Below are 72089 nucleotides of genomic sequence, written 5' to 3'. Positions count from 1 at the left end.
TCTTGAGTTACAAGAATCATGTTTCCATATAGGAATATAATGTTTAACCTTATCAAACCCCTTAAGTTTTCTCTTTCCTGATTACCTTTTTATGTTTCCCTTGAGTTTGTATTTAAAGATCATATTTTCTGTTCATCTCTGGTCTTTTCATTAGGAATGCTTGAAAGTCCTTTATTTCATTAAATATCCATGCACCACCATCCTTGAGGATTATACTCAGCTTCACTGGGTAGGTAATTCTTGGTTATAATCCTAGATCCTTTGTCTTTCAGAATATTATATTCCAAGTCCTCCAATCCTTTAATGTAGAAACTGCTAAATTTTGTGTAATCCTGACTGTGGATCCATGATATTTTAAATGTTTCTTTTTGCCTGCTTGTGATATTTTCTCCTTTGCTTGGGAACCCTGGAATTTAGCCATAATATTCCTAAGAGTTTTCCTTTGGGGATCTCTTCTGGGAGATGATTGGTAGACTCTTTAATTTTTATTTTGCCTTCTGCTTTGAGAGTTTTTCTTGATCATTTCTTGGCACGTGATGTCCAGATTATTTTGTTTAAATCATGATTTTCAGGCAGTTCAATAATTCTTAAATTATCTCTCTTAGATCTTTTTTTCCAGGCCAGTTGTTTTTCCAATGAGTTACTTTATGTTTTCTCCTATTTTTTCATTTTGGTTTGTTTTATTGTTTCTTGACATCTCATAAAGTCATTAGCCTCCATTAGCCCAAATCTAATTTTTAAGGAATTTTCTTTAGTGAGATTTGTACCTTCTTTTCCATTTGGCCAATTGTACTTTTTAAGGAGTTGTTTTCTTCACTGAATTTTTGTACATCTTTTTAATTTCTTGTGCTTCCTTTACCAAGCTTTTGACTCCTTTTTCATGATTCTCTCATTACTCATTTATTTTCCCAATTTTCTTCTACCTCTCTTATTTGATTTTTTAAATCCTTTTAAAGCTCTTTTAGGAGTTCTTTGCAGTGGGGGTGGGGGTGGGTGAGAGGGAGGGGGGACAAGCCTGAAACCAATTAACATTTTTCCTTGTGACTTTGCATGAAGCCATTTGGACATTATTCTCCTCTTCTAAGTTTGTGTTTTGATTCTATCACCTATAGTAAATTTTTATGATCAGGTACTTCCTTTTTGCTCATTTTCCCAGCCTATTTCATTACTTTTCACTTTATCATGAAGTTAGGTTCTGCTTCTGAGTTGGAGACAGCACTCTCCAAAGTTTCTTGTGCTAGAGCTCAGAGCCTTGCTGATGGATTACATTGAGATCTGGGGTCTAGCTTCTGGCTTTCACTGGGGGCAGGGTCTTGTTGCTGGCTTGTACCAAGTTGAGGCATTGCTGCTGGCTACTGGTTTGCAATTTATTGGGTCATCTGGCTTGCACCAGGGGCAGAGCCTCACTGCTGTGCATCTGAGATGTGGCCTGGCTCTGTCTTACTTGGGTAATACCTGTGCCAGGCCATGTTCCCCTACAACCTAAATGAGACAGACCTTTCCTGCTGATCTTTCAAGCAGTCCTGGGCTGAAAAACTGCTTTGCCAATCCAAAATTGTTTTTAAGGCATTATTCTAAGGTTGTCTGGAGGGAAATTTTAGAGAGTTCAAGTAAATTCCTACCTCACTTCACCGTCTTGGCAACACAATAGAGCAGTTTCAACAGAGTGTTAGAAATAGAATTCAGATCACAAGGCATTAAATAGTAAGCAGTGTTGATGAGATGGAGACAGTAAATAGAGACAATTATTTTGAGAAGTTTGTTGGTAAAATAAAGGGGAGAAATAAGATGCTATCTCAAAAGACTAGGATAGCTGGATGGTTAATGATAGGGAAGATCTGACAACATTGGTAGGTAAATGAGAACAAGCAAAGGTAGAAGAGGGTGTAGATGGAAGAGGTTAAAAGGTAATGGATGTGTGTAGTGCTCAAAGAATTCAGAAAGAAAGGGATGAGGAACAAAGGTCTATCTCTTTGAGTTTTACATCTGCAAATATGATAAAAATCTGCATCTAATTTGCTGAGAAAATGTTGAAAAGGGCAGAGCCTTCATAAGTCATAAAACTTAGAACTGGAAATTATCTTAGAGATCATCTACTCCAAATCACTCATTTTACAGATCCATGGTTAGCTCAGTAGTCTTTCCCAATAAGTTCCAAAGGACTTATTGAAATACAGATGCACTGCTTGTAGCCTTCTTCTGAACGTTTAGTAACCCAATACTAAAAGAAAATGAGTTTCCTTAGATGAATTCTGCCTACTTTAAATTTTACTTAAGGTAGTGACTGGTAGTAGAGAATTCTTTTGTTCCTAAATCACCTTCATTTCCAAATAAATCCATTCCCTCTCTTCTACTCAGAGAGTCACCCCATGTAACAAAGGATAAAAAAGAAATGAGTTGTGGAGGATTTGAGGGTGGGTAGGCAGCAGATCAGTAAAACTTGCATACCAAGGTGCTAGTGGTTTTAAGTAGAAGCCTTCAGGAGTCTTCCAATATCATTTGGCACTCTAGCTCCTGGGGAGGGTGGAAAAAAAATATGGCTGCTCCTTCTAGCCAGGCAAAGTAACCAGCAGACTCTAAACTAGCCTGGACTACTAGAGCTCTGGGCAGTTAGGTAGCATAGTGGATGGAGTCCTGGGTCTAAAGTCAGGAAGACTCATCTTCTGGAATTCAAATCTGTCCTCTGACTGTGACCTTGGATACGTGACTTAACCCAGTTTCTCATCTATAAAAAGATCTGGAGAAGAAAATGGCAAACCACTCTTGAGTCTTTGCCAAGAAGTGGCACCAAATGGGGTCACAAAGAGTCAGACATGACTGAAATGACTAAACTACTACCACCACCACCAGGAACTCTTGTCGAAGATGTCAGCAAAGCCCCACATGCCACGTGGCAGTTGTAGGTACACTTCCTCCCACAAAGCAGAGCTCTGACTGTCTAGCTGACCTGCCTCTACTCTATCCATAATCACCACCTCCCTTGCCTGCATCCGTGCAATGATATTAGCTGTCCCTGTCAGCCTTCCTGGTCCTAGGGACCTACTCAATCAAGGTTACCCCAGATCAGCACAAGATTAGAAGGTGGGGAGTGGGGACCAGCAGAAAAACTTGGTAGCCTTACCTTCACCATAATGCTTTTTTTCTTTAAAAAAGCATCACCTTCCATGTTTCTTATGAATGAATAATGAAATGAATAACCACCCCACCCCTTTTTCCTTCTCTACCTGAGGGGGCTCTTCTTTGGAGTCTGGATCTATCGAGGCACTTGTATATGCTTCTGACGAGAACCTTGTAATTGACTTAGCTTTTTTTGCCTGATAATCTCCCAACAATATAACTGACGACCTTTTGCTCTTCTAATATCTTTAATTCAGAAATGCCTTTTCACTAGGCAAAAAGCCCCATTTTGATGTTACCTATCTCTCTGCCCAGGTCAATCCTAGCCTTCCCTAGTCCCTATTGTTCTCTTCCCTCCTTTTCTAGATTCCTTGCAGAAATCCCTTTTACTGGCAATAAGCTCCACTTCCACCTAAATCTCTTCCTTCTTTATCCCTCCCATATTCTGTAACTCACTAAAACCTAGCTTTTCCCTTAAGACACCACAGCCATTTGATTGTGAGCTCCCTGAGAGAAGAAACTGGTTTTTTCCTCTCTTTGAGTTCCCAGTCCTTAGTACATAGTAGGTGCTTCATAAATGTTAAGCAGCCTGATTTATTGACATCTATTGGCATTTTCTTCAAAGTCAGCACTCTTTCTGATACATAGGTCTAGGAGGAGGAGGAGGAGGCATGCATCTTCCTCCCCACTGACACTCAGACCTTCTCTCTGCTACCATCACACAACAAGCAACTGCTCTGTTATATCATCTCCAGTCTAGATCCTTGTTGCTGTGCGCAGTAAGTCATACTCCATTCTCCCTGGTAAGTCCGGCACTTGGTCCATGGACTTCTCCACCCTAAACTCTGACTCTTTAAACAACCAGGCTTCCCAGTTTCAGTGACCTTTGCCTTGGGCTGGTCTCCACGACATACAGAAATGTGCCTATCTTGGCTCTCCCTGACACCTTATCTTTTTTTGCTCCTGGTAGAAATTGCTTCAGGTGCCTTAGACACCAGGCTAGCCATTGTTCTGATAATGATGATACAAAGAAGACAACTGACCTTACCAGGACAGGCAAGTTCTCCCTGACAAGTTCCATGCAGAGTATAATTTGAATGTGGATTTTGCATGCTGAGATGAAACCAAAGTGTTAGCTTATGAATTTGCACTGCCTTTCCCTTTAATTTGGGGAGGTTCCTGAGTCACATTCTCACCTTTGGCCAAGATAAGTCCATTTCTGGGTGTAGGCTGATTCCTTAAATAAGACCATTCAGGATCTATTCAGTGTCTAGCATACGTTCCTCCAAGAAGCTATAGCATGTGCAGCAGCCACACTCTGGTAAAACCATCTTGGCAGACAAGCTAAAAAAGGTTGGGGAAAACTGACAGACATCTAACCCATTGGTGAGTTACAGAATATGTTTACCCCAAGCATGTGAAGCTATCTTCTGATAGAATGAGTACATGAGAACTATTGTTCCAATGGTCAGGAAGGCAGCTGAAGCAGACACTGAAGAGCAGTTAGAGTTTGGTCAGACATCAAAGACACCAAGGTCATCCACTGCATCCCCAGTCATTACCCAGTCATCTTGACCTTTTGTCTTACCACTGGACTTTGATGACTCTGGAAGAGACACTGAGGCTGACAGCTTTGCACAACTCTTCATCGCTTAAATCCAATTCATGCTTCATTCAAGACATCACTCCATGGCGTCATTGTTTCTTTTTGAAAATAAAGGGTGAACAACAGCATATGCTCCATTATATTGTGAGTTCCTTGAGAGCTGAGAAAATCTTTTGCCTCTTTTTGTGTATTTGCCAGCATTTTGCACAGCACTCAGCACGTAGCAGGCTTAATAAATGTTTGTGGATATTCAGCTAGGTCACATAATTATATGGAAAAATAATATGAAGAAGTATATACCTTCAAAGAATTTACACCGAACTCAATCAATCAATAATTTGTCAAGCATTTACCATGTTTCAGGTACCGCACTAGTGATATAAATATTGTTTTGATGAAACAATTGAGCAAGCATCATCATTCTTTGTTATGAAAACATTCCATATTCTTATTTTCAGAGCCAGATTGTAATATGTTTGAATATAGTGACTAGGTTCTAATACTTCTTCTGAAAGTACCTAGCCTACTATAAGCATAGGCACCCAATAACTATCAATTGAATTGGATGGTCCTAGGCAGCTTTGGTTAAAACAGAGAAGGTAATTCCTTTCTTCCCCTCCAAAGTCTCATTCTCTATCCCTTCTGGTAGTTACGTAGTTCTGACTCGAGTCATTCTGAAGGATTTTCTCTCTGTATCTTTATATTTTTTCTCTTTGAAAAGAGAGGTTAAATTACTCCTGGCCTTTTCTTCCTTTCCTTTAAACACTAATATAGGCATCCGGCTTTCCTATCTTCATAGGAACAGAGGGTGGGGCTTTGATAATGATTGCTTGAGAAACCCTTTGAGATTTTTGGATGAAAGGCATCAACTATAAAATACAATTAAAAATAATAGTGATAATTATTAGCTAGGATTGGCCTGGGTAGAATCATTGGATTTTTCCCCCCTCTGGCAAATTCTGAATTCTTGTAGAAATCCAAATGCACAGACCTGAGGTCTACCAGAGTTCATTGGACATTTGAAAGAATTTTTGAAGCTCTTTTTGAAGCATGTTTAAGTGCTCTTTTTCATGCATCTTCATTGGGTGTGCACATGTGATACTAGTCCATTTCTGAAACTGGTTCAGTCTATATAAGTGGCATCATATAATGGAAAGAACACTGAGATAGGAATCAAGAAAACTGGGTGTTAGTCCTGCTTCTTCTACTGAGTGGGAAATTCCACTGAGTGGGAAGTCAGCTTTTCTGGGCTTTGGTCTTCTCACCTGTACAGGGGATTGGATGAAATTATTTCTGTTGTTTCAAATACCACAGGCATCAATAGGTATGACATTCACTCCATGTGAGTGAGCACACCACACACACACACACAGACACTGTACTGAAACTTCACTCTAGATATCCTGTTTAATACTATCTAATTTGCATAAGACCTCATTTGAGAGACCAGTGGGGCAGAGGAATTAGAATATGGTTTCTAATCTAAGCTTACTTGCCATTAACTGGCAATATGTCATTGGGCAAGTCACTTCCTCCCTTTAGGTTTCAATTTGCTGACTGTAAAAAAAAGAAGTTGGCTAGATGCTCTCTAAAGTTCCTATCAACTCTAAGACTGTGATATCTTTGTTCCTTCCTGTAATAGCAAGCACCCTAGCATACCGTGTTTCCCCAATAATAAGACAATGTCTTATTAATTTTTTTGGACAGAAAAACACCAGAGGGCTTATTTTCAGGGGAGGGCTTATTTTAATGAACATTGACAGCAATTTTAATAAACAGGTAAATGTGAACAAAAAAATGTACATTTATTCAATAATGAATTCAATAAAGAACAGGATGATGCGCTCACTGCTGCAGCTCTGATTGGATGCAGCTCGGAGCACGGCATGCGTTTCGGGGGTGGGGGGGACGGTGCATACAGAGGGTACCGTAATGTAGCGTGTAGCGCAGGGGATCACCTTCACTACAGTAGCAATCTCAATAGGGCTTATTTTCAGGGGAGGGCTTATTTTAGAAGAATCTTACACAGTAAGGGGAGGGCTTATTTTCGGGATAGGTCTTATTATTGGGGAAACACGGGGTACCCAGAATGACTGCTAGAACAGGTTCTTTGATCTGCTTTTCTAAAGGAAGGCAACTAAAAAGGAATTAACAATCTTACTTTAATCAAACAAATATCATTCACTTAATTCAGGGGAAAAAGTCAGATGCCTGAACTTCAGAAAATACAAACAGAAATTACAAGCAGACAAAAAATACAAACAGAGAAAATATCTCAATGAAATCAACAGACAGGGATTCCAGCTGTCTGACCATTACATACATACAGTGTTAGTTACCAGACAGAAAAGCACCAACATCTGGGTTTTCAAAGCCAGGGGGCTCAGTGGCTGCCCATAGTCTCATCTGACCAAATCATACAACTCTTCTCATAAGTGAGCCCCAAAGCAAAACCTCACCTCAGAGTATATATCGCTTTCTCCAGGGTCAGAAAACATCACAACTTTTGTGACCCACTACCTAATTACAAAGTAACAAAAGGTTAGTGAAAAACAAGCCTCCCCTAAGCAGCTTCTCTTGTTGGGCTCCAAGTGAGGTCCATTAAGGGCAGGGAAGATCTTCAAATTCCCTTGCCATTATACTTTGCAACATGCATGTAGAATGGAAGCCTGACTGATGGGAGCTCCATCCTCAGATGCTATATATCCTCCTCTATGGATTGTCAAACCCTCAGTGGCCAGGCCCCCATTACGCATTTTTTTTAGGATTGGTCCCTGTTAGATTTAATTTGTCATGCTTGTTTGATAATAAGATACCTAGAAAATGTTCTGAATGTTTGTATTCTTGAACTCAAGACTTAATTTGAATGTGGAATGATGGAATGAGTATTGAATTTGGATTTAGCGGACCTAGTTTCAAATATTGTCTTTATCACTTGCTACCTATAATAACTCACTGTACTTCTCTATCCCTCAGGTTTTTCATCTGTAAAATAAGGAGATCGAACTAGATAACATTTAAGATTCTCTCTGGCTATATTTTAAAAAGCCATATTGATAACTTCAGTTTTTAATTTCACAATAATTCTGGACGTTCGTCATTTGGTTCTCTATTCCCTCTTATTCTCACCAGTGAGTCTGTAATACTGTATAGGAAACATTCTTGGTCTTGTTCCCTCTTCAGTGAAAAAAGGAGGTAGCATTTTCTGATCTCTTCTCCAAGGACAATATTTGTAACACAATTAAGTAGAATTCATCTTTATGTCGTACTCATTTCATTTACATCACCACAGTCATCGTATATATTATTTTTCTGGTTCTCTTCCTTTAAAATAGTTTATATGTCTTCCTGTTCTTCTTGAAATTCCTCATATTTGACATTTCTTACAGCTCAACACTAAATTGAATATCTAAGAACATGTGAGAGAGAAAAGTACATATGTAACAAAGCAAGAACATATGAGTGCGAACAAGTTTAAAAATACTGTCTTTCCACTTAAATCTAAGATTCCTGAATCTTATATATAAGATTATTCTTTGCAATAAAACCACCCAGAGAAGCATTTTGGTCTTTGTGGGCTAGGAAGGAAGAACTTTCTCACTGACAATATAGTATACTTTATCAGTACATAATTGGTTCTAGTCAGGCACTACTAGACTGAGACCATAAAGGCTAGCAGCCTTTGCTGAGACCTGTCTTGTACATGCCTCTCCCATTTACTCTGGCTTTTTTGCTCTTGGGATTGCCTGCCTCCTCAATTACACTCTCAATGCTTCATTTCAACACTTGCCTCAGATTCCCAAGGATCAATTTACTTTTGGTTCTTGTCTAAGAGGTCTTCCCAAGAAGTAGGGGGGAGAAGTAACAAAAAATGAGCTGACTAGAGTGTAAACATGAATCAGGTATGGAATAGGCAATTTTCTTCCCACATGGGAAGAAAACTGCTAAGCAATAAAACAGATTACGATCAGTTGAAGGGCAAATATGCAAGCTTCATTAAGCCTTTTCTAACAGAACTGCTTAGCAGCTACTTTGGAACTCACCTTCCTAAATACAGCCCAATCAATCAATACTAACTGGGACCTCTCCTTTCATTTGGCTTTCTCTCTCTGTGGCATCTCTTTTCCTCAGCCAGTCTGCTGCTACCTGTCAATATCACTACTCCATTGCCTGGTAAAGGGGAGATATTAGCTACATTCTGAGATCTTTCTGAAGAAAAGGAAAAAAAAAACAATCAGGAGGCATCCCCATCTTAGACATAGGTTTGCCTATAGGGCCATAGGTAGCTCTCAGGAACCCAGAGAGTCATCTAGATCAATATAGTAGAAAGAAAATAAGGATCTCAGATGAGCCAGGAACTGTGCCAAGTGCTTTCCAAGTATTATCCCATTTGATCTTCATAAAAACCCTGGGAGGTAGGTGCTATTATCCCCATTTTAAAGATAAGCAAACTGAGGCTAAAGGAGAACTGACTTGCCCAGTATCACATAGCTACCGTAGTAAGTGCCTGAAGTTAGATTTGAACTCAGACCTTCCTGACTCCAGAACCAACACTGTTCTACCTAATTACCTTTCTAAGGATTGTTCTAAGCAAGGATGAGGATGATCTCTTTGATATATCCACAAAGTTCTGGTTCAGCAACTAATTGAAACTGTTTCTATGGCACATAGAAAACAATAAAAAGATATTTGCTCCTGTTCTCTAGAGCAGAAGGGAGGGCCCTCTCCATAAGACATTCCCAAGGAATGCTACATTGTATTTGCTTATAAGTATGCATCTTCCCACACTCCCATCAGTGTCAAATAGAATGTTAGGGTAGGGACTGTTTAGTTTTAGTTCTTGACACAGTATAGGCCATTAATAGATACTTGTTAAATAAAAGAATAGATGAATGCTTCTTTTATTGCTTTCTTTTGAGTGATGAAGAGAAAAATGTTACTTCAATCGAGTTTAACTATTCATGTGGGTAGAAGGAAGATTTTCTCTAGTATAAAAATGTGGCTAGTAAGTCTAATAATCTTTAATAACACAGCCTTTATCTTCAACAGATGAGAGAGGAAAAAAATATCCTTTTCTTTCACAAGGAAAATTATATTCATAAGCATTCCTCAGGGTCCCTTCATTATTGGAGGCAATGGATTAGAAGTCAGGTTTAGTTCATGTTTTGGAAAATGAAGTTGCAATTTCCTTTGGGAACCATCAGTTTGGGGTTTAAATTTCATCTGAACTGAACTGAACTGGAACTGGAAATGGAAATCTGATGTACAATATCTTAAATATTTGTGTGTGTGTCTGTATGTGTGTGTAAATAAAAGTGTCCCAGGTGAAGAGGTCCCAAGGTGAGGTTGGTGACAAGACATGAAACAAGAAACCAAGCAGGCTATGTCATTCACCTCTCACTACTAATTTCCACATCAAACAAAAGAAATTTCCAACTGCCTCCTAGAAACTGGAGTAACCAGGATGACTAATTCTGCTCAGAGGGCATTGTATTCAAAATCGTGAGTCATCTGCCACAGAAATTTTCGCGGTTCACTCAAGGTTAGAATGATTGAGCCTTAGAATTGGAAGGGCTCTTAGATATCCCTTCTTCTACCTGGCTCCTCAGCATAGGAATCCCCTCTTCAACACCTCTGATAGATGTTCTGTAACCTCTCCTTGAGCTTCTTTAATGACAGAGAATCTCTTACCTCAAGTCAATCCCTCTCATAACTAAATAGCTCTAGTTGCTAGAAAGTTCTTTCTTATGTTATGCCAGATGTATGTCTTGGTCATAAGAGTTACATTGGCCTTCTTTCCCTCCTCTCAAACTAAATGGAACATGTTTATTTTCTCTTCTACTTGGCAATCTCTCAAATATTGGAGGACAATAATGTCACTTACTAAGTATTTTATTCTCTAGGCCAAACATACCTAGTTCCTTGAACTTTTCCTCTTTTGAGATGATTTCACATTAGGAATATTATGCAGTAAGGATGATGAAATTTTAGTTAAAATGAAGCAGGAAAAATACATGCTGGGAAGACAGAGGTTAGAGGTGGACTTAGATAACCTAGTCAACTAGCTAGGCAGCTAGTTGTCACAATAGATAGAATATTGGGTTTTGTCAGGAAGATCTGAGTTTGAATAAAGCATAAGAAACTTACTATCAAGTCACCTAAATTCTCAGCTTCAATTTCCTCATCTGGAAAATGAGGATAAAATGGTACCTACTTTACAAGATCATAGTTAGGATCAGATACATGTGAAGTGCTATAAAAACGTTACCATACTAGATGTTTATATTTCTTCAGACATCATCTAGTCCAATCCCTTCGTTCGTGTGTGTGTGTGTGTGTGTGTGTGTGTGTGTGTGTTATGGGCCCCTTTGGCAAGGTAGTAAAGCCTATGGTCCCCTCTATGAATAATAATTTTCTTAAAAAAAAACATAGATGTATAAAGGAAACTAATTATTTCAAATAGTTGTCAAAATAGGTTGTCAAAAATAAGTTGTCAAAATAGATATTAAGTTTATGGACTCCAGGTTAAGTCCTCCTTTGATATTGCATCAAGATGGGGTGACTCTGTGTTCCTGGAAGCTATGGAAGTAGAAAGCATACAAGCTGTAAGGGCTTTGAAGACAGTCTTGGGGACTGATTGAACCTTCTATCTAAGAAATGGTCAAGAGAAGTACAGAGAGACATCACTAGTATACCACCAGGCTGGGCAGTAATTGATGAATTCTCTGCCCATAAAACAAAGAAAAATACAAAATGTCTGTGCATCTCATAGGCCCCCTTTCTGCTTCTGTGGTGACAGAGAACAACTGTAGAAAAGGATTAGAGGGTAGACTGGCAGAGGGCTCCAAGAATCACACAGTTTTTATACTTTCTAAAAATGTTAATTTCTAAAGGTGATGTTTTTGACTAATGAGAAATAAATTTATATTGAAGAACTGAATATTATTTTGCCTATAATGACATTCTCATTATAAATGAAACCAACAGATGTAAATAAGTTGTAGTGAAATCTATCAATTAATAAGCATTTATTAAAATGCCAATCTGGACCCAAAGGTATTGTGGATACCAAGAAAAAAGTGAAACAAATGTAAATTCTAGTGGACACAAATACATGTACATCAGCATATGCAAAATAAATAAAAGGTCATCTTGGTAGGGGAGGAACTAACAATTGCAGAGGCTCAGAAAGACATTAGGCAAAAGTGGGTTTTTGAGGAAGCAAACCAAGGAATCTAAGAGGTAGAGGTGAGGAGGGAGTGCAGTCTAGTACAGGTGAGGAAGTGAAGAGCTAAGAAGGTAAGTACTTCCAGTACATGGGGAATACTCATTGCAAAGAAATGGAGATGGGAGAGAGAGTGTCATGTGTGAAAAATAGCAAAAAGGTCATTTTGGCCGGAAACTATAGTACATGGAGGAAGGTAATGTGTAATAAGCCTAGAAAGGTATGGTAAGACCAGGTTATTAAGAGTTTTAAATGCCAAATTGAAGTTTTTATTTGATCTGAGAGGTAATAGAGAGCCACTGAAATTTACTTAGTAGGAAAGGATGTTCAGATCTATGATGGGGGGGTGGAAATCGATCATTTTAATGGCAGTGTGAAAAAAGGATTGAAGTTGAGGCAGGACTGAGGCAGGGAAAGCAAGGGAAGGTATAGCCATGCTAGAAGAGATGAAGTCCTGGTAGCAGAGTAAACAGAGACAGAGGAGACATATGAAAGAGATTGTAAAGAGGGAAAAGTGGCAAAGTCTGGTGGCTGAAAGAATTGTTCAAAAGCTTTTTTAAAGAAGTGATTAAAGTTAGCTGCAGAATTAGTTTAATCATGTGCCCAAAGGCACACAAAGGAAACAAGAAAATGTTTTCTGGAAAGTCTATAGTGCCTATCATTACAGGAAGTAAAAAGGCCACCATGAAGATATGGGTAACATATACACATATTGTCTGTGTGTATGTGTACATATAATACATATTTACATATGTATGCTTCTCTATGCATAGAAGCATGCACATGCATGCCAGCACCTGGCGGTGTAGGACGAACGCTCTCACAAAGAGTCAGCCTAGGTGAGCATGATAAGATCAATGCTAGTTTATTAATATCTCTGTTGAGTATATATAGGGTACTTGTTTAGAGGTTTAAAGAATAACTTGATTTCTGCTCAGTATGCTTGTGCCCCAGTGTTTTTACCTAAAAAAAAAACTTTCTCAAAACAGGCTAGCTCTTGATCACTTCCTTTCTGCCTCCGGTTTGTATCTGAGGTCAAGATAACTTTTTGCTGTGTCTGTTTTTCATTATTATCTGAGGGAAAAGTTTCAGGCTGTTTATCAGAGGGGATTCTGCTCCCTCCTACATCTGGGCTAGGTCTCTGAGTTTCCTCAGACCTTAAAGCTCCAAGATATCTCAAACGTGGCCTGCCACACATACACACACCAACATTTGTTACAGAGAATGAAAAGAAGAGGCCAGAAGCTTACAAATTATAAATGAAGTGATATTGGTATGTCTTTGAGGAAGTGGTGTTGTGAAAGAATGGTGGGTTTGGATCTTGACTATTACTTACTACATGTGTGATCATGGGTAAGTCACTTAACTTCTGTTTGCTTCAGTTTCCTCATCTGTAAAATGGGTATAATAATAGTACCTACTTCCAGGGTTGTTGTGAAGAGAAAATGAGATAATGTTTGTAAAGCATTTTATAAATTTTAAAATACTATATAAATGCAAGCTACTTTTATTTTTATTATTGCTAATGTGGGAACCATAAAAATAAACATTAAATTTGCAGGATGGATCAAGATGAAAAGACCTGATCCAACCTAATTTACCTACCTGTTGACTCAAAAATGGGGATGGATAAAGGTAAAGACATTTACCCTCATGACAATTTTTTTAAAGCAATTGGGGTTAAATAACCTGCCCAAGGTCACATGGCTAGTTTTTGTGTTAAGTGTCTGAGGTCAGATTTGAACTCAGGTCCTTCTGACTTCAGGGCCAGTGCTTTATGCATGACAATTCTTAGAGAAGTTTAATTGATGTAAAGTAATCACCAGAATGCAATCTAAACTTGCCTTCTCCCCACTGCTAGCCTGCAAAACTTTGATCTCCTCTTTTAGCAGAGAGGCAATGTGGCCAAGAGCCATACTGCTTTAGAATACAAACTCATTTACAAACTGTCACAGAAGAAAGAGACAAAAGTTGTGATTATTCCTTCCCCAAAGAGAGAGAAGTAGCAGGGGGAAAATATAATCTTCAAAAAGCCCAAATAGGCCAGATTATCATAAGAACATTTATAGATGAAACTGGGAAAATGAATAAATGCAAAATGGATTAGATTTGCCAACATTTTAATGGAAATTTGACCATGATATTAATTTTGAACTAAAACGAATCTTATAAAAAAAAGGGGGGGGGGATCTGAAATGCCATGCAGTCCAACTACTCCATTTTACAAATAAGGGAAGAATGAATAAATGAATGAATGAATGAATGAAAGCTTATTATGAGTAAAGCACAGTGATGAGCTTTAGGGATACAAATAGCAAAGTCCCCGTTTTCACACATGTAGGGAGTTTTAGCAGTAGGTCATATAGTAAGGCCCACTATTATCCTGATAGCTATCCTCAGGTATTTTTTGTATTCTCAACTAAACTCCTTGAGAAAACTTTCTGTAGTATGTGCCTCTGCTCCCTCATTTCTTCCTCCTATTTTAAACCCTTTGAAAACTGACTTCTGACCTTATCAATCAACTGGAACTGCTCTCTTTAAAGGTACGAAATGATCTCTTACTTGCCAAATCTAATGGCCCATTAAAAATCCTCATCCCTTTGACTTCCACGTAGATTTTGACACTTTCAATCACTCTCTTCTGGATCCTCTCTCCTCTCTAGGTTTTCATGATGCTGCTCTCTCCTGAGTCTCCTACTGACTACTTTATGTCTCTTGCTATATCTTCATCTAAATTAGGGATGAAGAGTACTAGCTGACCACTAATTATCAGTGTCCCCCCAAAGCCCTGTCCTTCTCTCTTCCCTCTATATTATTTCACTTGGTAATATACTAACTTGAATTTACAGGAGAGATTAAAGCTGGATATGTAGATCTAGGAACCATCTGTATCTATGCAGTTGGTACCTACACAGATGACTACTGAGCTCCAGCCTTGCAGTGCCAAATACCTTTTGGATATTTTGAGTTGGACGTCCCATAGACTTCTCAAACTCAACATATCCAAAACACTTTTCCTTTCTACCAAACCCTCCTTCCTTCCAAAATTTCCTGTTACTATTGAGAGCACCACCATCCTGTCAATCACTGAGATCTGCAACTTTGGTGTACTCCCTAATTTCTCATTCACACTAATCCCTCTCCACCCCATATCTAATCTGTTGTCAAGTTCTGTCACCTTTACCTTCACAACATCTCTCATAGATGTTCTTGTCTCTCCTAACATTGCCACCACCCTGGTGTAGACCCTTATTGCCTCAAGCCTGACTTAATGCAATAGCCTTCTAAGGGAGCTCCTTGACTCACTTCTCTCCCCACTTCAGTCCATCCTCTACTCAACTGCCAAAGAGACTACATTAAGGCTCTGATCATATCACTCCCTCCCCCAATTTGATAGACTCCAGTGGCTCCCTATTACCTTCAGGATCAAATGTAAAGTCCTTTATTTGTTTTTTTAAGTGCTTCTTAATCTGGTCCCTTCCTACCTTTCCAGGATTCTTACACTTTACTCTCATCACTTTACTAACATTGTTTTACAATGTCACTAACCTTCTTGCTATATTCCCTGCTCTATATCTTTTCACTGTCTGTTCCTCATTCCTGAAATGTTTTCCCTCCTCATTTCTGCCTACTGGCTTCTTTCAAATCCCAACTCACATCTGACCTTCTGCAAGAAGCTTTTCTCAGGACCCCTCTGAACTAGTACCTTCTGAGATTACCTCCAGTTTAATACATATATGTACATAAATAAACATATATTTATAGTTTATGTATATAGGTGTTTACATTTTGTCTCTCCCATTAGAATGTGAGTTCCTTAAGGGCAAATAATGTTTTATCACAGTGCCTGGCACATAGTAGGCTCTAAATAAATTCTTGAATTGATTTCACTCTGCCATCCAGCCAAACTGGCTTTCTCCCTGTTCCTCCCACGTGGAACTCTGTCTTCTATCTGTCTTCTGTATTCTATCTAACTTGTGTCTTCTATTGAAATGTACTTTTACCTTCCGTTAAACTGGAAGCTTCTTGAGACCAAGGATTGGTTTTTGCCTGTCTTTGTGTATTCAGCACAATGACTGCCATGAAGTGGGGGGGGAGAGGAAGGGAGCAGGCATTTACCAAATGCCTACTATGGGCCAGGTACTATGATATGTGCTTCACAAGCATCATTTCATTTGATCCTCACAACATCCCTGTGAGGTAAGTGTTGTTACCTATTTTATAGATGAGGTAACTGAGGTAGACAGATTAAGGATTTGCTGAGATTCACACAGCTAGTAAGTATCTGAGACTGGCTTTAAACTCAGGTCTTCCTGACTCCAGTCTCAGTTCTCTATTCACTGCATCACCCCACTGGCACTTAATAATTACTCGTTGATGGACTGATTTTTCATTTACAAAATCCTCCTTTCCTTCTAAGAAGGATCACAAGTACCACATATATTATACGAAGTCTGTCCTGATCTCTTGCTAGAACCTTCCCTCTCAAATGACCTTGAATTTAATTACTTTGTATTTATTCAGTATATACTTTCCCAGATACGCATATAACATCATTTTGAATTGACTTGTACATTCTTATCTACTCCATTAGGATGTAAACTCCGTGCATATGGATTGCTTCATTCATTGAATTTTTATCTCCAGCATGTGCCAAGAATACAGGAGGTGTTTAATAAAGGCATTGGTTGCTTAGGTCTACCACCCTGGTCAGGAAGAGTCCTCAATACAAACAGCTCCTTGACAGAAGTATAGGAAGGACTTTGAGAAAAGGAATTGACCAAGTGATAAGGGAACACCAACACATTATTCATTCACTCTGAATAGGTGCCAATGTTAACAGAAATCTACTTAAATTAAAGGACAGAATGCCTTGATCTTTGCAGGTCTGAGCTATTCTTCTTTAGGTACATGTAAGGAAACCAAGTTACTTCCTTCCTCTTTTGGTGAGAGAAAAGGTGGTTACTTAGAAGAGATAATACTCTTGATATAATCTGGAAGCTGATTATAATGAGCTAGGAAGGGAGCAATTGGTCCTATAAGCCCTGTATAGGACAGCAGGCTTTTTCCTATTCTGAAGGCATTTTAGCAGAGAGAATAAAGAAGGACATAGGCTTCCAGACTGACTTTCATAAATGAATCTTTATACATTGATTATAGTGCTAAGCATCTGCTGGCAAGGAGAGCTGGAGAGTCAGGTGAAACTTCCTCATAGCTGAGCAATGCAGGTCTAGAGAATCTGGTTACTTGGGTGGTGTCTTTGTTGTGTGTCTGTATTCTACGCTGTTCTGTGTAACTCTGGAAAAGATGCAAGCAATACCTCTTATATGAAGTCTGTCCTGATCTCCTGGCAGAGCAAATGGAAATTTGCCTAATACCATAGACTCAGAGCATGAAGGGTGGGGTGATGACAAATTCGTGTTGTCAGTGCTTGTTTGATTGGTCAATGCCAGCAGCTTCCTTGGCAACGCCTTAGGAGTCCAGCTCTCTTTACTTGGATGTGCCTGTGTTAGGTTGTGGTACCATGATGTCATCTAAAGCCAACCATTCCTATTACAAATGAGGAAGCCAAGTTGCAGAGAGTTGATAGCACTGAGAAATGGATAACCATACTCTAGATGTTATCTTATACTTCCATCTGGGCTCTTTAGAAGGTTTTTAAATCAGGGATTCCTAACTTTTTTTGTGTATCATGAACCTCAAGGAAGAAGGGCTTTTCAACTCTTTCAATTTAGTGACAATCCTGTGAATTAGATCCGTCAATCAATAAACATTTATTAAACATCGATTATGCACCAAGAACAAAGGTAAAAGACAGTACCTTCTCTCAAGGAGCTTACAGTCTAATAGGGGAGACAATATACACACAACTATGTATAAACAAGCTATGTACAGGATAAATTTGAAATAACCACTCGCAAAAGGTCAGGGTGGCAGTTGATAAAAGGTAATTTCACCCAAATGTATCAGCAAAATTATTAAATGGAAAAATGGTAAGTCTTTTGGTTTTTGGTTGTCTCAATTGAATTTTGTTAACTGTATGCAAACCTTATTATAAATAATTATAGAATCACAGAATTGAGAGTTGGAAAAGACCCAGAATCCAATCCCTTAATCTTATTAACTAATTAATAAGATTTCCAGACCCTATTATTATACAATTACATAGAGCTTTTGGTTAAAGATTAAACAGAAGCTAAATATCAAATAAGCAGGAAAACAATCAATTTCATGAATGCCTTGTTCACTCTTATATTGTGAAGGATGATCATTTATTAGTTTAGGTAATACTCTTTATTGGCAGCTTCATTTCAAAACACTGACTTGAAGCTTATTTCCTATAATAAAATGCTAAATAATAAATATTATGTATTTTGTTTATTTTATTTAATTCAAAGTTAAATATTTAATTTAAAAATGTTCCCTACAATAAAATGTTAAACCTATGAAATTGAACACCTGACATAAATTAAAACACATTATGTAAATCATTAGGCAATAATAAGTATCTTAAACAAAGATGTTTCTAAATACAAACGAATGGTTGTAGATTTGACAAATGATTTGTGTGACAAATTTGTAGTTTGACAAATGATTGTCAGTAGAAGGAAGTGTCATGTAATGGAAAGGATGCTGGGTTTGGGATCAGAGGATCTGGGTTAGCATCCTGACCTTACTACTTATGTGACTTTGGTCAAGTCAGTTTGCTCATCTTAAAATGAAAGGCTATGTGTATGGCAGCTCCAAGCCCCTGAGGTAATCACTCTTCACCCTTGCCCTCGAGGAGCTCACTATAATGCTATGTAGCATTTGAAGTTCTTTCTATCTCCTCTGATCCTGAGTATAGATGCATTGTTAAGGAGTACATTTTTTACTGTTTTCCTGATTGCAGAATTAGCTAGTAGATTTTAACCATATATATGTTAATTATAACCAGCGAAAGGTAGGTATTAATCATTGTAGCATTAAGAGAAGCCTAGTGTTCATTACAAGGGAGGTAATTCTACAGCTGTACTCTCAACTCAAACCAACAAATATTTATTGAATATATTCTACATGTAGGGTACTGCTCATAGCAAAGTAAAATGAAATAGTTCCTGAATTGAAGGAGCTGATGTTCTATCCTGTCCTTAGGAATGGAGTACGATGTCCAGTTGAAAAGACATAAATGAGTAGGAGAATCTCCAGAAGGCCACCAGGTTGGTGAAAGGACTGGGGAGCATGTCATCCAAGCATTAGTTGAAAGAACTGGGGAGATTTTGGTCTGGGAAGGACAGAACATGAAAACAATCTTCAAATATTTGAAGGATTGTCATGTGGAAAAAATATTAAGCTTGTACTTGACCTCAGAGGGAGCTAGGGGTACTGGGTGGAAGGTACAGCAGAGGATTTAGATGTGATATAAAGAAGAACTTTCTAACAATGAGATCTAGACACAAATGGAATGGGGCGCCTTGGGAAGTGATGGATTATCCTGCACCAAGGCTCTTCACATAGAGGTTGAATGATCACTTTTTAGTGATGCAATAGGGGAGATTCTTGCCGCGGCTTCTGAGATTCCTTTCACAGGTGGCAGCATACTGTGGTGGAAAGAGCACTGGATTTCAATGTTGAGCTTGTAGGGTCGGGATCTGAGTTCAAATCCCAGCCATGCCACTTACTCCCTGGTGAGTTTGGCAAGTCACTGAACCCCTTTGGGTCTCTGTTTACTTATTCATCTGCAAAATAATGACAATGGAGATGATGGTGATGATGATGATAATGTTGTATAGATAACTTCTGAAGTCCCTTCCAATCTAGATGTATGCTCCTATGAACCAGTGATTACCTGTAATGCTTTAGGGCACCCTAAAAAAGGATTGATCACAGTGTTCAACTAGGCATCCTTATGCCTGGAAGTAATTAATAGCAGAGATGTGCTTTGTATTGGGTTGGACTGCCCTTTCCTACTATTCCATCAGTAGGATATGTTGTTGACTTTCTTGGGCCTTAAATTCTCAGTGATTTTTTTTTTTTTTTTTGGTACATCTGAAGAGTATCTTGCAAATAAGTTAAAACTTCAGGGCATTTATCCTGAGATAATGCTGGCACTGTTAACTCCACAGGACCTCTAAATAACTTGACTGCCACCTAATGGCAAAACTTGATAATGTCACGTCCAGATTTCCATTTTTCCTTAAGAGGGGATTGTGTCAAAGAGTTGAAACCAACAAGCTAAAGGGTTTGTTTTCATAATTTTTAGAATCGGTCACTCAAGAAATTCTTCACACAAGAGTTCAGCGGCAACAAAATGCTGATCAAAGGATGGCCCGAGGCCAAAGTTGAGAAGATCTGTTTTCAAATCTTGCCTCAGATACTTATTAGCTGTGTGACCTTGGGGAAGTCATTTAACTTCTCTAACCCTTGTTTCTTAACCTGCTAAATTACCCTAATTATAGCACTTAACTCATAGATTTGCTCTGAAGATATGGAAAGTCCTTTAAAAACTTTTAAAATCCTTTTTTAATGTTAGTGCATTCAATCAACTGAATATCTCCAAGTTATCATACTGTATAATATATATGCATATATTAATACATATATCTTATTTGTACATAATTGTTTGCATGTTGTCTCTTCAATTAGACTGTAAAGTTCCTTGGGAACAGAGAATGTCTTTTGACTTTCTTTGTATCCCCAAGGCTTAGCACAATGTCTGTAGACATTTGTGTAGACACAATAGTAGACATTTAATAAATGCTAGTTGACTTGCAGATTTTTCAGTGCTACATAAATATAGCTATTATATATGTAATTTATTTGCAAACCTTAAGACATTATTACCTATGATTATTATTATTAAATAATTATCATATATTATATACATTATTATATATTATATTATTATTTAAGATCCTACTTTGTGCCAGGTACTGTAATATTTGCAGAAGATAGAAAAGATATAGAACTTAACATTTATCACTACTAAACCCCTACTAAATTATGTTTATTCCTATTTATCTAATAAATGTATCTATTGCTGTTGTTCCATTGTTTCATTTGTGTCCTTCTCTTCGTGACCCAACTAGAGTTTTCTTGGTAAAAACACTGGAGTGGTTTGCCATTTCCTTCTCCAGCTCAATTTACATATCAGGAAACTGAGACAAACAGGGTTAAATGACTTACACACAATCACACAATCAGCAAGCATCTGAGGCCAAATTCAAACTCACAAAGATGAGTCTTCCTGATTCCAAGCCTGATACTGTGCTGCTTGTCTGGGTTGATCTATTCCAAATCACTTACAGTATTCTAGTCCATATTTCTCTGTTGTTGGTTTTTTTTTTCACAAAAAGTATCATGAAAGATCAAATTGGAATAGTCATTGCCCTCAGAGAACTTGTAGTCTGTTATGGAGAAGTGTACATATATAAATATCTACCAAATGAATACAAGATGATTTCAGAGGGGAGACATGTGGTAGGATCAGGAGAGAACTCATGTAGAAGTTGGTACTTGACCTAAAATTGAAAGAAAATAGGGATTCTTTGAGATGGACATGAGGAGGGATGAATCAAAGCATGGGGGACAGAGATGCCTGTGCTGAGACACAGAGAGAGAAGACAAAATGACATGTGTGAAGAACAAAAGGATGATCAATCTGATTGGGCCAAAGGGAACAATAAATGGCAAGATTGAAGAGGTGCCTTGGAACGAGACTGTGACAAGCTTTAAAGGTAAATAAAAGAATTAATATTGGATTCTAGATTAATATTGGATTCTAGATGTAAGAGTCACTGGCATTTATTAAGAGAAGTGATAAGATTCAACCTTACTCCAGTCTGCAAAACAAAATCACCAATGCATTTGTATTCTTACATTTTGTTATTTAGCAAATATTTGTTTAGGATCGCTCACTTAGCCCAGTGCTTTAGAGGCTTTGGGTGATATAAAGAAATATAAGACATGAGTCGATTTGGCATCTAGGTGAGGAAATAAGATATATGGAAGATAGAAAAATGTTTGTTGAATATAAGTGAATGAAAAATGTTAGATGTAGTGCCAAATGAGTCTTATGGATATTAACTCTAGCTATTTGTAATCAAAGAACTTTAAAGTTAGGAAAAAACTTAGAGGTGATTTCATTCACCCTCTCATTTTGAATAGGAAAAACTGAGACTCCGAGATGTAATGTGACCTGCCTGATTTCAGAGCAGCTGGCAAGTAATAGAACTTGAAGTAATATTTGGCTCTCTTGACTCTGGATCTAGTGTTCTTTCTATGTTGTCCTTCTGATAATTTATTGTAATATAGTCAGGCATGGAACTAGTATCACATTTCCAGAAGTTACTTGGAAGGAATCTTCTGTAAAAAGAAATGAACAAAAAACATCTGAAAATCTTGGTTATGGATCCCTTCCTTCTCGTCATTGCCACATCTGCTACTGACCTTGACACTTGCCTCTTCACACTCTGACTGTGAATATAGCCTAGAGAGTTTCCCATCACTGGAGGTGTTTAATCACAGATTGGATAATTTTTATTGGAAATTTTATAGAAGGAATTTATGAACCAATTTGGAATTATGCAAGAAAAGTTACTATGCTTGAGATAGAGGTCCCATAGTGGAACTATATCCAAAGATTTATAATGACAAAGATGTTTATAGCAATAGTTTTTCTGTCTAACTTATATCTATGTGATATGCTTAATATATGTATATTGTATATACATGTACATCAATATATATGCTACAGATACTGATATATGCTGATTTTTTCAGAAGAAATAGACTATAATTTGATAAATGAAAAAGAAATGTAACAATCATAACCATAAATATTGAGGTAATGAACTTGACCATAAAACGGAGGATAGCAGATAGAAATATATTAATAGAAATATGTTTTTTTCTTTTTCCTACTTGCCTCCTCAGTTGTAAAATAATAGAAAAACAAAAGTCTTATAATAAATAGTCAAACAAAACAACTTTCCACATTAGCCATGTCCCCCAAATATATTTGTCTATTCTATAACTCAAATATATCACCTCTCTTTAATATTCTTTATCATCAGTGCTCTATAACTGTGTTTGGTCATTGCATTAATAAGAGTTCTGAAGTTGTTTGTCTTTACACTGTTGTTTTTATGAATTCTACTCACTTCTTTCTATATAAGTTCATAAAAGTCTTCCCAGGTTTCTCTGAACCTGTTCTTTTTGTCATTTTTTTTATAGCTAACTAGTATTCCACCACATTAATATACCATAATTTGTTCAGTCACTCCACAATTAATGAGCACCCAGAGCTCCTATAAATATTTTGTTCATGTGGATCCTCTTCTCCTTTCTTTGATCTCTTTGGGGTTTATACCTACTGGTGATAATTAGGTAAAAATGTATGCACAGTGTAATGACTTTTTAGGCACAATTCCAAATTGTTTTTTAAAATGGTTCTAACAATTCATAGGTCTGCTAACAGTGTATTAATGCTTTTTCAACAGTCTTCCAATATTTGTTTCCCTTTTTTATTAACTTTGTCAATCTGGTGAGCATGAAGTGGAATCTCAGGAATGCTTTCACTTGAATTTCTCTATTTTGTAGTGATGTAGAATCTTTTTGCATATTGTTATTAATATCTTGGATTTCTTCCTCTGAAAATTTATCTTTTCACATATTTTAACCATTCATTAACTAGAGATTGACTCCTATTCTTAATAACTTGAATCAGTTTCTTACATATTTTGGAAATGAGATCTTCATCAGAGAAACATACAACCAATATGTTCCTTCTAATTTTAGTTGCATTGGTTTTGTTGATGAAAGAACTTTAAAATTTATATAACTGAAATTTTACATTGTATTTGCTATAATCTTCTCCATCCATTGTTGGTTATGAATTCTTCCCATACCAATAGATAACAATTTCTCCATCCTCTAATCTGTTTATACTTTCATCCATAATTTTTTATTTTAATTTTCATTTCTGAATTCTTTCCCTCCCTCTAGCCACTCCCCTGCCCATTGAGAAAGAAATACAATATTAATTATGCAGTTGAAGTTATGCAAAACTTATTTCCAACATCAGTCATCCATTTGAAACTTATCTTGGTAGTGGTGTTAAATGTTTGCCTTCACATACCTTCTACCAGACAGTTTTCCAGTCTCCTACCAGATTTTATAAAATATTGATTTCTTATGCCCTAAGGTTTGGGGGGTTATCAAATATTAGGCTATTGTGTTCATTTACTGCTCTATGTTGTGTACCTAATCTGTTCCAATGATTGACCTCTTTATTTCTTAAGAAGTAACAAATCATTTTGATTATTATGACTTTCTCGTGGTTATTATGACTTTCTCTATACTTAGAGATCTGATATTTCTAGATTTCCTTCCTTACTCCTTTTCTCCCTTCATTTCCCTTGAGTTTCTTGACACTTTATACCTCTTGATTAGTTTTTTCTAGTTTCACAAAATAATCCTTTAGTAGCTTGATTGCTATCATACTGAGGAAATAAATTAATTTAGGTGACATGATATTTATTATATATTTTCTTGGTTTGCCCGTGAGCAATTAATGTTTCTCTAATTGTTTAAGTCTATATTTATTTGGAAAAAGAAGTCTGTGTAGTTGTATTCATAGTTTTTTCATGTATCTTGGTAAGCAGACTCCCAAGTATTTTATCCATTCCATCATTTGAAATGGAATTTCTCTGTCTTTTCCTCCTCAGTTTTATTGGCAATATATAGAAGTGCTGGTGATTTGTTTACATGGCTTGATTTTACATGCTACAACAGTTCTGATGTTACTGTTTCGACTAAAATTAATTTACTCTCTAGGATTCTTAAAGTACACCATCATATTATCTCCAAAAAGTAATAACTTTGTTCCCTTTCCTATTTGCCTTTGCTTCTTTACTAATATTTTTTGTCTAATTAATAGCTAAGATTTCTAGTATTGCATCAAATAATAGTAGTGAAAATAGACATTCTTGCTTTACCTTTAATTTTAGAAATTCTTCTCATTTGTCCCCTCTACATAGAATGAAGGTTATTGGCTTTGGGTAGGAACTACTTTTATTAAGAAAGCTTCCATTTTTCCCATGTTCTCTAGAAGCTTTTTCAAAAATAGGAAGAGGTGTTCTTTCCTATCAAAAGCTTTTCTGTTTGTGTTGATATGTGATTTTGTCATTGTTGTTTTTCTTTTAAATTTATTTTTGGTGTTTTTTTTAAAGCACATTACCACAATTTTTTACCATGATTTCCCCCTTCCTTTTTCAGAATGTTGTCCCACATAAAAAATAGTATTTGTAGAGGGCCAGTACTGAGCCAGTCCAGTCATGGGTAGAGTCTGGGTCAGGATTTTCCTAGGCCCTGCTCCTCTCGAGGTCTCATTGTTGCTCAGGGTAATTGGCTCACCGTCTTTCCTTGTTTAGCAAGGGAACAGGGCGTGATTACTGAGAAGTGAGTACCCAAGAAGTGATCACATGTGCACACAATGGAATAAAGTACTAGGATGTAGAATACCAGATGTAATCATTTTGCTATTAGTATATAAATCCTTACCCTCAGATACATAAGCGGATTGCCTAGACAGCTTCCCACCTGGCTCATGTCTCATCATTCCCACATTCTCATGTTCGGCCCATACCCCTTAGGTGTAGGCATCAGTATTTTTAAACTGAAAAAGTAAAAAAGGGAAAAATTTCCATAACTAATCAATACATTCAAAAAAATCTGAAAATATGTAGAACTTACGTTTATGGACTTCCCACCTTTGCAAAAATGTTAATTAGGAATGTCTTCTCATATATCTTCTTTTGAACCATGGGTTATGCTTGCTCTTTATAATTTTGCAACATTCCCTTTTGATTTTTTTGTGGTTGTTCATTCCATTTACAATGTGGTGGTTATTGTTGTATACAGTTTTCTTGGCTATTCTTGCTTCAGTCTGCCTCAGTTCATGTAGATTTTTTCATGCTTCTCTTTTTCATTACATTTATCATTTCTTACAGCACAGTAACATTCCATTTCATTCACATAAAATATTTTAGTTATTCTCCAGTAGATAGTCATCTACTTTGTTTCCAATTCTTTGCTATCACAAAAATTGCTGCTATAAATATTTTGGTCCCTATCAGAATTTTCTTCTTATCAATGGCTTCCTTGATATATACGCCTATTACTGACACATCTAAGGTAAAGGATATAGAAATGTTAGTCAATTTATTTTCATAATTCCAGCGTGAGGGACTGCATCCTGAACTCTGTCACTCTTCAGAATACATTATACCACTGCCTTCTATGTTTTCTTGTGGGTACAGAATAGCCTTTTGTTATTTGAATTCCCTTTCCTTTGTATTCTAAGGTCTTTCTCCTGACCTTTTGTAAAATTTGTTATTTATGAATTGAATTGTTGAATTATACCACATTATATCTTGGAGACTTGGGTATTTTTCTATTTTTCTGTGATCTATGAATTCGTTCAATTGAAATTTAATTTTCTATGTTTAGAAGTTCTGGGGGGGGGGCAGAGTCAAGATGGTGGCATAGAAGCAGGAAAACTCCATGCGCTCCCCCCATAACCACCTCAAACACCTATAAAAATAACTCTAAACAAACTTTAGGGCTACAGAACCCACAAAGTGACAGAGAGAAACAAATCTCTTGCTGAAGGCAGACTGGCAGGTGGACAGAAACGGTCCGTTGCAGCATGCTGGGAGCAGAGCCCAGCCCCATGTGAGCCTGAGGTTTTAGCCTCAGGGCAGCCATGACCAGCTGTGGCTCGAGGGACTTCAGGAGAGTGGATCACCAGCAGCTGTGGCAGTTTCCAGAATTATCAACCCGTAAATGCCAAAGACAAAGTGAGAGGTCAGTGTGGACTTTGGGAACAAGGGTTCTGGGAGTGTGGTCTGGCTTCTGCCCCCTGAAGGGAGAAGTGGCTAAAGGTACAGTGGTGGCTGCCACATGGCTGCTTCAGAGCACCTGGTCTGCAGATTGTTTTGGGACCAAGCAACCATTCTGAGGAGTAATCGCTCTTGCTTTAGCCTGCTTGAATCTGCACTGCTGTCTAGGGTGTAGGTCCTAGAGTGAGTAACCAGGTGCCAGAACTAGTGGAGGCCTCAGAGAGGGCACCTAACTAATAGCTCCAGTAGCCAAGAAAACCCCAGCAATTGGGACAAAGCTCCTCTTTCTGGTAGCAGAGTTCTATTGTGGCAAAAAGCTCAAAAGTCAAGTAATTGAGTGGCAACATGAGCAAGCAAAGGAAGCAAAGCAAGCACAGCAATCTGACTTTAGACTCCTATTTTGGGGACAAAAAGGAACAAAGCATGGAACAGGAGGAAGACAGTGAAGTCAGAACTCCTGTACCAAAACCTTCGAAGAAAAGTATGAACTGATTACAGGCTATAGAGGAGCTTAAGAAGGATTTTGAAAACCTAATAAGAGAAGTGGAGGGAAAATGTGAAAGAGAAATGAGAATTATGCAAGAAAATCATGAAAAGAGAGTCAACAACCTGACTGAAGAAAATAACACCTTCAAAAGCAGACTAACTCAAATGGCAAAAGAGGCTCAAAAAGCCAACGAGGAGAAGAATGCCTTAAAAAGCCGAATTTGCCTGATGGAAAAAGTATCTCAAAATCTCACTAAAGAGAATCATTCCTTCAGAATTATATTGGAGCAAATGGAAGCTAGTGACTTTATGAGAAATTGAGATACTATTAAACAGATCCAAACAAATAAAAAATAGAAGGCAATGTGAAATAACTCATTAGAAAAACCACTGACCTGGAAAATAGATCCAGGAGAGATAGTTTAAAAAATATTGTACTACCTGAAAGCCATGATAAAAAAAAATAACCTAGAAATCATCTTCCAAGAAATTCTCAAGGAAAATTGCCCTGATGTTTTAGAACCAAAGGACAAAATAGAGGTTGAAAGAGTGCACCAATCACCTCTTGGAAAAGATCCCAAAAAGAAAACTCTTAGAAATATTATAGCCAGGTTCTGGAGTTCCCAGATCAAGGAGAAAATATTACAAGCAGCCAGGAAGAAACAATTTAAATATTGCGGAAACACAATAAGGATAACACAGGTTCTGGCAGCTTCTATACTGAGGGATTTGAAGGGCTTGGAATATGATATTCTGGAAGTCAAAGGAGTTGTGATTAAAAGCAAGAATTACCTGCCCAGCAAAACTGAGCATCATGTTTCAGGGGAAAATATGGTCATTCAGTGAAATAGAGGACTTTTAAGCATTCTTGTTGAAAAAAACAGAGTTGAATAGAAAATTTGACATTCAGATACAAGAAGCAAGAGAAGCATGAGAAGGTAAATGGAAAAGAAATCATAAGGAACTTATCAAAGTGGAGCTATTTACATTCCTTCATGGAAACATTATAATTGTAACTTATGAAACTTTTCTCAGTATGAAAATAGTTGAAGAGAATATAAACATATATGTATACATATATATGTCTATATAGGAGGGTATATGGGCATATGAATACATATGTGAGTGTGTGTATATATGTGTACAGGTATACATAGATAGAGGGCACAGGATCAATTGAATAGGAGGGGATGATATTTAAAAGGTGAAATTGAGAGGTGAGAGAGGAATATAAGGAGAGGAGATGGGGAGAGACAGAATGGGGTAAATTATCCCATATCGAAGAGGTAAGGGAAAACTTTAAAATAGAGAGGAAGAACAGGAAGGCAAAAGTGAATGGGTCAACCTTACTCTCATTGAATTTGGCTTAGGGAGGGAATGACATACACACTAAACAGGGTATCTTGCTCTACAGGAGAATAGGGGGGAAGGGGATGAGAGGGGGAGATGATGGAGGGGAGCACAGGTTGGGGTGGGGAGGGAAGTTAGCAGGATACACTTTTGAAAAAAGACAGGGTCAGAGTAGAGAATAGAACAAGGGGGGTCGAGATAGGATGGAGAGAAATATAGTCAGTCTTTCACAATATATCCACTATGGAAATGTTTTTCATAGCTACGTGTGTACAACTTATATTGAATTGCCTATCTTCCCAGTACGGGTGGGTGATGAGGGAGGAAGGGGAAGAATCTGGAATTCAAAGTTTTAAAATCAAATGTCTAAAATATATATATATATTATTTACATGCAAATGGGAAATAATATACACAGGCGCTGGGGTATAGAGATCCATCTTGCCCTACTGGGAAGTCAGAGTGGGGATGGGGGAGGATATAGGAGAGAGCAGATTGGGGGAGGGTATATACAGTGGGATCTCTGTTTTGGGATGGTGGGTAGGGGAAATATGGGGAGAAAATTTGTAACTCGAGATCTTGTGGAAATGAATGATGTAAACTAAAAATAAACATAAAATTTAATTAAAAAAAGAAGTTCTGGGCAGATCTCTTCATTATGGTATTTGAAGTTGTTTTTTTTTTTATTCTGTCATGTTCTTTTGGGAAAACCTGTGATCCTTGGATTGTCTCTATTCATCCTTTCTTCAAGATCAGGATGTTTTATTTCCACAGTGAGCATATTTTATTTTAATGTTATTGTTTTTTGCTTCTCTTTTTCTAGATTATCCTTGACTTCTGCATATTTGCATTTCCAATCTATTGTTCTTTCTTTTGCTTCTCCAATGATTCTTGCTATAACAGATTCCAGTTTTTTCTAATCTGCCCATTATTTTTGCTGTGCCAGCCATAAATTCTGCTGCCATAATTCTATTTTCTCTTTTGAATCACTCAAGAATAGCATTACAGCTCTATATTCTCCCCATATTCCACAAGTCCTTTATCTTATCAAGAACTGAATTGGTTTTCTTTGTTTTACATTATTTCTTCATAGATGCCTGAACTCAGTTACTAGATATGGAGGCCATATTTCTGTTTGTTGTCAATGTTTTGCCTGCTAACCATCTGCCTATGTTCAAAGTGTTTGAGTTTTGTTCTTCCTGAGATCTTTGTGAAGTTCAGTATTTTTCTGACTCATCCTCCCCACCTGACGATGGTGATTTCCTTGGGGACTGAATCTCAAAGCATCTCAGTCTCCCCCAGAACAATTCAAGGTTCATTAGTGTAGTGACTTTGAGTGGACATTAGTAGCCCCAACTTTGTGCTGAGCTCTTTGTCTCAGGCGTAGTGGAGTACTGCACAGTCATCATCCTTTCCCCTCCCCACCACCATGATTTCTTGTCTTGCTGTTGTGTAACATTCCTTCTGTCACACAGAGACTTTTTTCTGAGACTTGCTTCAGTGGTCTTAGGGGCTGTCTGAAACAAAAGTTCAAAACTTTGTAGCTCTGGTACTATTTTGTTGTCTGGGCTGTGCTGTCTGTCATAGCCTAAGCAGACTCTTGCAGCCTAGAGGCTGGGTCTCTATCATGATATGGAGGTAAGCTTTGGTGTAAGCCATGTGTCAGATTCTTGGATCTGCCATTGCAGCTCTGCTGCTTTGTTAACAAAGGAGGTGAGGGAGGGGTACTGTGTGAGCTCAGAACCAGCGAGTATCAGTTCATAAGTGTTTTTTAAATCTTCTTTTGGATTTTGGATATCCTTTTGTCTTACATAGATCTTAGGAGAGAAGTTTCCCCTTTCTCTTTTTCTGCATGTTTCTCCACCTCCAGAACTTGACTGGAATCCAAGGAAGGGGACAGGGAGAGAGAGAGGGAAGGAGGCAGGGAGGGAGGGAGGAGGGAGGGAGAGAGAGATTTTTGCCAACAACCTTTCTTTAAGAAGCCATCAATCTTTCTAGCCCAGGTACAGTTTTTCTTTTCTGGCTGGCTGGATTTTGAATCTTACAAGGTGGCAGATTCCAAGATTTTTACACAGACACAGAGCAGATGATACAAACAGAAAGCACAGACAGTGATAACTTTTCTTGGTTTTCCAGGTTATATAAAGACCAGGTGGTATTACAGCTTAGTAGTCCCATGAGATAGGAGTTGGGACTGAATGCCAGTAAACCTAAGGAAATCTCCCCTATAGCCATGTTTATCTCTTCGGTGGTGTCCCACTGAAGGATGAAGAATTGAGTTCATAAAGAATTTCCCATGAAATTCCCAAGCAAAGTGTCCTCTGTCTAGAGGGAATTTGCCAGCCACAAGGGCCCAAGCTAGCCAGTCAAACTTTCCTTGGTGCTTGAAGGACCTCCCACCTAAGAGAAGGGAAATAGATAGGCTTACCTTTGGATTAGAGGGGGTCCGAATTAGAGACTCTGCTCCATGTAGAGGGGGAGGTCAGAGTCAGAGACTTGGGCCCACCCTGGGACACCAAAAACTGTTACAGTGGGGGCTCTGCCCACCCAAAATTGTTGGAGTTCAATGATGTGTTGTGTTGGAATTGTCTCAACAAATTCAGAGTCAGACCACCTCTAATTCAAGTATAGGCATATATTGAGATTGATGCCTCTCATGGAGCGGGCTAAGTTCCAAGGGGAACCAGTAACTTCAGAGAAAGCAAGATGGATTTTTATAGGGTAAAGATGCAATTACATAACAGAAACTATGAATATTAAAAAGGCAGGAGGAGTTTCTTAAGGGATTAGGCAAGGGAGGAGGGGTCCCGTATATTGTTCAGTGGTCAAACAAAGCTGTCCTCCAATTGGTTAGCTATTGTGGTCATGTCTGGTCAAGATAGATAGTTAGGTATTGTGGTCCTGTCTTGGGTTAGATGGATGATGTAATTGTGATTAATTACAAGAACACACCTGTTTCTATGCGAATGGGTCTGGGGGCAGTGACTAGGTAGAGGCAGTGTTTGGGATCCCATTTTGGGATCATGGACATGCCTGCTGTTCTGTAAGAACTAAGTGTTCAGGGACACACCTGTTGTTCTAGTGAGCAGGGAGGCATATATGAAGAAGTTAGGACATTGGCAGGGGTGGGAGGAGGGTTGGTAGGTACAGTGGGGCTGATATTCAGTGGGGATGGGCCCATAATGAAGTTAGAATATTGGGGTTGGGGGCAGCTTTATTAGGATTCCATCACAACTTCTTTCCAGTATTCCCAGCAATTTTTGTCAAATGGTGAGTTCTTGTCACCAAAGCTTGGGTCTTTGGTTTTATCAAACACAAGATTACTATGGTTATTCGCTACTTTATGTTGTGTACCTAATCTATTCCACTGATCCACCATTTTATTTTTTAGACAGTAAAAAAAGTTTGGATGATTACTGCTATATAATAAAATTTGAAGTCTAGGATTCCCATTAAACCTCATACTTAAGGATAGCAATGTGCTTTTCTCACAATAAGTATGTTAAGTAGATAGCATGAACACTATCATTTTTGTTTTCCATATGGGGAAATTGAGTATCAGAGAAGTTAAAAGACTTGCCCCAGATGACAAAGATAGTGAGTAACAATGGTATGGTTTTACCTATGTTTCTCTGATTCCATGTCCAGAGCTATTTTTCCTATGTTGTTTTTTCCCTCCCATTTGCTGACAAGTTTATTTTTAGAAAGTAGCCTACATCCAATGCTTCCACTTCATCATTGGCCAGTCTTTCCCAAATCCCTTGCAATTTAGCTTTCATCATCACCACTGTGCTAAAATTACTTTCTGAAAGAACATCAATGACCTTCAAATCACCATAGCAAATAGCTCCCCCTCTTCTTTCATGACTTTTGGCAGCATCCAAAGCCTTTAATCTTGCCTTCTGGATACTTTCTGCTCCTTGATACCACACTCTCTTTGGTCTCTACCTATCCTTTTATTTTTTTTAAAGCAATCGGGGTTAAGTAACTTGCTCAAGGTCACACGGCCGGTTATATCTGGGTGTGGTGCTGCGTATCTGAGCCCGGATTTGATCCAGGTCATCCTGACACTGGAGCCGGTGCTCTTACTCACTGAGCCACCTGGCCGCCCCTCTACCTATCCTTTTAATGCATGTAGTAGTTGTTGTTCAGTTATTTCACTTATGTCTGACTCTTCGTGACCCCATTTGGGGTTTTCTTTGCAAATATACTGGAGTGGTTTGCCATTTTCTTCTGCAGCTCATTAACAGATGAAGTTGAGGAAAACAGGGTTAAGTGACTTTTCCAGGGCCATACAGCCATTAAGTGTATGAGGCCAGATTTGAACACAGGAAGATAAGTCTTTTGACTTCAGGGTCAGTACTCTATCCACTGTGCCACTGAGCTGCCCAAATGTAGGTGGTACCTAATGTTTTGTGTTCAACTTTCCTCTTGTTTCAATCTACACTTCTTCCTCCTTTGGCAATCTCATGATTTCAACTGTTATCCCCTAAATAAATGACTCAAATCTATAAATCTTCTGTGAAAATTACTCCAACAGAATGTGAATTCCTTGAGAGGAGGAACCATGTTTTTCATCTTTTTTCTCCTTTTTTGTATCTCCATTAATTAGCACAATGCCTGGCATGTATTAAGCACTTGATAAATACTTTGTGGACTTGACTTGACTCTTAAATCTATTTCCAGACGTATCTGTCTTCTGAGCTTCAGAGTCACATTGCTAGCTATAAAACACATCTACTTGGTTAATCAATTGGCTCCTCAAAATTAACTTATTCAAAGCCATGCTTTTTATCAATTCATCAAAACCATTAAAAAAATTTTTTTCTCCCCTACCTCCTGTATTCAAAAACTTGGTGCCATCTTTCCCCCTTACCCTACTCTCTTGTATCCATTCAGTTGCTAAGTCTGGTCTACTCTACTTTACCAATAGACTTTCATCAGTTCCCTCAACCTGATTCCTACCAGTACTATTACCTTATTTTCCCTGCTACAATCCTAATTCTAGGCTTAATTACAACCAACTTTTCTATTGTGATAGTCTTCTAAAACATCTTCCACCTCCATTCTCTCTTGTCTTTGATCTGTCATTCATCCCAATGTCAAGATATTTTTTTAACATTCTTTATAAATCTAGTAATGCTTCTCCCCCACTCTAAATCTTTCAGTCTTCAAGGTGCCTAGAGATATAGATTCATGCTGATTGAGAGTGTCCATGTTTTAAAGGTATTTATAGATTCAATGGCAGGGTAAACTGGAAGGTAATACAATTATCCGGTGAATGTGATTAATAGAATAGATTTGATTAATTCAACTAAAAAAACTATATTACCAAGTGCCTGAAGTATAGTAGGCAATTAATAAATGCTTGCTGACTGACTATCATATTATAGATGATGAGCAATGTATAGAATGTTGGCTTGGGGCTTGGAAGATCTAAATTCAAATTCTGCCTCAGACACTTATCTAGTGCTGTGTCTCTTGGGAAGGTGGCCTTTCTCAACTTCAATTTTCTTATCTGCAAAAGGATGATAATAGCACCCAACTCACAGGGTTGCCATATCAAATGAGTTAACATGTGAGAAGCATTTGCAAACTTACTACTTCTGGTGCTGCTGCTCCTCCTGCCGCTGCTGCTGCTGTTACTACTACTACTACTTACTACTACCACTACTGCTACCACTACTACTTACTACTACTACCACTACTACTACTACTTACTACTACTACCACTACTGCTACCACTACTACTTACTACTACTACCACTACTACTACTACTTACTACTACTACCACTACTACTACTACTACCACTACTACTACTGCTACTACTACTTATTATTACTACTACTACTACTATTTACTACTACTACTACTACCACTACTATTACTACCACCACCACCACCAATGGAGTGAAACTACTATTAGTACTTAATATTTAAATAGCACTTACTATGTGCCAAGTACTTTATAATTATTATCTCATTTGATCTTCACAACAACCCTGAAAGGTAGATGCTATCATTATCTCTATTTTACAAAGGAGACTAAGGTAAACTCAGGGTCACACAGCAAGTGAGTGTCTATGGCTAGATTTCAGTTCAGATCTTCCTGACTCCAGCACCCTATCTACTGTACCACCTAGCTGCCCCATGAAAGCATTATACCACCACTATCACCACCACCATCACCACCACCATTACTACTGCTGCTGCTCTTGTCATTACTATTAGTCATTTTTATTGTTATTATTATTTCTTCAAGTCTCCACTTTGCTGTTGCAAGTTTAGTCAAAATGAAGAGACATAGATATCAAAGTGGAGTAGCATGGGACAAGATAGAACTCTGATATTGAAACAAACAGAATAAATTGGTCCCTTGAGAAAGCATAGAGCCATAATTATGCTTTTTGGGAACTATAATTAACACCTTAAAATATAGCATGTATAATGCCTTTCTTTGTTAATGATGTAATGTGTATTTGATTTCTAAGGAAGTACGATTAGGAACCTAAGGGAATCAATCCCAAAATACTTAAAAATCCTGCATAAAAAAGACTTGTCATCAATTGCACTTGAATAATTCTCATTCTGAAAGGTAGGCTTGCTGGGGTGAAGTTCTTTGTTCTGCCATGTTTAGACACACCTGACTCTTGATTATGTAGGCTAGTAGGTGGGAAAAATGGCACAGAAAATCTCCAACAGTAGTTAATTCATGAGTCTACTGCCTCTTAGAATCCTTAGCTACCTTCAAGACTTATCTCTGGTACTTAAAAGAAGCCTTTACCAATTCCCTTACTTTTTAATTTTCTTTCCCTTCTCAAAACATCTTGCACATGTATCTGGGCAAATGTTTAGTTCCCTAGGGGAGTGAAAGCTCTTTTAAAGTCTTTCTGTTTTTCATTTTATCTTTGTATCCCTAGAGAATAGCACAGTGCCTTTCATAGAGTAGGCATTTAATAAATGCCTTTTCAATTGCATTGAGTCATTGAAAGTATTTCTCCTATTATAAAGGGCCAAGAAGATCTGACTTAAAGTTCTAACATTGCTATATGACCTTATACAAGTTATCGGATCTCTGAACATCTGACTCTTCGTCTGTAAGGTGGGATTAATAATACTTGCACTACCTATCTCACAGGACTATCATAAGGATGAAATGAGAAAATCTATTTGAAGTGCCTGATTATCATAGAGGTCAATTCATATAAATAACAGGTCATTGCTATGCATATTAGATGGTAAGAATTTATGTTTGATTTTGGAGGACATATAACTTATTTGTTGGATATCTTAAATCATTTTTTCTAATAGAATATTTGTTTTCTTTTGAAAGTGTGATGCCATAGAAAGAACTTTTATTTGGCATTATAGGATGAGGGTTCAAGTCCTTGCTTGACCAGAGTCACCTGTGTGACTTTGAGGAAATCATTTGGATTCTCAAGGGTTTGGTTTTCTCAGTTTTAAAATAAGGGGTTTGAATTAGGTGACCTGTAAGATCTCTTTCCCCTCTAAATCAAGAAGACAGTCAACAACAGTAAGAGGCAGTCTAGACAATACAGAATCAAGACGATATTTGGGCTAGAGATAATGTACAAGTATATAAATAAGAAGAATGTTATTATTTTTTAAAAATTGAAACACAGTTGATGTTTTTTGGCAATCAGGTGTCTTTACCAGGACCTCGATAGCCTTGTTGACACCTCCATAACACAAGTTTCTTAAACAGAGGCCCATGAACTTATCTTTTAAATATTTTGATAGCCATATTCCAATAATACTGATACGTCTTTTGTTCCTATCTATTTTATTTTATGCATTTAAAGATATTTTGTTCCATTGCCTTCACCGGACTTCAAAAAGCATCCAGGACACATGAAAAAGGTTAAAAACACTTGACAAAGATACAACTAAGTCCCTATTAATGTGACTAATGAAGCCCCTTAAGTGGTTACATATATATATATATGAATTTATACTATTTCAAGTAATAATTATATAAAATACAGTAATTGAGTTTAGCCTGGTGGAAATATTTAATGTGAATTCAAATAATGCAACTACTTCATAGAATTCATTATTCATAGTAATTGGGACCTGGCTAGATCTTAATGCCTCCCCAGTCCAATTCCTTTTCACAGATGAGGAAACTCAAGCCCAGGCAGGGAAAGTCATTTGTATGAGATGATAATTACTAGGCCCTTTTTCTTGCATATTCCTGTTTCCTTATTTCTGAGAGACCCTCTTAAGGTGAGATGTTATAAGACAAGTGAAACTGGTAGATATTGCTGTTCCTGGAAGGGGTTTGGAGGTTTAGGGTGGAAAGCAAAAGAAACATCACTCTTATGGCTCCTCCTCTCTGCTTTGGGAAGTTTGGACTGTCCAAATTCTTTCTCAACAGCATCTTTCTCCCACCACTGGGCATCACAGGAGGTATGATTGTCTCTTGCTCTATGCCTCCACCTCATCCCCTGTTTGGAGATCAGAGCTTCTCTGAGACTGTTACACCTCAGTCTGGTACAACGATGGTCCTTTTAGCTTTGGTGTTTATGATCTGGAAGTCACATAGTCCAAGTATCTTTGTAATTTAGGAGCTTATAAATGTTAAGTCAAAACCATAAAATTCATAATCAGCTTAGCCTCTACCTGGGGAATTCCTAAGCATTCTGAAAAGAGGCTTAAACTTTTGACCCATTTAATCCTATTTATGTTAAACTAGTCTTTGTCATCCTCAATAGCCCACCTGCATGTAAATAATATACAGACAGATATCACAAAGAAGTTAGGATTTCTCATAGTTTTTATATGAAAGAAAACGTAGGAAAAAGAAACAGCTTAGAGAAATAGAAATGATCATATAGAAAGAGCCTACCATAAGAATTGGGGATTTTGTAACTCTCAAAGAAAGAGTCACAATCAGAATTTTCAGCTCATTGCAGCCCCACAGGAAGAGCTACATCCTTTTGAGTGGATGCTTAGCCATTTTAATTTAGCCTCCAACGCCCAATCTCTACTCTTGAACTCTAGTTGAAAAAGGCCTATAGTCTTTTCTCCTTGTCTCTACCATAGACATTGTGCTGCCACGCAAGATGCCAATGCCAAGAGCTCTCTTCTTAGCAACAGTCAGCTCCCCTCTCCTCTGCCAAAGGTTCAGTTAAACAACTCAGTTCTGCTTCATGGAAAGCCTTCCCAGAAACCTGAATGATCTCAGTCTCTCACCAGACAAAAAGGCTATCTGTCTAAGTCTGCAACTCTCAGAGCAACAAGTTAGGCTTGAGTTCTTTTTCTTGTCCAGAGCTGGATAAGAATATCACAAAGTCCTCAAAGTGATTTTTAAAATGTGGTATTTGGGATGTCCATTTTAAAAAGACAGCATGCAAAATGAGAAGAGTGGTCCAGCAGTTAGGAGTCTGATTCTAGTGCAGTCCCTGTGATTGACCTTGGACAAATCAGATGTCCTTTTAGAATGTAGCAGTTTCCTTTCCTTAGTTCAAAGACATTAAGGGAGATCATGTCATTGTGAGAGCATGTCATTCGGGAGCATGAATAGCACTAGAAAAATATCATCCAATTGCATCTTTTTATGTTTATATTTTGGAGTGAAAGAAGAAATTCAAACTCTCTGGATAGGAAACAACATGATAGACCTAGTTAATCAGTATTCCCTTCTCCTAAATGATCCTTGGATCACCAAACATCCCAAACTACATTATGATAGTTAGAAAAAAGGAAGTCTTTGAAAAAAGACAACCACAGTTACTATTTAAAGAAAACCAAGCACCATAAAAAACATAAATACAGGAGAATATTTTTTAAATGACAAAAAGTACATGTTTAAAACCCAGAACTAACATTATATGTGTTAGGGACACATTCAGCCTTTTCCCAATAAATAAAGCATTAGCCAGCTTAATCATGCTAATTGTCTTCCTCATATTCCAACTTTATCATCATGAATTCTTTTTTGATACAGTGCTATAATCTTTTAACAAGATTTTATCTGAAAAATTTTTATTGATATTAATTTGTGATATTGATTTAAAATTTTGTTGGTTTCATTTCCCTGTTTAAATATTAGAACTATATTTGTCTCATGGTGGGGGGTTTGATAGTATTTTCTATCTCAATTAAAAATAGACAGTAATATAGATAGCAGTTGTTTAAAAGTTGAATAGTATTCATGTACAAATTTATCTGGGCCATGATTCTCCCCTTCATTTGGCAGTTTCTTTACAGTTAGTTCAATTTCATTTTCTTTTAAACTTCTTTCAATTTCATATTTATGCTCTCTATTTCATGTTCTGTTAATCTGAGCATTTAAAATTTTGTAGATAGTCCTCTTTTTTGTCTAAATTTTCAGTTATTCTGGTAAGTTAATCAATCAATTAAAAATACTTGTAAAGCACCTATTATAGGCCAAATTATATTCTAGGCCCTGTGAATACAAATGCAATGAATATACAATCTCTATTTGTCAGGAAGCTATATTCAAATGGAAGGGACAATAGCACAGATAAATATATGCAGAATATATGAAATACTAATAATTGCAAATTCATTAAATTCAAGATATTTTGAAGAGGACACTAGCAGTTGAGATGATCAGAAATGGCTTCCCATAGAATGTGACATCTTGAAGAGATGGAAGGATTTTATGAGGAAGAGGGATAGAGGAAGTATATTCTAGGCATAGAGGATGGCCAGTGCAAAGGAATGAATAATGAGATGCACTATTGTACATGAAGGGTAGCAAGGTGATTCAGAGTGCTGGGCATGGAGACTCATTTTTCTGAGTTCAAATCTGACATAAGACACTTACTAGCTGTGTGACCCTGGACAATTCACCTAATACTTTTTTCCTCAATTTCCTCATCTGTAAAATGAGCTGGAGAAGGAAATAACAAACCACTCCAGTATCTTTGCCAAGAAAATCCCAAATTGTGTCAGAGTCAGACATGATTGACAACAACATGAGGAAAAGAGAGGTCAGTTTGCTTGGATAGTATAGTGTGGCTGGGAAAGTAATTTAAAATTAAGCCTGAAATACAGGTCGTAGAAAGACTAAAAAGGTCTGTGAAAGGCTAAATAGAGGAGCTTCTATTTCATTCTAAAGGCAAAGGAGAAATATTGGAGTCTATTGTATAAAGCAATGGCATTTTCAGGTATACATTTAAATAAAATGTCTTTGGCAACGGGTTGGAAGATAGAATGAAGGGGGGAGAAACTTGAGACAAGGACACCAATTAGGAAATTCCCCCAGTAATCTAATTGAGAAGTGATTAGAGTGTGACCTAATGTGATAACTATATAAGTAATTAAAAGAGGTATTGGATGAGAGCTCTGTGGTAGAGGTGGAGGTGGAAATATTTGACATTTGTGACATGTGAGATAAATGAGAATAAGGAGTTGAGAGTAGTGCCAAAGTTGGAATCTTGGAGACTATCTGACATAAATGGAAATTTGGAAGATGGTTGGGTCACGGGGAAATAGAATGAGTTTTATGTTGGACATGTTGAGTTTGGGATGTCTCTGAGACATCCAATTTGCAATGTCAAATAGGCATTTAGTGGTAGGGGACTAGAGATAAGCAAAGAGACACTAGAATTGTATATATAGAAGTGTGAATCATATTCCTAGGATGATCGTTAAACCCATGAATGCTGATGAGGTCACCAAGAGAGTATAGAGAAAAGATAAGTGGATCAAGGATAGAGCTTGTGAAAACATGAAGAGCAACCATTCTATTTGACAATTAAGGGATCACTGGAAATTTTGAAGAGAACAATTTCAGTCAAACAATGAGTCTGGAAGCCATATTGCAAAGGGTTAAGGAGTGAATGAAAGGAAAGAAAGTGGAGAGATATATTGTAGACAACTTTTTTTCTAGGAGTTTGACTAAGCAAGGGAGAAAGATATGGGATGATCGTTTGAAGAAATGGTAGGTTCTAGTGAATTTTTTTAAGGATGAGAGAGACAAGAATATGTGAAGGCAGTAGAGAATGAAACAACCACTAGGAAAGAAGATGTTTAATATTATATATCATGATATGTAGCCAGTTTCAAAAATTCTTTTTATTTCTCCTCTGATGTGATTTCATTTTTTTCATATAACTTAAAAAAATCAACAGAGTCAAAGTAAAACATTTGAACAAATGCACCATTGACCATATTCCTTGACTTCCCATAGGTAATTATCTTTTATTTGAAGGAGTTGTAGAATCAGAAATTATATGAATGGTGGACAAAGAGGAAAGAATTATGCACCCCTACCATCCTCATAGTGAGGCGATGATTTTTCCTATTGTCTTTCATTTAAGAGGGATAGGTGACAAACCGAAGGCACTGGAAATGGGGATTATAAGAGGCAAGGGTTACCTTAAAGGGAGGTAGGGGATGCTGTTGAAAGCTTTCCCATAAGAACAGAAAGCTGTGTCTGTGGCAGGAGATAGGGACCTCATGGTGGCTTTAGATGGAGGGAATTTTGGTATTGTCAAGCCACTTTCTCTAAGAAAGTGCTGTGACTTTTTGTATAACATTAGCTCCAGAAGAAGTTAGGTAGGAATATCTAGAATGAGGTTTGCAAACCTGGAGTCTACCAAACCCCATTGTGTCTGTGGATAGATTTTAATGAGTCTGTGAACTTGGATGTGAGTTATTTTCATGAACCTCTAACTGAAATTTTGCATTTCCTTTAGTTATGAATATAGGTAACAAATGTTATTCTGAGAAAGTTTAGCAGTCTGTGGCATGAAAAATAGAGGACCTTTGAATTACAGAAGAGATGAGTATGATCCTAAGTGCAGCCAGCACTCAGTCTATAATGATGGAGGGAACAGTGTGGGATAGAACTTGGAACAAGATGACATAACCTGATATGTCTGTACTGATTATGTTGTAGATGGGTAACTAGATTTGGCACACAAGGAAGTTCCTGCATCAAGAAGTATTTTTAAAAAAAAACATTTTTTAACATTTCTTCCCTCATGAATTGATGTATCTAAGAATAAGGCACAAAAGGAATGAGTCAAGACCTGTTAAGATAATAACAAAGAAATTGAGTAGAAAAGGGAGCTCAAAGATGGTATTTCTAGAATGTCAACCTCATTTGGGTCTTAGAGAAAAGAGAAATGGAACAAATTTTATTTTCCCTTTCATTCTTTTTTTACTCATTTTCTTGTATGATATATGATTACTCATCATCTCAGGAGGGGTTCAGGAAGGAGAGAAGGACAGAATTTGGAACTCAAAACTTAAACATAAATGTTAAAAATTGTTCTAGCATGTTATTGGGGGGAAATAAAATATGTTAAATAAGAAATGGAACAAATGAAGGTGTAGGCCATGAACTAGAAAATGAAATTCAGGATAGAATGGAAGAGAAGAGAAACATGTAAAAAGTTGAAGTAAAAGAAAATTACTAAATCTGAGTTGGAGACAAGGGGTAGGAAGATTTAAACCTATCACTTAATTGAGAAGGAAAGGAGAGGGTATAGAAGAGAAAAAATACAAACAGAAGAAAAATAAGTAAACAATGAAATAAAACAAAAGAACTTGGGATAAAATAAATAATTTAGAGTGGAGGAAGGAGATAGAACCAATGGAAAAAGAAAAGCATCAAAGTAGTTTACATAAATCTAATTTTAGATAAAATACTGACAAAGCAGGGGAATAAAGAAAAGCAAAACTTAATAAATAAATGAAATAAAACACAAAATTAACAACCATTACTTAAATGATAATGAATTAAACAATGCAATAGAAAAGAATATGAAAGAATAGATAAGAAAATACCCTGAAATCTACTATATACAAGAAACGCATCTAGAAAGTAAACACATTTGGAATTCAAAATGAAAGGCTAGTACAAAATTTGCTAGGCCCCAAATGAATCCAAAAAAACAAGAGTAATAATGTTATCAGACAAAGCAAAAATAAAACTCACAATAGCAATAGAGATAATCAAGCTGCATTGTGCTTAGGGAACCATCGATAATGAAGCAATATCAATACTAAATGCTTAGGCACCAAAAGGTATGCCTCTAAATTTACAAAGGAAAGGTAAACTAACCTACAAACAAATATAGTAAGAAATTCTGGGAAAATAATGTGCTAAGACCTAGAGGAGTCCAGATCCCCAATAAACACCTTGAAAAAGCTCTGCAAATGTACTAGAAGGAACATGATAAATAAATTTTTAAAAAGCCATAATCTTCATCCAGTCCAAGACTTTACAAAAAGACTTCCAGAATCTCATGGAAGCTTGGATAACAGACAAGCCCTGGCAAGCAGGAGTCAAAGCACTGATATGGACCAGGAAATAAAGTGAGCCCAGAATTCAGGTAGCTCATGTGCCCATGAAATTCAGGGCCAGAGGAACAGCAGTAGATGGGGCCAGACTGGTGTCTAGGTAGTTCAATATGCAGCACCTGGGCAGCTCCAAGAGATGTATAGTAGCAAACTCTGACAAATTAGTACCAAGGCAACCCAGTGCACAAAAACCAGGCAGCCCCACCCAAGAAAAACTAGGGAATAGGGTTACACTGGAGTACAGGCATCTCAGTACCTATACTTAAGTAGTATAACTCACAGGCAAAGCAATGCTTGCACAGCCTACATAGAGTCACAGAAGGAAAAAGGTCAAGGGCAATACCTAGGAAGGAAAGCACTGAGGGCCTCTCAGGAAGCCTGCTACCTGCACTATTAGCAATATCTAGATGAGATCCACCATATTCACAGCAAGGGGCAGAGCCAATCTGGGTTTGAAATTGTGCAAGAAAGAGACAGACAGTAAAGGAGCTCAGGATAAAGCAAGCCTAGGTTGAGGCACCAGAAGACTGACCCCAAACCCTTCAGAAGGTAAGACCTAATCTAAGCCTGAAACATGGCCTGCCTACACGATCCAAGAGCTTTGAAGGGAGTAGGGTTTGACTGAAACACAAAGCCCCAGTCAAGAAACAGGCTGGAGATAGTAGTAAACAAAAAAATGGCAGACATAATGAATACCTTGAAACTGAGAGAAACCCAAGGAATAAACCTAGAAGAAAAGAGTTACTTCATCATAATTCCACATAGACCTTTAAAGGAAAAAATGAAAAGATATAGATAAAAAAACTTTAAGTTTAACTTAAAGACAAAGATGAAGAAAAGAGAAAATAGAATTAAACAAGTTGGAAAATTTAGAGCTAACTGACTTTCAGCATTTTTTCAATGGCAATATTAAAGGATCTGTATGGTTTTTTTTATCACCAAATAAGAGCTTTAAAATTGGCTATGTATAGAGCAGAGACTTAAAAACACTAAAAAAAAAAAAAGTAGACATACTACATGTCATTGTAGACTGTATCACAATAAAACAATGATTAAGTAATTTAATTACGGTATATGATAAATTAAGAGAAGGCAAGCAAAAGATACAGACCTAAATGCAAACTAAATAAAATCTTGAATAATGAATGGGCCAAAAGAACAAATCACAGAAGTGATTAATGATAGTGTGTAAGAAAATAACTGTGAAGAGACAACAGACCAGAATTACTGGGGTGTCTAAAATGATAATCAGATGAAAAAATTACACTCTGGACAGTAGATATTGAAAATATGGGGAAATAAATTAACTGAATACAGACTTAAAATATAAATTCAATAAATAACTGAATCTTGGAAATTATTTTAAAATAGACAAATTAAAAAATAAAGACACAAAGCCAATAAAACTACAAACTAGTTCTTTGAAAATATGAACAAAATCAATATTAGTGAATATGATTTTAAAATGAGGAAAATAGAAAGAAACCAATTTGTAAAATATCCTATTGAGACTCTATCTTTATTTTTGTTATACCAGGAATTGCACATGGAGTCTGTGCGATCAGGAAACTACACAGGAGTCACCAACTTCTTTCTGCTGGGATTAACAGATGATCCCCTTCTTTGTATCATCCTTTTTGTGTTATTTCTGGGGATATATGTATTCACAGTCATGGGAAATTTCTGCACAATCATTCTAATCAGGCTAAGTCCCCAACTTCACACCCCCATGTACTTCTTTCTTAGTCATTTGGCTTTTGTTGATTTCTGGTATTCTACAGGTGCTACACCTAACATGCTTGCAAATTTTTTAGAGGAGGAAAATATCATCACTTATTCTGGCTGTGTTACTCAGCTGTGTTCTCTGGTTACTTTTGGGGCCACAGAGTCCTTCCTGCTCACATCTATGGCATATGACCGTTACATGGCCATTTGTAACCCATTGCTTTACTCAGTGAAAATGTCCGACCAGGTTTGCCTTCTGCTTATAGTGATTTCCTACATAGGTGGTTGTCTGAATGGAGTAACTTACACTGGCTGCTTGCTGAATTTATCCTTCTGTGGACCCAATGTAATCGATCACTTTTTCTGTGACTTCTCTCCATTAGTTAAGCTTTCCTGTTATCATGCTTTTGCAGCAGAAATACTCCCTGCTATCTACTCAGCAGTAATAATAGCTATAGCCCTTGTTACCATTGTTATCTCCTATCTGTATATCTTCTTCACCATTCTCAGAATGAACTCAACAGAAGGAAGACACAAAGCCTTCTCCACCTGCACTTCCCACCTCACTGCAGTCACTCTCTTCTATGGGACCATTATTTTTATTTATGTCATGCCTACATCTAGCTATTCTTCAGATCAGAATAAAGTGGTATCCGTTTTCTATATTGTGCTGATCCCAATGTTGAACCCCATGATCTATAGCCTGAGGAACAAGGAGATTAAAGATGCCTTAAAAAGATTGATCAACAGTAGAAGACATTCTTAATTATTAGAACTATTGACAATTTCAATTACATAAAATTATTACAAGGAAATGTAATTTTTCAGGTAATGTGACTTAATAGAATGCCGAACTGGAAGTCTAAAGAGATTTAGGTTTTAGTCCCAGTTATGGACTTTGACTTTGGGAGAAGTAAATTACTGTCCCTGTGTCTGAGTGTCACCTCTAAAATTCAGGAGTTGGTCTAGGCTATCTCTAAGATCTGTGATGTAGTGAAAATAGCACTACATTTGGAATCATTAGCTCTGTGTTCAAGACTCTTATACACAACCTCTGTGGACCTCAGTTTCCCATGTTGGACTAGATAATCTATACTCATAGATTTAGAGATGGAAAGACTGATAAGGTTCATCTAGTCAATCTTTCTCATTTCATAGATAAGGAAATTGAGCCCCAGAGAGGCTTAAGAACTTGTCCAAGGACATACAGGTAGTGAGTGTCAGAGTAAAATTTTAGCTCAAGTTCTCTGACTTTGGGGTCAATGCTCATTCCATTGTACCACTAAGGCCCCCTCTAGCTCTGGATACATGATCCTTTAAAGCTTCCAGATCTAATATTCAATGCATTGATTGGTTGAGTTATGAAATTGTACATCCAAGTAGGATTTGCAACATTTTTAAAAGAATAAGTTTTTCTTTTTTTATATCTGACCCTTTTTCTTATTGTTTTTATTTTGTCCCTGTGTATATTATATCTGTTTAAATATTTGTTATTCTCAAGGGAAATTTCAATAAAATCTATAAGCTTAAAAAAGTAGGGATATTTCTTGACTGCAATTGTCAAGTAAAGATTCTACAGGAAAAAAAAATATGCATCAGTGGTGTTCTCTAACCTTTCTTTCCATTTGACTATGGCTACTCTCATTTTAAAATAGTACTGGTCTCCCATATTTTTGCTTTAAATGATTTTCAATTAATTAGTATCTTTTATTCTATTCCCTTCAGTTTTTCCTTTCATATAGAAAATTTGGGGGTTTAATTTTCTTATCCACTGTCACTTTTTTGTTTAATTTGGATTGTTTAGTCTACTCATATTTAAGGTTTGGTTTTCCTCTATTTCTTTTGTATTTTATCCCCTTCTTTAAATCAGTACACTAGTCTTTTCTCATATTCTCTTTCTCACTCTTTTTTATCTGCCCTATTCAAAGTTCATTGAATTTATTCAACTTACTGATTTCTTCCTTCTTTCCTCTTTCATGTTGAGCAAGAAAAAATTTATCAAAGTGAATATCAGAATAAGAATTCATTCTCTCCTTTAAAATAACACTTCCCTCCCCACCTTCATATACACAAAGAATAGCCTCTAAAGACTAGGGGATTGTTTGCCTAACTTAGTCTTGATTATTTTATTAAGTTACCTTTTATATGTTTCTGTTGTTATGGGTGTTTACAAATTGAATATTCTGTTCATTTCTTTTTTAATTTTTTTATAGGAGTGCATTAAACGGCTCTATTAAAGGTTCTTATTTTTCATTAATTATTAGGCTCTGATTTACAAGGTGTTATTTTGGTTAGCTGATTGAACAACTTTGCTTTTTGGAACACATAATTCCATTCTTTCCACTAATTTCGTGTAACTGTGGAATAATCCTAGGTTATTCAAATGGGCATTTTGCCTACTTGAAACATTTATTGTTCATTATTAAAATTATGAAATCTACTCACTGCCTGCTGAGGAATTTTAAGTGTGCTTTTTTCCCCTGATTGTGATCTTTGGATTTGATGAGCCACTTTTCTATATTCAAGTGTTCTAGGCAGCTTCACGTATTATTTCCTGCCCTGTTATTCAGAGTTTCTGCCTTTGCATCATATTTTTAGTCCCCCCACACACATTAGTCATATTAAAAAAGAGAAAGAGGGGTGGCCAGGTAGCACAGCAAGTAAGAGCACCGGCTCCAGTGTTGAGAAGACCTGGAGATCGAATCCCGGGCTCAGACACTTAGCACCCACCCAGAAACACCTGGCCGTGTAACCTTGAGCAAGTTACTTAACCCCAATTGCTTAGGGGCGGCCAGGTGGCTCAGCGAGTAAGAGCACTGGCTCCAGTGTCGGGATGACCTGGATCAAATCCCGGGCTCAGACACTGAGCACCACACCCAGAAATAACTGGCCGTGTAACCTTGAGCAAGTTACTTAACCCTGATTGCTTAAAAAAAAAAGAGAGAGAAAGAAAAAGAAAGATTAAAAATATGTTGCGATGTGTAATGTGAGTCCCGCACTTCTCTATCTGGCTGTGGATAACATGGTTGGTCATTATGCTGATCAAAGTTACAAAGTCTTTCAAAACTGATTATCTTTAAAATACTGCTATTATTGTCTGGATTGTTCTTATTCTCATTCACTTTGCATCAATTCATGAAGGTTTACCTAGACTTTTTCTGAAACCTTCATTATTTTTACAGCACAATAAAATTCCGTCATAATACTTAATACAGTAACCCAGTCATTAATAAATTGGGAAAATTTCAGCTATTGGGGCAAGAACTCACTATTCGACAAAAACTGTTGGTAAAACTACAAAGTAGTCTGGCAGAAACTAGGCATAGATCAACATATCACACCTTATATTAAGATTAACTCAAAATGGGTACATAATTAGACATCAAGGGTGATATCATAAACAATTTAATGGAATAGGGAATAAATTACTGGCCAGATCTATGGATAGTGGATATAAGTATTTTGTATACCTAGTCTATTCCCCCAATTAATCTTTCTCTTTTTTATGCAGTGCAATTGTTTTTGATAATTACATCTTTTTAGTATAGTTTGATATCTTGTACTACCAGACCTCCTGTCTTCCCATTATAAAAATAGGTTCCCTGGAAATTCTTTATCTTGTCTTCCTCCAGATGAATTTTGTTACTATTTTAGTAGTTTTATAAAGTAGTTTTTCAGTGGTTTTATTAGTATGACATGGAATAAGTAAATTAATTGAGGTATATGGCATTATTATCCTTATTTTACAGATGAAGAAACTGAGCCAAATAGGTTATTTGATTTGCCCAGGATTGCACAACTAGCGAGTGTCTGAGACTGGATCTGAACTAAGGTCTTCCTGACTCCAGGTCTGGTGCTCTGTGCCGTGTACCTCCTAATTGCCCCTAGTGATGCTGAGTATGAGCTCTAAATACTTAAATACACCTTATAGTACCAATTACTTAATAAATCCTTTACCTTATGCAGTATTTTGTCTTCCTATTGTGAAAATTAAGCTTTCTTTAGTCTATATCTCTCAAAGCATTTTCATTTCTACTGTCTTGTTTGATTTCCACAACAACTCCATGAAGTAGACATAGTATCTATATATAAAATAAAACAAAAAAAGAAATTCATGCTAAAGTGGAATGATTTCCACCAGTGAGCAATGAGTTTTCTCTAGAAGTGCTCAAGAAGATGATAGATATCATTTGCCAGGGATTTCACAGAGGATTTTCTCATGCTTTACTTAAAACATCAAGTGATTTAAGAAGAATCTCACAATACATTATCTACAGATACAGGACTGGAACTTGGGCCTCCTGCCTCTAAGTCCCAACTTCTTTCCTCTATATTATTAAGATCATGTAAAAAGTAAGTCTCCTGTATCTCAGTTCAAAATTGAAAATATGAGAGCCAGGGTGTGTAGAAACAAGGAAAAGTTCAGGAGAAATCTTGATTATTCTAAACACAATATGAGATCCTTTGGACCATCCCAGCCTGGTCCCTTATTGATTACTAAAGTGTCATGCAAGCCACCAGCAGCATGCTGAGAAGAAATGGTAGACAACTGATGGTTTCTGAATGACCTCCATCCCTGGAATATACTCTCTCCTCACTTCAGACTCATAGAATCCTTATCTTCTTTCAAATCATAGCTCAAGCAATACATTCCATATGAAGTCTTACCTGGTTCTCTTTTTCTTCCCCAAATTGCTAGTGTCCTCCCTCTCTAACTATTTTGTGTATTTGTGTGTGTGTGTACTATCTTTATACTTGTATATATGTGTGTATGTACTTGTTGCCTCCCTATTAGAATGTAAGCTCCTTGAGAGCAGGGATTATTCCATTCTTTGTACTTTCATTCCCAGCCTAGCACATAATTAGTGCTTTATATATATATTTATTGATTCATTGAGAGAATTGTAAGTTTCCCTATATCCCTGCAAGTTTTTCATAGGAGTCAGAACTTGTGAGATAGAAACCATTAGTGTATAGAGAATGTTTTTACTAGTTGATTCTATTCCTTGGTCTTCTATTACTTGTTCTTTGTCCTGTTTTATATTTTAATCAGACATTTTTGCTATTAGATTTGTGTGTCTCTTGTATTGTCTAGAAATAAAAATAAAAAGGTTTGTATATATTTCTAAGCTGTGCCTGACACCTTTACAAAAACTGATCATGTCTTGTAGTAAAAAAAAATCCTTACAAACAAATGCAGAAAAGCAGAAATATTATACAAATATTTTATAGATCACAACACAACAAAATTATAGGACCACTTAAAATAAATATTTTTTGAGACAATCAGGCTTAAGTGACTTGCCCAGGTACTTAGCTGGTACTTCAGCTCCTGGCCTGCAGACTGTAAGGGGACCAAGCACCAGTTTGAGGGGTAATCGCTCTTGCTTTAACCTGCTTGGATCTGGATTGCAGTCTAGGGTGGAGGTCCTGGGGTGTGTGTCCAGCTTGCCAGAGCGTGTGGAGACCTCAGAGAGGGCACCCATCTAATACCTCCAGCAGCTGAGAAAACCGCAGCATTTGGGACGAAAGCTCCTCTGTCTGGTGGCAGAGTCCTACTGTGGCAAAAAGCCCAAAAGTCAAGTAATTGAGTTGCAAAATGAGCAGGCAAAGGAAACAAAGCAGACAAAAGATTCCAACATTAGACTCCTATTTTGGGGACAAAAAGGAGCAAAGCATGGAACAGGAGGAAGACAGTGAAGTCAGAACTCCTGCACCAAAAGTTTCAAAGGAAAATACGAGCTGCTTACAGGTCATAGAGGACCTTAAGATAAGAGAAGAGAAGTGGAGGAAAATTTGGGAAGAGAAATGAGAACAATGCAAGAAAATTATGAAATGAGAGTCAACAGCCTGACTGAGGAAAATAATACCTTAAAAAACAGACTGACTGAAATGGCAAAGGAGACTCAAAAAGTCAATGAGGAGAAGAATGCCTTAAAAAGCCAAATTTGCCAGATGGAAAAAGAATCTCAAAAGCTCAATGAGGAGAATAATTGCTTCAGAATTAGATTGGAGCAAATGGAAGCTAGTGGCTTTATGAGAAATCAAGATGCTGTTAAATAGATCCAAACAAATGAAAGAATAGAAGGTAAGGGGCAGCCAGGTGGCTCAGCAAGTGGAAGCACTGGCTCCAGTGTCGGGATGACCTGGAGATCGAATCTGGGCTCCGAAACTTAGCACGACACCCAGAGATCGCTGGCCGTGTAACCTTGAGCAAGTTGCTTAACCCCAATTGCTCATAAAAAAAAAAATTAAAAAAAAAAAAAGAATAGAAGGCAAGGTGAAATATCTCATGGGAAAAACCACTGACCTGGAAAATAGATCAAGGAGAGAGAATTTAAAAATTATTGGACTGCCTGAAAGCCATGACAAAAGTGAGAACCTAGAAATCATCCTCCAAGAAGTTCTCAAAGAAAACTGCCCTGATGTTTTAGTACCAGAGGGCAAAATAGAGGTTGAAAGAATCCACCGATCACCTCCTGAAAAAGATCCCCAAAAGAAAACTCCTAGGAATATTATAGCCAGGTTCCAGAATTCCAAGATTAAGGAGAGAATATCACAAGCAGCCAGGAAGAAACAATTTGAATATTGTGGAAACACAATCAGGATGACCCAGGATCTGGCAGCTTCTACACTGAGGGATTGAAGGGCTTGGGATATGATATTCCGGAGCTGGTATTAAAACCGAGTCACCTACCCAGCAAAACTGAGTATCATGTTTCAGGGGAAAATATGGTCATTCAGTGGAATAGAGGACTTTCAAGCATTCTTGCAGAAAAAAAAACAGAGTTGAATAGAAAATTTGACATTCAGATACAAGAAGCAAGAGAAGCATGAGAAGGTAAACAGGGAAAAGAAATCATAAGGAACTTATCAAAGTTGAATTATTAACATTCCTACATGGAAAAACAATAATTGTAACATATGAAAGTTTTCTCAGTAGTTGAAAGGATTAGAAACATATATATGTGTGTGTATATATGTATATATATATAAAATGTCTATATATGAGGGTATATGGGCATATGAATACATATGTGAATGTATGTATATATGTTTAGAGGTATACATAGATAGAGGGCACAGGACCAATTTAACAGGAAGGGATGATACTTAAAAGGTGAAATTAAGAGGTGAGAGGAATATAATGAGAGGAGATGGGGAGAGCCAGATTGGGGTAAACTATCTCATACAGAAGAGGCAAGGGAAAATGGTTATAATGGAGGGGAAGAATAGTAAGGCAAAAGGGAATGGGTCAACCTTATTCCCATTGAATTTGGCTTGAGGAGGGAGTGAAATATACACTAAATAGGGTATCTCACCCTACAGGAGAGTAGGGGGGGAAGGGGATGAGAGGAGGGATGATGAAAGGGAGGGCAGGCTGGGGGGGGAGGGAAGTTGGAAGCACCCACTTTTGAAAAGGGACGGGATCAAAGTAGAGAATAGAACAAGTGGGAGGTGGGATAGGAAGGAGGGAAATATAGTCAGTCTTTTACAATATATCTACTGTGTTATTGTTTTGCATTAGCCACACATGTACAACCTATACTGAATTGCTTATCTTCCCAGTAAAGGTAGGTGACAAGGAAGGAAGGGAATGAATTTGGAATTGAAAGTTTTAAAATCAAATATTCAAATAAATATATATATGTGTGTGTGTATGCATATATATGTATACTATTATTAATACCATCTTACATGTAACTGGGAAATAAGATATACAGGCACTGAGGCATAGAGACCCACTGGAAAAGTTGAAAGGGGTATGGGAGAAAATATGGGAGAGAGCAGATTGGAGGAGGGGATATCCTGTGGGACTGCTATTTTTGGGGCAGTGGGCAGGGGAAAAACGGGGAGAAAATTTGTAACTCAAAATCTGGCAGAAATGAATGATATAAATCAGAAGTTAATAAAGTATTAAAAAAAAATTTTTAAGTATGAGAAATTTACCAGGAGATCCGATAGAAGGAGAATTAAGGAAATCTCTCCTCAGTTCAGAGATTATTGAAGAATTTGGACTCAATATGTCCAAGAATGATCTCTTCTTTCTCTCCAAACTCACCTCTCTTCCTAACTATTCTATTTTTGTGGAGGCTACTACCACCCTTTCAATTACCCACTTTTGTAATCTAGTAGTTATCCTCAACACTTCCTTCTCCTTTACTATGATATCTAATATGTCACCAAATTTTATTGACTCTACCTTCAAAAAGTTTCTTATATCCGTCCTTTTCTCTCCACAAACAATGCCATCTCCCTATTTCAGGACTTCAACCAACCTTTCTTGAATTATTGCAATATCTTCGTCCTCGGTCTCGCTGCTTTTGATCTTTCCTCTGCAATCAGTACTTTCTTCACAAAGTGATATTCCTCAAGTACAGGCAGATTTTACCATGTCACTCAAGGAAACCAAAGTTTAAGTCTTGGTAGACTTAATCTTTTCATTTAGAACTCAAACCCTAGGCTCACACTATTCTGGCTAGTGAATGCCTCAAGAATCACATGTCTTGGCTGACTACAGTCAAGTTTTACTTAATATACTTTACATTTCTGTCATCTTCTTGGCAGCTACTTTATGAATACCCTCTTCTCCCCACCTTTCAGTTCTAAAACCTTAATCAAATCAGTCCTACTATTGGTACTTGTAAGGGTTTGTTAAATTACACCCTTATGGCAATAACTCACCATCCTTGTGATTGTCCAAACCAAAACACGTTTCCTCACTTATGATTCTTCTATAGTATTATCTCCCTTTTTAGAAAATATGCTCCTTGAGGACAGGGATTGTCTTCTCATTCTATTTGTATCCCTAGTACTTACCATTGTACCTGATACATATTAATGAATGTATGTCTTAATAAGTACTTTTACAGTACTTAATAAGTGCTTTGCCATTCATTCAAGTATGTCCAGGGGCCCCTTTCACCTGTAGGATCAAATAATAATAATAATATCTAGCATTTATATAGCATCTTAAGACTTACAAAGCACATTAGATATGTTATCTCATTTTATCCTCACAACAGCCCTGTGCTATTAATAGGTGCTATTATTACCCCCACTTTACAAATGAGGAAAATGAGGTTGGGGAAGGTTAAGTGACTTGTTCAGGGTCACATAAAGAATAAGTAATAATAATAATTTGGGGCAGCATTTGAACACAAGTCTTCCTGCATCTAAGTCCAACCTTCTGCCCATTGCACCAACTACCTGCTAATATACATTTCTTTGACATTTAAAGCCCTTCACAATATAGCTCTAGTTTTCCTTTTAAGACTTACACATGTTATTCTGCTTCATTCACTCTGTAATCCAGACAAACTGAACTGCTTTTATTATTTAAAAAAATACGTTCCATCTCCCATCTCTAAGCCTATGTACTGGCAGGCCCCATGCCTGATATGCCCTCTCTCCTTATTTCCACTTCTTAGAATCCCTAACCTCCTTCAAAATGCAGCTTTAAAAAAAGCCTATCCTAACTCCCTCAGTTTTTACATCTATTTATATGTGCACTCCGTTCTCCCTAAAAAGAGCAAAGTCAGAAAAATTAATTCCTCAGCATGTATTCCCTTCTCATCTTGGTCTCTTAAAATTCTTACCTACTTTTGGGATTCAGCAGAGGTGCTAACCTCTGTAGATGGCATTTTCTTTATATTTAAAATTTATTTTTCCTCTATACTCATGGAGTTTATTGTCTAGTTGCAATTACAGCACACACACAAATAACTATAAGACAAAATATAGGTTACATCTCATTAAGTATCTATTATCCACAAATTTAGCTAAGACCTTCTTGAATCTTTATGACAGTATTCACATATGTATATATTTACCATAGCATCCATACGCAGAAATGGACATAAATGGACAGATATAGAAAAATATACATAAGCGCTATTTATATTATATACATACACTCATCAGTGATTGCCATCTAGTAAGCACTTATTAAATGTTTGCTGGCTGACATTACATTACAACCACTGCAGTTGCTACAGGTCCTCTATAAAATGGTGATTCACCCTATTTTGCTTCAATCAAATTAGAGTGAAAGAAATCTAAAAGTTCAATCTAGTCTAATTCCATCATTTTATGTAGAGACGAAGCCATTAAGCTCCAGGCATGGTGATCCCTCAGCTTTTGCAGCAGAACTAAGACTGGAACCCAACTCTCATGACTTTAGTCCGGTTTTATTTATTTTTAAAATTTTCATTTATTTATTTATTTATAGTTTTCAACGTTCATTAACACAGGATTTTGAGTTGCAAATTTTCTCCCCATCTCTCCCCTACCCCCACCCCAATATAGCAAGCATACTGAATACCCCCTACCCCAATCTGTTCTCTCTTATGTTCTACCCAATTTTTTAAACTTTTGTTTTTATAACTTTGATTTCCCAATTCTTTTCCTTCGTCCTCCTCACCCACCCCATCTGGGAAGATAAGCAATTCAATATAGATACATGTGTAGTTACAAGAAACATTTCCATAATAGTTATACTGTGAAAGACTAACTATATTGCTCTCCATCCTATCCCACCCCCCCATTTATTCTATTTTCTCCTTTGACACTGTCCCTTTTTCAAAGTGTTTGCTTCTAACTATCCTCTCCCCCAATCTGCCCTCCCTTCTATCCTCCTCCCTTCTTATCCCCTTCCCCCCTATTTTCCTGTAGGGAAAAATACCCAATTGAGTGTGTATGTTATTCCCTCCTTAAGCCAAATCCAATTTGTTTAAGATTGTAAGAGAGTAAGGTTGACTCATTCCCTTTTACCTTTCTGTTCTTCCCTTCCATTGTAACAGTTCTCTTTTACTACTTTAATGTGAGACAATTTACCCTATTCTATCTCTCTCTTTCTCCTTCTCCCAATATATTTGTCTCTCACATTTTAATTTTATTTTTTAGTTATCATCCCTTCATAGTCCACTCACCCTGTGCTTTCTATCTATGTATACATGTACATACATATACACATGCACACACAAACATATACCCTCCTATACACACATATATATGTATCTACACATATACATACATATATATTCCTTTCAACTGTCCTCATACTGAGAAAAGTCTCATGAGTCACAATTATAGTTTTTCCATGTAGGAATGTAAATAGTTCATCTTTAATAAGTTCCTTATTGTTTATTTTTCCTGTTTACCTTCTCATGCTTCTTGTATTTGAAAGTCAAATTTTCTGTTCAGCTCTGGTCTTTTCACCAAGAATGTTTGAAAGTTCTCTATTTCATTGAATATCCATATTTCCCCTGAAGTGTTATACTCAGTTTTTCTGGGTAGGTGATTCTTGGTTTTAATCCCAGCTCCTTTGACCTCCGGAAAATCATATTCTAAGCCCTGCAAACCCTTAATGTAGAGGCTTCTAGATTTTGTGTTATCCTGATTGTGTTTTCACAATACTCAAATTGTTTCTTCCTGACAGCTTGTAATATTTTCTCCTTGACCTGGCAACTCTGGAATTTGACTATAATATTTCTAGGAGTTTTCTTTTAGGAATCATTTCCTCATCATATATTCCCTCCTGAAGTTTTCTCTGGCTAGTCTGTGCCACTGGTCAGGGCCACCTTGGGTCTGGACCTACTCGACTTACACAGGACTGCAATTGGTTCCCAGCTTGGTGGGATAAGTAAATTCTGTCAACTTATATTTTGCCCTCAGGTTCTAGGATATCAGGACAGTTTTCCTTGAGAATTTCTTGAAATACAATGTCTAGGCTCTTTTTTTGATCATGGCTTTCATGTAGTCCAATAATTTTAAAATTATCTCTCCTGGATCTATTTTCCAGGTCAGTGGTTTTTACAATGAGCTTTTTCACATTGCCTTCTATTTTTTCATCCATTTGGTTCTGTTTTATAGTATATTGATTTCTCATAAAGTCATTAGCTCCCATTTGTTCCAATCTAACTTTGAAGGAATTATTCTCTTCAGTGAGTTTTTGAAATTCCTTTTCCATCTGGGCAATTTTGTTTTTTAAGGCATTCTTCTCCTCGTTGGCTTTTTGGATCTCTTTTGACATTGGAGTTAGTCTATTTTTAAAGTGTTATTTTCTTCAGTCAGGCAGTTGACTCATTTCTCATGATTTTCTTGCATCATTCTCATTTCTCTTCCCAATTTTCCCTCTACTTCTCTTACTAGATTTTCAAAATGCTTCTTGAGCTCTTCCATGGCCTGTGACCAGTTCATATTTTTCTTGGAGGCTTTTGATGCAGGAGTTTTGACTTTGTTGTCTTCTTCTGGTTTTATGTTTTCATCCTCTTTGTCCCCCAAAAAGGATTCTATACTCGGATTGTGCTTCCTCTGTTTGCTCAACTAGACAGCCAATTACTTGACTTTTGAGCTCTTTGCCACAGTAGAACTCTGCTTCCAGAGTGGAGAGTGCAGTGTCCCCAAGTTTCTGGGGTTTTGCACAGCTGTCATCAGAGTTTTTTCCAGGCACCTGCCTCAGAACTGTGAGAAGGACATTCTCTCCACAGCCACAACAAGCTCTGCCACACCAGTGCTCCTCACTTCAAGACCACCACCCAAGAGTGCAACCCAGATCCAAGCAGGGAAAAGTAGGAGAATCCTGCCTCAGTGTCAGCAGAGAGATTCTTGCAAATGCCCTCCAGATTGTCACTTGGTCCCCCTACAATCTGTAATCCAGGAAGCAGCAGCAGTGACAGCAGTTGCAGCTGCTATCACCTCTGCTGCCCTGGGGGCAGGGGCTGGACTGTGCTCTTCTCTCACCCTGGATCAACAGGGTTCCCCAGTGACCTTTTACTTTCTCTTTGGTGTTTATGGGTTGAGAAGTTTGTAAACCACCACAGTTTCCACTCTCCTGAAGTCTTCTCCAGCCAGTCTGTGCCACTGGTCAGGGCTGCCCTGTGTCTGGGCCTGTGACATTCACACAGGACTGCACTTGGTTCCCAGCTTGGTGTGATAGACCCTTCCTGTCAGCCTGTCAGGCTGCCTTTAGAAAGAGATTTGTGGGTTCTGTAGCTCTAAAATTTGTTTAGAGTCATATTTTACAGGTATTGGAGGTGGTTGAAGTGGGAGTTCAAACAAGTTCCTGTTCTTACTCCACCATCTTGTCTCTGTCCCCTCCCCGCCCAGAAGGCATTTTCTATTTTTTCATTGCTGTTAGTGTTCTCTCCCTTAACTTAATTTTGCATTTAGATATTTAATTGTACTCCACACACATCTTATAGTAGAAAGTAAACTCCCTAAGGGTAGGTGTTATTTTTCATTTTGCCTTTATATTCCTAGCATTTAGAATAATATCCTGCACATGGTAGGAATTAGGAAAAAAAGAGTTGTAAAATTGAAAGGAGTAATTGAAGTAAACTTCCCATCATGGAAAGACTAAAGGGATATGGTTTCAAAGACTGACTTTGATGAAAACATTTCTGTATTTGTACCCCTAACCCCAGTAGAATGCTTAGCATAATCAGACACTTAATAGAAATCATTTGATTCATTGATTTATTCTTATGTAGCATTTGACACCTTTGCCCTCTCCCTCTGCTAGGATGCTTTCTCTTACCCAGACTATCTGCATTACATTTTTGGTTCTCCTTTCCTGTATGACTGCTTTACTATTTCACTTTTAATATCTCCTTGGTTAATAATTGAATAATAAATCTCTCTGCACATATATACACACATGTATATATGTGTGCATATATACATACACTAATAGATATGGAGATGTTGTGTGTATGTATCCATATATATCCAAATTGACCTTTGAGAGCTAGTTGGCATAGTGGATAGTGCACTGGGCCTGTAGTTAGGAAGACTCATCTAACCTCAGACACTTATTATCTGTGTAACCCTGGGCAAGTCACTTTAACCTTGTTTGCCTCAGTTTTCTCATCTGTGAGGTGAACTGGAGAAGGAAATGGCAAACCACTGCAGTATCTTCACCAAAAAAAACCCTAACAAAATGGGTCATGAAGAGTAAGACAAAACTGAAAAATGACTAAACAAAAACAAATAAAGTTGACTTCTCTCTTTAAATTATTTATTTACTTTTAGTTTACAACATTCAGTTCCACAATCCCCTGAGTTTCAAATTTTCTCCTTCTTTCCCCTCCCACCCCATGGTGGCATGCAATCAAATATAGGATCTACAAACACCTTCACATTAAACATGAGTCAAGTTGTAAAGAAGGATTATAAACAATGGAGTGAACAATGAGAAAGAAGAAACAGAACAAAACAAAAAGAGAGAGAGAGCAGGTAGTTTGCTTCAATTTTCATTCAGACTCTGTAGTTCTTTCTTTGGATGTGGATATCGCTTTTCCATCATGAGTCTTTTGGAGTTGTCTTATAAGCTTGCATTGCTGAGAGGAGCCGAGTCTATCAAAGTCAATCAGCACAGATATGACGTGTCTGTAATTGTGTACAAAGTTCTGGTTCTGCTCTCCTCACTCAGCATCAGTTCATATAAATTTCTCCAGATTATTATGAAGTCCTTCTGCTCCTAATCTCTTATGGCACAATAATATTACATTACATTCATATACCACAACTTGTTCAGCCATTCTCCAATTGATGGTAATCCCCTTGATTTCCAATTCATTGTCACCACAAAAAGAGCTGCTATAAATATTTTTGTACACATGGTTGACCTCTCTTTTGAACTCAAAACAGTTGGCATGACATTTATACGTGGGTGTCTACTTGAGACCTCAAAACCAACTTAAATAAAACTAAGTCCATCCTTTTGGCACCGAAGCCATTTATTTCCACTCCTTCAGCAACTCCCTCCACTCCATTTCCCCCACTGCTGCCTTATGCCTACTGCCACCATCCCAGTAAAGGTCTTAATTAAATCTTGTTGGGTCTATTGCCATAGCCTACTGCAAGGACTTCCTCCCTTCATTCTCTCCTGATGCTAATACATCATTCATTCCTCTGCCAGAAGAATTTTCGTTATGTTTACCTGTAAGTCATGTTACTCTGCTGCTCTAAATTTACAAGGTGCCTGGAGATAAAGATTCATGTTGATTGAGAATATTAGTGTTTTAAAAATATTTGCCATAGGGGCAGCTAGGTGGTGAAGTGAATAGAGCACTGGCCCTGGAGTCAGGAGGAACTGAGTTCAAATCCAACCTCAGACACTTAGCATCAAAACTAGCCCTATGGACTTGGGCAAGTCACTTAACCCCAAATGCCCTCCAAAAAGCAAAAATATATATATATATTTGCCATATAGTGGATGGCAAAGTGAACTGGCAGGTTCCAATGACATTTATTAAAACATTTACTGGAATTGGATAATTCAGGCTAAAATGAACCTTCAAGATTTGTTCTAATATTCTGGATAATTTCTGCAGTCTCCACTTTGCCTTTGCCAATGCAGTCACAATAAGGAGATATAGATCTCTCAGATGAGGAGCAAAGGGCAGGGGAGAGCTTTACTTTTCTCAGGCTGAAACAAACAGAATAAATTAATCCCTTTGGAAATTGCAGAGACATAAATGTGATATTTTGGGGCTGCAATTAATCCATCAAAGTACACCATGTAGATGCCATTTTTAATAACCTAATGGGTATTTCCAAGAAAGTTCACTGAGGAACTTCTGGGAATCAGTCCCCAAATACCTGAAAATCCAGCATAAATAGGATATGTCATTAACTGTATTTCCTTGAATGACTTCTCATTCCAAAAGGTAGGTTTCATAGACTGATATCCTTTTTCCCCCTGGCCATGTTTATACCCTCCTAATTCTCAATTACACATGCTAATAGAAGGGAAGAGGGACATAGAAAGTCTTTAAAATATTCATTTTATATGAACACACAGGATTCTACCTTCCTGTCTGGTGGCTTTATAAAGGCTGTTCCCCTTGCTTGGAAGCAATTCTTCCTCACACATTCCTTCCTTATCTCTGCCTCTAAGAATCCTTAGCTACTGTCGAGACACAGCTAGGTGCAAGCTCCTACAGAAGACATTCCCCATTTTCCATAGGTCTAAGTGTTCTTTCTCTTAACAAGTTATTTTACATTTAAATATCTGTGTAAATGTTGAACTGCCTCCCTCTCTCAGAATGTAAGCTTTTTGAAGGCAAGTGCTTTCCCCCCCTTTCCTCTAATTTATCAGCACCTATCCTAGCAGGAATTTTAAAAGATTAATTGAATTGAACAGTTGAAGCAAATTTTCCATGGTGGAAAGAACAAAGGGATATAGTTTCAAGCCCCAAATTGGCTTTTTGACCTTGTGAGAGTGGCTAGACCTCTCTGAGTTTCTATTTTTTCATCTGTAATGTAGAGAACATAATGCTTGCCTTACCTATCTCACAGGGTTGTTGTGAGGTTGAAAGGAGAAAGTGTATATGAAATACTCCACCATAAAACTCAGTTCATATAAATGATGGGTACAGTTATTGTTAACTAATTAACTATTGACTAAATGTTAAGTTGGTAAGGATTTATATTTGATTTGGGGAGATGCAGGATTTACTCTGCAGAACATTTTAAAATTGATTTTCTCTTAGCTTGTCTTTTCTGAGAATGTGGTGTAGGGAAAAGATCATTGGGTTTGGAATCTAAGCACTTGGTCCCAATCTCAAGCCCTACCATTCTGCTACCATACACAAATCACTTCCCTTTTCTGAGTCTTGTTCTTCTCATTTGTTACACAAGGTGTCTGGGCTAGATGACCTCAGAGGTCCCTTGCAGCTCTAAATCAATAGACAGGAAAATTGGCCAGAAAAGGAAACAAGGTCCAAGGTGTGTGAAATGGCAAAAGCAGCCTTGCATCAAGATTGTACTAGAAACAATTCACACACATATAAATCAAAGACCTGTTATGTTTTAAAATCCATTAATTAAAACAGGTACTCTAGTGCTGCGATTCTTTGCCTTTATTGTGGCATGGACTTCTTTTGCATCCTGATGAAATACAAAGATCCCTTCTCAGAATAATGACTTGTTACTTATATTCATCATAATTGAAAGAACTGTTAAATTTAAGTTAGAGTTTAATGAAAATAAATATACAATTTTTTCCATCCAAGTTTATGAACCCTCTGAAATCTCTCCATGGACTTCTTGGGGTTTTGTAGACTTCACAATAAGAACACTTATTCTAATCATGTGATTCCATGGTCCATATTACAAAAAAAAGTGTAGGCCTATGTTATTCAGACTGGTAAAAATGCAATATTCCTCTCCTTTTACTTAGGACAAGTCATACTCCCTTTTGGAGAATAATGCCTGCTCCCCCCTTCTGAAAGCTAGGAAGGGAGGAAGAAAAGATAAAGGCAATGGAAAAGTGCATTGGGAGTAATAGTCCTGTAGAAAAAGTATAACCTAATGACATCTTCATGTTTATATTTTGGGTTGAGAGAACACAGCCAAACCCCTTGAAAGGTAGAAGAATGGTAAACCTACAGTTAGTTTCTTCCCTTGACTGATGCTTGGAGTCCAGTAATTCCCTTCTCCTAATCCTAATCCCAATTTGAACACTTGAATGTAATGGGATCTATATTAACATACTAGACTTTTAAAAAGTTAAATGCAGCCAAATATGTGTTTTTATCAGGGTGAAGCTGAGGGTACAATGGGAAGGACAGCATGGTCTTGGTTATGCTAAAGAACCAGTTTGGCAAATCATATTTGGGAGCCATGGGGAAATTGCCACAGTGAAAAAGATGGCCTTTCCTACTGACCTAGCTTGATATGGTATGTGCAAAAGTGAATCAGTTTATCTGTATACATATACTGCAGTACATAGTCTCTTCTATTTGTCAGTAAAGTTACTGGCATGGACTTAAACAGCACTTTAAAGTTTCAGAATGTCTTACACAGGTGATCTCACTTGAGCCTCACAATACCAAAGTCCTTTCCCAATTTTACAGATAGGAAAGTCTATTTCAGAGTCTATCTACTTTGTCATGCTGTCTGTACAAGTTAAGCAAGAGGACCAGATTCCTCTTCATTGTATCCCCAACATTGCCTAGCATAAAGTTCCGCACATAATATACATACATATATATATATATATATATGATATGCACACACACACAAATATTTGTTAGGTAAATATATTATCAAAATAAATTCACTGTTGATATTTAGAGAGTTGTCAAGGAATCACCATTCTTTGTTCACTGTTACTTTCATTTTAAGTTGTTTAAGTTTAATTTGGAGATATAGACCATGATACAACTTGCTGACCCTCCATTAATCTATGGAATTGCACCTCTGCTTACTAAAGGACAGTTTAGATCACCAAAATTACACAATCATCAGTACCCAAGGGTACTGAGATCTGCCATAGATTTTCTAAATGGTCTCTAGAAAAGAATTGCTTAAAATAATGAAGGATATTTTTGAGTGTGAGTGTGTCTATATATTTAAATTCCTAGTGGCCCCATTTCAGTATATTCTTTCACTGGGGCCAGCACTATCAAGAAAGGAAATGTCGGGGCAGCCAGGTAGCACAGCGAGTAAGAGCACCGGCTCCAGTGTTGAGAAGACCTGGAGATCAAATCCCGGGCTCAGACACTTAGCACCCACCCAGAAACACCTGGCCGTGTAACCTTGAACAAGTTACTTAACCCCAATTGCTTAGGGATGGCCAGTTGGCTCAGCGAGTAAGAGCACCGGCTCCAGTGTGGGGATGACCTGGATCATATCCGGGCTCAGATACTCAGCACCACACCCAGAAATAACTGGCAGTGTAACCTTGAGCAAGTTACTTAACCCCGATTGCTTTAAGAAAAAAAAAGAAGAAAGAAAGGAAATGTCACAGTATTAAATTTCTCCAACTATCATTGAGTTTCAATCTTCACTTTTGTCATAGCAGGAATCAAACATGGAGTTTAAACCATCAGGAAACTACACTGCAGTGACCAACTTCCTTATTCTGGGATTGACAGATGATCATATTCTTTGTATCATTCTCTTTGTGCTATTTATGGGGATATATTTATTCACTGTAATGGGAAATTTCTGTACAATTATTCTAATTAGGTTGAGTCCACAGCTTCATACTCCCATGTACCTCTTTCTCAGTCATTTGGCTTTTGTCGATGTTGGGTATTCCACATCAGTTACACCTAACTTGCTAGTGAATTTCATGGTGGAGAAAAACATCATCACTTATCCTGGTTGTGTTACCCAATTATGTTCCCTAGTCACCTTTGGGGCCACAGAGTCCTTCTTACTCACATTCATGGCTTATGACCGCTACATGGCTATTTGTAACCCATTGCTTTACTCTGTGAAAATGTCTGACCAAGTTTGTTCTCTATTAATAGTGACTGCCTATATAGGTGGTTGTTTGAATGGGGTAACTTATACAGGCTGTCTATTGAATTTATTCTTCTGTGGCCCTAATGTAATCAATCACTTTTTCTGTGACTTCTCTCCATTGGTTAAGCTTTCCTGTTATCATGTCTTAGCAGCAGAAATACTTCCTGCTATCTACTCAGCAATAATAATAGCTATAGCTCTTCTAACCATTGCCATCTCCTATCTGTACATCTTCTTCACCATTCTCAATATGAACTCAACAGAAGGAAGACACAAAGCCTTCTCCACTTGTACATCCCATCTCACTGCAGTTACTCTTTTCTATGGGACCATTATTTTCATTTATGTGATGCCTACATCCAGTTATTCCACGGATCAGAATAAAGTGGTGTCCATCTTCTATATTGTGGTGATCCCAATGTTGAACCCCATGATTTACAGCCTGAGAAACAAGGAGATTAAAGATGCCTTCAGAAGACTGGTCAGTAGTAAAAGACATTCTTAATTATTGGAAATTCAATGATGTTAATTAAACAACATTCTTATAAAACACATGAGAAAATGCCATTATGTGAGTAACACCATATAACAGACAGAGTACTAGACTGGTCATCAAAAGAGATTTGGATTTAGTCTCAGCGGTCTTACTGCCCATTTGATCATGGGAACAAGTAAGTTTGTCTCTCTGTGTTTCAGTTTCATCTCTAAAATGAAGGATTTGGTCTAAGTCAGGGTTAGGGAACCTTTTTCTGTTGGAAGGTCACATTCAAGAAACTTCAATTAGATATACTTTAAAATGTATGTTATTTTGTAAAAATCTAACTACTATGTACTTAATAGTTTCAAAAAAATGAAAATTATTTGTTAGTTTTGAACTTACCTTTTAATGACTTTGTTGTGTCTGATTTTTATTGGAAATCATTTGAATATTTGGTTGCAGTATGGAGTTCTGTAGTTTCAGCTGATCCTCTAGATGGTATCAGTTATTTATGTCCTTGGGAGTCTTGATTTGGGCTGGGTAGGAGAATGTAGATTTGAAGCAGTAAGTGGTTGAAAAGCAAGAAAGCATTTTTTGGGCGTGTTGCTGAAGGCATAGGTATTCTACGTCCTTTTTCCCTATTTCAATTGGATCTTTCTTAGCAGCAAATAATGACATTAAAATGTCATCTGCTGAAAGTTCAATCAATCCCATCTGTAGTTCTATAGATGACTTGGTGATATTAACTAGGGTGAGGGTAAAATGCTAATTTGAGTGTGATGTCATAATTCTCAAATTCAGTGAACTTTTCATTGTATTGATTAATTAAGAGGTCTATAATAGCTGAATATTCTTCAAATTATTTGCATAGATCATCCTGCTCATTAATGACCTTTGCTTAACTGGGAAAAAATCTTCTTCCAAAATTTCTTTTTGAAGAAATATTTTGAAAAAAGATAGCTTTTTTTGAAATGCTTAGAGTTTTTGCCATGTATCATATATAGATTTTGTTTTACCTTGCAAAGAAATATTCAACGGGCAGCCAGTCAAGGGGCACCCTGGTGGCACAGTGAGTAAGAGCGCTGGCCCCAGAGTCAGGAGAGCCAGGATCGGTTACAGCTTCAGATACTTAACATCCACACAAAATAACTGGCCGTGTAACCCTGAGCAAGTTACTTAACCCCAATTGCTTAAAAAAAAACAAAGAAATATTCAAGTCATTTTGATTTGACATATCATGCAGAAATGCTGCATTCCTATAGAAATCTTCTTTCTGGGCAGCTAGTGGCACATTCAATAGTGCACCGGCCCTGGAGTCAGGAGGACCTGAGCTCAAATCCAGCCTCAGCCACTTGACACAATTACTAGCCATGTGACTTTGGGCAAGTCACTTAACACCATTTGCCCTCCAAAAAGCAAAAAAAAATCTTCTTTCAATAATTCACATTGCTTATTTGTTCTGTAAAATTTGGATTTAGTCAAAAGGCTGCACTTAAATACCTAGAAGGCCACACGTGACCTGAAGGCCAAAGGTTCCCCACCCCTGGTTTAAGTGATTTCTAATGTTTGTGGCATAATTAAAAGAGTGCTGGATTTGGAATTAAATTCTTCTTTGCCATTCTCTGACTATGTAACCAATGGGTAACAAGTATAACAATTCACATTTGTATAGCTCCTGCTATGTGCCAGGCACTCTGCTAAGTGCTTTATGAATATTTGAACCTCACAACAACCCTTGGATGTTGGTGCCATTATTATCCACATTTTACAGATGAGAAAACTGAGTCAGGTTAAATAACCTGCATCACAAAAGCTATTAAGTCTCTTGGGCTGGATTTGAACTCACTTCTTCCTAACTCCAGACTTAGTGGTCTATCTACTTTGCTTCTTTACTCATTTGTAAAATAAGGAGATTTGATTAGATGACATTGGATATTCCTTCTGATTCTAAATATGTGACCCTATGATCCTGTCAGTTGTAACATTAGATATAGATAGATAGATAAATAGATAGATAGATAGATAGATAGATAGATAGATAGATAGATAGATAGATAGATAGATAGATAGATGATATGTTGATTTATGTCTTATATTAATAAGGTTCTGGCAATATTTTCAAAGAACTTTCACATATGTTTGCTTTTATCCTCACAATTTTTTCTGACCATGTCACCCCATTTTCATAATCCTCCAGGAGCTTTCTCCTATTTCTATAATCCAACATAAAAGCCCTTGGCATTTAAACTCCTTCACAACACTACCTCTTCATGTCTTTTCAGGCTTCTTTCTTCCATAGATTCCATGAACCATGTATATGCTAGTGTATCTATTGCTCCTCACCCATAACACACCATCTCCCTACTCCCTGCCTTTGTGCTGACTGTTCTCCAAGCTTGGATATGTTTTCCCTCCTCACTTCCAACTCTTCAAATGCTTTATTTCCTTTAAGACTCAAATAACATGCTACTTTTCACTGGAGGCCTCTCTTGGGGACTGCAGATGCTAGTGCCAACCCCTCTGCAGTTATATGTTCTGATTTATATGTGTTATCGACACCATTATATTGTAACATCTTCAAGGGCAGGGAAAATGCTTCCATTTTCTCTATATGCCCTCTGATTAGTGCAGTTTCTGGAACATAATAAGCACTTAACAAATGCTTGTTGCCTGTTACTTGATTGATTTGGAGGTAGAAGGGATCTTAGAGGTCATCTAATCTCATCCCTTCATAATAAAAATCATAATGATAAAAAATAACATAACGTGCTTCAAATTTGCAAAGTGCTTTACATATTATTTTACCCCCACAGTGAGAATATCTAATTGGCATTACTATCATCATTTTACAGAAGAGGAAACTGAGGTAGACATAAGTCACATGTGGTATCACACAGCTAGCAAATAAGACAGGACCCTAGCACACCATTCCCTATGCATTCTCAGTACCTTTATTTGAAGCATGAAAAACTGAGTTTCACAGCAAGGAAGTAACTAACCTAAAGTCACCAACTTTGGCAGACATACTAGACTAGAGCACAAGTTCCCTAATTTCTGATTTGATGCTTTTTTGACTATAGAATACTGTTTCTTGAATGTGGTCTGAGGCTTCTATTATTGTGAAGTCCTGTAAACAATTGTTTTCAAACTTCAAGCCCCCCAGTCTTGCATTAATTGGTGTTAAATATTTGCAGGTATATGAAAATTTTCTTTCTAATCCCACCTGCACCAGCTCCTCACCAACTTTCTTGACACTGGTACATTCCATCTCTTCCTCTCCCTTCTCAACTTAACTTTATGTTTTTTCTTCCCCATTAGAAAGTAATATTCTTGGGGCGGCCAGGTAGCACAGCAAGTAAGAGCACCGGCCCCAGTGTCGGGATGACCTGGGGATAGAATCTGGGCTCAGACACTTAGCATCCACCCAGAAACACCTGGCCGTGTAACCTTGAGCAAGTTACTTAACCCCAATTGCTTAAAAAAAGTAAGATTCTTGAGGGCCTGGTTCATTATTATGTAAGTACTAAATTATCTCCCTTGCTCCACCTATCCTTCTGTCTCCCTTCTTCTCTCTCTTTCCTCTCCCTTTTCTTCCTCCACCTCCTCTTCCTCATTCTCCTCCTCTGCCTCTTCTAGAATTCTTTAAAATACTTTAAGATTAAAGAATAATTTATAAATGATTTCTAGCAATTGGTCTTTACACCAGGACAAATTTAAGCTTGAAAAGAAGAAAAAAGAGTGACTAGGTGGCACAGTGAATAGAGCATCAGCCCTAGAGTCAGGAGGACCTGAGTTCAAATCTAGTCTCAGATACTTAACACTTACTAGCTATGTGACCTTAGGCCAAGTCATTTAACCCCAATTGCCCTGCCTTCCCCCTTCCAAGAAGAAGAAGAAGGAGAAGGAGAAGGAGAAGAAGGTGAAGATGTTATGTGAAATCTCTTCTCTATGTTGGAGTCCTGGTGAACTTTCATAGCTCATAGCAACTCCATGAAAAGAAAAAGAAAAAGAACTCTGAGCTCTGAGCTGTGTTTACGGAAAGTTGAAACTTGGGGCAAATGCTCTTCTGATTGTAACTGATACTGTTTTGAAATTTGAATTCAAGTATAGTTATCTAATGGTTCATTAAGTCAGTAATCTACAAATTCAGAGAAATGTCACAAGCTACTCAGCGGGAATGTGATCCTGAACTGATAAAGGTGGAGGTTAATCTTGTAGAAAACTGAGAGCAGAGCCTTAGCATAACCTAAGATAGGACCCTCATGGCTCAATTTCTCCATTGTATGATTTCCTTTGAATTAGGAATATTCCCCACCTGGTTACTTCTGAGTCTGACTATGAGATGGAATTGTTACTGCATGATTGGTTGTCAACTGTGACTCTTACCTCTAGTCCAAAAGAGCAAAAGATCGTTTTTTCCTGTCTTCTATGTGTTGAGTCATCAAGAACAAGTTTGATGCAGTTATAATTATATCACTGCTTCTCCCCCCCCCAACCCGGTTTTATAACAAGCTCATATAATCAGATCAAATGCTCAGTAGAAGATATCAGCCCAAAGCAGTAAGATCTCACTGCTTTTAATCTGATTGGGTAGTCATTCCATATCCCAATAAAACTAACTAAATGAATATCTGCCCTAGTCACTTGCATATTATATTACTTTCTCTCACTCACACACAAGTACAAACACACATACATATACATATGTGTATATGTACCCCAATAATATGTGGAAATAATGTCACACTGTGTGTTTGACATTCTTCTCTTCAAAATTAGCACTGCAGTCCAACAAGAACATGAAATCAGACTGAATGCAATCATAAAATATTGAGCTGACCCCATACAGAGTCTCCATAGCAAGAGTGCCACTTCATGCTAGAGTGACCAACTGAAGTAGAAGTCATCAAAGAGCACCAATCCCTGTGTTCAGGTATTTATTGGTTAATTATCCCAAGAAAAATCTACTCAGACATCCCAGGTAGGATGTACTTGATTGCTTAGCATTTCCTGGAACTGATCTATCAGAACAATTAGATTCTAATCCAATAATTTATTTGCATAGTACAAAACTAATCCAACCTCATTCTGAACCTGTATAAATTGGAAAATGATTCTTATAAATTTGTATCAATTCCTGTATTCAATTGTAAATATTTATCTTAGTCCTATCTTTCTTCTTATTCAAGTTGTATTTATTTTTGTTTCTATAATAGCATTTCAAAATGTTTTTTATAACACAGTGGTTGTCTATTTGATTTTTAAAAATATTACCTGATATGGCTAATTGACTATATGTGCATTCTGTACCCAGTGGTGTGAAAAATAATACTAAATCTTAATCTTTTTTTCAAAATTGCTTTTTACGTTGTTGAAATGCATGGTGTAAAGTGCAAGCCTAAACACATTTTCTGCCAAATATCTATCTGGTTTCCCCAGAAATTCTTGTGTTTTGCTTTTTTCTCCAAAGGAGTACCTACCTCAATACTTTGTGTCTTTGTGTTTATAAGAAATTTGATGACTTGTACGCATTTCCTTCTATTGCTTATGTAATCCATTCTACAATTCATACTTTTTTTATTTTTCCAGTACCAGACTGTTTTTATGATTCTGGCAAAGTAATAATGATGATAATAACATAAGGATGTAGAGTATTCCAGTTCACCTAGGTCATAAAATACATTGAGAAGACAATACAGGTAAATTGAAGACAGATTGCATCCTCAAATGACAATTAAGATTTTATATTTTATTGACTTATCAACAAGGAACTACTGAAATTTTTGTCTATATGACTGAGTTGTCATCTTCCTTCTCATAGTAGTTATCAGTATTGATATTGGTATTTTTGGCATTGATATTATTATTAAAAGTTATTATTACAAGTGATATAGGGGAAATATTAGAGCAAATTAGATTGGATACAGGAGAATCAGCTCAGAGTTATTACAATAGGTGAGAAGAAATGAAGGCCAGAATTAAGGTTGTTTCAGTGGAAACATAGAGGAAGAACTCAATGAGAGAAACATTGAGGAGATAGAAATGAATGGATATGACATTTAAGTAAATATATGAGGTGAGAGAAAGGAAAAGTCAAGGAAGATTCCAAGCCTGGAAGACTTGAAAAACAATAGTGTCATCAACAGAAATACAGATATTGCTAAGTGGCCAGATCAGACAAGTAGCTTATAGGTTCAGCTTCAGATATATTCATTTGAAGGTGCTGGTGAGACTTTCACATGAGACAACAAGAAATATGGCATTGAAGCTGTGGGAAGAATTTTAGAGATAGAAATATCAAAATGGGAGTTACCTACATAATGGTGATAATTGATGCTATGAGAATAGATGAAATCACCAAGGAAGATAGAGAATGTAAAGAAAGTAAAGAAGAGATCCTTAGGTATGAACCTTGTGGAAAATTCACTTCAGGATAAAAATATAGGCTTTCTGAACTTAGTGAGGTTTTAGAAAAGAAAAAGTGTGTTATGTTTAGCTATGTTAGCTTTGTCAGAAATTAATAGCATCATTTCCCACACTCTGATGTAGTAATTGACAATCATCTGATTCCTTGCAGGATGGCCCTTAGCAGCATAGCTTCAAGAGGCCATTGGGGGCCTAATCTACACTCAAGGCAAACAAGAGTCCATTTTTATTGTATGTAATTTTATATTCTAACAACTATACATGGGAAATTATGGGAAATTGGGGATGGGAGATATTGCAAAATATGTTTTACCTCTTCACTACTACCTATTGCAATAACCTCCCCTTAATTCAAGCATTCGACTTCTCTTTCCCTCCCCACCAGTCCCACAACCAGTCAGCACCTAGAAACCTCCACTGTCAACTGCTTTGGGAATTGACAAGGATTTGAAAAGTTTCTTTTTGGAAAAGCTTGCTAAAAAATCTGAATTATAGATGTCACCCTTTTCAGAGGACAGAATTATACAACCTCAGAATTTAAGGGGAATTCAAAGGCCATCTACTTCAACTTATACATGAACATTCCTGTTATGTGGTTACCTAACATACCCCTGAAAACATTTAGTGAGAATCAATACAGCTCCTCTTGGGAAATCCAGGAAGATTTTACCTAAAGCAAACCCAAATTTCTCTGTCTTTGTCTTGTTGTCTCTGTCTCTCTGTCTGTCCCTGTCTCTTTCTCTCTGTCTCTGTCTGTCTCTCTGTCTCTCTGTCTCTCTCCAACTTCCATCCATTTTTCCTATTTCTAATTCTTGAGATGATGTAGAAAAAAATGTAACCTATATTCTACCATCCTTCACATATTGGAAGAAACCTAACCCTCAGTCTTCTTTAGTCCTCATATTGTGTGATCTCAAATGCCTTTACCATACTGCTCACCTGTTAATATCTCTGCTAATATTTGGTGCTCAGAACTGAACACAGTACTTTAGATGTGGTGTGATCAAAGGAGAACATGATAGACAGAATTCTCATCTCCTCATTCTAAGAATTCTGGTTCGCTTAATACAGCCTGGGATAGCAATTGCGGCCTTTTAGGCTGTCGCATCAGATGGCTGACTCATAAAATCCGCTAAAACTTCCCCTATCATTTTTCTTCACTATTATCTGTCTATGACTCCTGCATCTTTTACTTGTGAGGCTGATTTTTAAACTCAGGTGTAAG

General features: G+C 37.3%; 2 protein-coding genes across 2 annotated transcripts; both read left to right on the top strand.

The window, feature by feature from the left end:
* The first annotated feature begins 44384 nt into the window (after positions 1-44384).
* LOC138163396 (olfactory receptor 5P80-like) lies at positions 44385-45463 on the top strand. Its single transcript, XM_069090895.1, has one exon. The coding sequence runs from the start codon at positions 44402-44404 to the stop codon at positions 45461-45463; it is 1062 nt and encodes a 353-aa protein (XP_068946996.1). The 5' UTR covers positions 44385-44401.
* A 17655-nt stretch (positions 45464-63118) lies between these two features.
* Positions 63119-64465, top strand: LOC138163395 (olfactory receptor 5P80-like). Its single transcript, XM_069090894.1, has one exon. It carries the CDS (start codon positions 63521-63523, stop codon positions 64463-64465), a length of 945 nt encoding a protein of 314 aa, XP_068946995.1. The 5' UTR covers positions 63119-63520.
* The last annotated feature ends 7624 nt before the right edge of the window (positions 64466-72089 follow it).

The sequence above is a fragment of the Petaurus breviceps genome, unplaced genomic scaffold (genome assembly GCF_028583685.1).
Source record: "Petaurus breviceps papuanus isolate PSGF00001 unplaced genomic scaffold, PetGlider_PUasm1.0 188, whole genome shotgun sequence".
Classification (NCBI taxonomy): domain Eukaryota; kingdom Metazoa; phylum Chordata; class Mammalia; order Diprotodontia; family Petauridae; genus Petaurus; species Petaurus breviceps.
This window is presented reverse-complemented; position numbering and strand designations above follow the sequence as displayed.

Coding starts and splice junctions, on each gene's coding strand:
- LOC138163396 (XM_069090895.1), top strand. CDS start 44,402: ATGAACAAAATCAATATTAGTGAATATGATTTTAAAATGAGGAAAATA.
- LOC138163395 (XM_069090894.1), top strand. CDS start 63,521: ATGGAGTTTAAACCATCAGGAAACTACACTGCAGTGACCAACTTCCTT.